A 60,948-nucleotide genomic window follows, 5' to 3' on the forward strand; every position below is an offset into this window, starting at 1 on the left:
AATTTTTGGCCCAGCCAGTTCTGCCTGAAAGCGAGACTGGACATTTGTGATAACTGAAAGCCTTCTCTACAAGTCGGAGTAGGAAGACGGAGGAGCTGGTTACCGGAGGGCGGAGGAATGACACATGGCCAACAGTGTGGTATTTGCCACAACAGATAACCCCCGGACAAGCACTTGACTCACAGCCTTGCCGTAAGTAGCCAGCTTGACCAAATAAGACATTACAATATGAATGAACTCTGACAACGGAGTAAAAACAGAAGCACTTTTCCAAGCCATAATGTGAGATCACCAGAAAGATACACACCAATGCATCAGCAATGACAACGTCTGGGAAATGAGCAGGGGAGGGGCCATGGAAAGACATTGACATTTTGTGCTTGTATAAGTGTTTAAAATTTTTACAAATATGTAGATATGTGCATTTGTAATATAGAGAAACAAGTAAACAGCAAGGTCCAAAATTCCTTAAACGTTTTGTAAGCAGTGGTGAAAGGGGAATATGGTGTACTGAGAACATAACAGATGTCATGGGTAACACAGAGAATGTAATGCCATGCATTCTGTGTCTTTGAAATGGGGGAGGGGTGTTCTACTCTTTAAAGAAAAGAATACACAAAGAAAATGCACCCAAGCGGATACCATAGGTAAGGTGGTTCCATGCAATCTGGACAGATAAGAGAAAATTACACAATAAGTGTAATAAACTTATCACAATAAATAAAATATATATTAAAAAATTTGACTGGAAAACAGTAAAAATCTTTCTGTGGTTCTTGATATAGACCTATAGCAAATAGTTTAACTCACCATCACGGAAATGTTGGAGGTAGAAATGTAGAGTTGATAGAACTACAGAACAACGCATGATGCGAAGAAGCATGAGCGCCGGGGAGCAATTAAGGAAAAGCGCTGCCTGGCTAGGAGGAAATAGACGTTTGGTTTACAAGCTTGCAGCCTGTCAGCTGCTACTCCAAACTGAGACAAAATTTCACTTGAGAGTGACGCCCTCCCTCCTTTTTCCTAAGACGCAGTAACGTGATTGCTTTTCATTAAGTAAGAGTAAGAACTCCAGAACCGCTCCTTCCTTTCCGTGCGTCTGGCAAAGTCTGCCCCTCCCGATATTTCCGGGCATGCAAATGTTCATAGAAAGCACCGAGACCCCTAAGTGAAAAGGAGCCAAGACCTTGACCTCTTCCTTTCTGGTAATTCCAGTTTATTAGATCTATCTGATTAGATGGACCTAAAGGGTGTCACGGGGCAGAAAAGAGCAGTAATTCACAGGAATTAATCATGAAGAAACATCTGGGGAGGAGTGGCGCGCCTAGGTGATTCGGCACACGGCGGACCAAAAGCTGTTCATCACTTCACATTCTACTCGCCTTGGGGGATTTGTTCTCCAATAAAAGTCATAACGCTACAGCTTTAGAGCCCCGTGTCCCTCGGGATGGCTTGACTGATCTAGCAATGGACTCCGAAGCTCGACTATCTGGCGTTCCCTGAATGGTTTTACTTCCCTGGGTCTCTCCGAGCAGCTAATATCCTGGGATTAAAGCAGCCTCGCCCCCACACTGGCAAGTTTTGTAGGCTTTTTAATAATTCAAGGGAAATTTCCCAAGTAAAGTTTTCTCCCTGATCATTAGAGATTGTCAAAATTAAATTAAAAATTAACACTTTTTGGTAGACTATTGGATTGTGATTTTTTTTTTCTCTTTTGACTCAGGGGTTTCTCTGTGTAGCCCTTTCGGTTCTGGAACTCCCTTTGTAGACCAAGCTGACTTCTAACCCGGAGATCCTCCTACCCCTGACTCCGGAGCGCTGGGACTAAAGCATGTGCCAACACACCCTGCCGTTTCCCTTATTTTTAAATTCTTGAAAGTTATAGTAAAATAATGCCCCCACAAAGCAACTACCCAGTGTAATCCCAGCCTTGGCCTCCATTTTTGGAGGCCCCTTCCCTGTGCCCCTCAAACCCTGACCCCTCCCCGGGGAAAGGTCAAGGCCACTCCCTTGGGCTACTTAAACTGCTCCCCTAGAAAATAAACACGTGGTTTCACCTCTTCCTCTGGGGTGGGCTTCCCATTTTCCCTCAGGACCACCCAGGAGCACAGGTGTCTAATTAAACCTGGATATCTTTTAATCTGGTCTCATTTGGCTTGGTTGGGATTATTTTGCATCAGCCTAACACCCAGTTTTCAAGCTTTCTGGTAAAACAGGTGCTCTAACTTATCATTTCATTCTTCTTACCAAAATGAATTCTTGTTAAGAGCCAATAAGCGTACGTGAAAGACACAGTCATCTCCAGAACTCTAAGTCAGAGGTACCACAGACTTTCACGAGAGGCCATTTCCTTCCACCAATTCTCAGAGTCCTTTTGTCTTGGGTTTTTATTGCTGTGAAGAGGCACCATGACCGTGGTCACTCTTATGAATGAAAACATTTAATTGAGGCACTTGCTTCCAGCTTCAGAGGTTCAGCCCATTATCACCATGGTGAGGAGCACGGCGTCATGCAAGTCCTACATCTTGACTCCGAGCAACAGGAAGTCAGCTAACCATCACACTGAGGGAAGTTTAAGAATAAAGAGACCTCAAAGCCTGCCCCCACAGTGACACACTTCCTCTGACAAGGTCACACCTCCTAACAGTGCCACTCCCTTTGGGGGCCATCTTCTTTCAAACCACCACTCCTTCAAAGCTACTCAGGGACCTGTTTTGCTCGCCTTCTCTTTACTTGAAGTAGGATTTATTGAGTATTTACCAACACTGCTTAAGGGAGCAGATTCTTCACCTATAAGGTGGAATAGCTTCACTAGGGGTTCTAAGGGTTTTTCTGGCTTTGAAATGAAATGATTATTTGGAGAAGATGCTACAGCAGTGTTGTGTGGGGAGAGAAGATGGGGGAAAAGATCATGCACCTCCTTTGTCATGAAAGAGTTTACAGCAACGGAGAAAAGTACTGAACAAGACTTCAGTGTTCATTTTAAACCCCCTGAGTTGATTTCTGTGGACTCACAGTGGAGGACCAACTGACCAACATAGTCAGAGAAGGCTTCACAGGAAAGATAGAAATTAAGCTGGCCTGGAAGCAGGGTCATGGATGGTAGGGGATTCAGAAAAACGGAGATTTAACCTAGGATTTAAGATCAAATGTCAGTGTGGCCCATTGACCCCCACTTCACCTCTGTCCACTCTGTTCCCTCCAGCTCTGGCCCCGGGAGGCTCTCTGCTCTGGTTGATGTCTATGCCTCTGACTTCCTGGTGGTTCCAGCTAAGCTGTAGGTAAAGCGAAAAATAGGAGTGCAAAGCAGGCCTTTGGATGGCTTGTTCCCTCCACTGAAGGTCTAGAGCGGTGGTTCTCAACCTTCTACTACTTCATAACTCTCTTTGCTAGTGTCGTGAATTGTAATGTGAATATCTTTTCTCTGGTGGTCTTAGATGACCCCTATGAAAGCGTCGTTCAGCCCCCACAGGGGTCTCAGCCCACTGGACCACGTGTCTGGAGCCTGTTCCATACACTTCCTTCTTTGGGTCCTGATGTTTCCTCCTTGGCATGCTTAATCTTCACCATCAACTGAACTGGATTTGGAATGACCTAGGTTACACTTCTCTGGATGTGTCCAAACTGGTTTAACTGAGGAGGGAAGGCCTAACCTCGTGTGCACGGCACCGTTCTATCAGCCAGGATCCTGGATTGAATAAAAGGGGAGAAAGAGGGCAGAAGAGATGGCCCGGGGCTTGCCAGCAAACTGGCAACCTGAACTCAGTCCCCAGGACCCAGGAGATAGAAGGAGAGAACTTACTTGCTCCAGTTGTCTTCTGGCATACACAAAAGTGTGCCTTGTATGCATGCATGTGACCATGCATGCACATGTGTGCACACTCGCAAACACACTCAAAATAAATAAATAAATGTAACTTTTAAAAGAAGAGAAAAAAAGAACAGAAAGAGGGCACTAAGCAGCATTCACCTGCCTCTGCACAAAGACTGGCGATTCTGTGACCAGCTGTGTTAGTATTCAGGCACACCCTGGCACGGTACCTGACGCCCTGCACCTGCCTGTATAGCAGGTAGTACCCTGTCCCTTTAAGAGACAAGCCACTCTCAGTCTCTCTGTCTCTCTGTGTCTCTCTGTGTCTCTGTCTCTCTCTCTCTCTCTCTCTCACACACACACACACCTCTCCCCCATCCCCAACATTTTTTTGAAGAGGCAGTTCTCTGTCTCTCTCTCTCCCCCTCCTCCCCTCCTCTCTTCTCTCTCTCTCTCCCTCCCTCTCTCTCTTTTTTCCCTCATTCTTCTGAAGATGCAGTTCTCTGTCCCTGTCTCCCCCTCCTCTCTCCTCTCCTGTATCTCTCTCCTCTCTCTCTCTCTCTCTCTCTCTCTCTCTCTCTCTCTCTGTCTCTTTCCCTTCCCTCTTCCCTATCCTTTCAGTACGTACAGTAGCCTCACCCTCAAGCTCTTTCTGCATGGTGTATTCTGTTACCCCCTGCAGTCTCCCACCCTTAGTGGGACCCACCAAGGTCTCTCCCAGTGAGAGAGACGTCTCATTATGTCGTACAAGCTGCCTCACGCTTTTGCCTCTAGGCAGAGCCACTCTCCCCACCAGGCCTTCCCTATAATGTTGGATGGACATGTAAACTAGTGGTTCTCAACTTTCCCAATGCTGTGGCCCTTTAACACAGTTCTTCATAGCATAGGGACCCCGATCATAAAATTATTTTGTAAATACTTCATAATTGAAACCTTGCTACTGTTATGAATCTTTATGTGAATATCCGATGCACAGGATATCTGATATGCAACTCCCAGAGGGGCTGTGACCCACAGGTTGAGAACCACTGGTGTAACTGGTAAGCCAAAATAAGCCTTTCCTACCTCTTAAGTGGTTTTGCTAGGTAGTTTGGTACAGCAATGAGAAAAGAGGTAGATGTACCTCCCTCCTCCCTCTCAGACACAGAGGCTGTAATGCCCCTCCCTTTTTCCAAAGTCAGCCTTGCCCACATCTGTAAGGAATTACCTTCTTACCATCTCCCCTAATTACTCAGGTTAACACGCCACCCATTTCTTGTTACGCCTATATTGTAGGGGTGACTGTAAGCAGTAGGTAACATAGCCTTTCATTTTAATAACTGGGAAATCACAATGCGTTTTATCCATATTTATAGGTTCCATCCTCTCTCTTGGTCTCTGACCCAAAAATTGCTTGTTAAAACAATGCTATTTTCACAATCGGCGGCATCTTGGCATTGAAAAACTAGCACGATACAGTAAAAGATACTCTAGTGAGCAAACTTACCTTGGATTCAGTAGAAAATAGGCAATTCAAATTTTATTCTATAGTCAACCGAGAGCAATTGTTGAGCCTCTGAGTGGAGTGTCATAATTAGGCGTGTGATCTAAGAACACACTTCCAGTGTGTGAAGGACGGCTGAATACAGGAAGGCCAATTAGGCTGCTGTTGCTATAATTTAGAGGAACGCAATGAAGGTCCAAAAGTGCAATTAGAGTCGAAATAAAGAGGACAGGATAGGCATCACAGACTGTTGCTGCTGTTGTAAAAACGAGCTGGGTCTGAACAGCCCAAGACCTGCCTAGGAGGTGCAGGGACTCCGGAATGAACTAGAGCCGACCCCAGACCCACTTCTCCTACTTTCCAGGGATCTCATCAACCTCCTTCAAAAACTGTGAAGGAGGGAGGGGCTGGAGAGGTGACTCTGCGGTTAAGACGATGTACTGCTCTTCCGGAGGACCAGAATTGAGTTCCCACTGCCTATAGCCGGGGGCTCATCGAGACCTGTAACTCCAGATACAGGGGCTCTGACGCCATCCTCTGGCGTCCACAGACACCCACACTCAAGAGCGCACACCCTCCTCTCCACACACAAGATACACATAAACACACCATTTTAAAATAATAGAAACAGGGACTGAAGAGAGGGCTCCTAAGTTAAGACTACTCGATGTTCTTACAGAGGACCTAGGTTTAGTTCCCAGCATCCGCATGGAGGCGCTAGTTCTCGGGTATCTGAGGTCCACTTCTGACCTCCTATGGCATCAGCCAAGTACACACATTGAACATGCATTCATGAAGATCAAATACTTATGCACATAGAACAAAAATAATTTTGTAAAAAAGTAATAATAAATCTTGAAAAAAATTGTGATGACCATAAGAATGTAATAGTTACAACTGGGATGTGGTAAAGATGATTTATTATTGTATTATAGAAGTTTTTAAATACTATTTAGAATTTTCCATGTTAAAAATAATATTTTTAATTTTTAAAATGTTTTCCAAATATAGATTCGTTTAGACTAAATTGGAGGAAGAGTAGACGAAAGCATTAGAGGTTATGAAAGCAATCTCTGAGCAAGACCGTCTGAGATGATTTCTAAATTACATGCCAAGGCCTACAGGATTTTCTTCTAACGGCCCAGATCTCATCCCTTCTCTCTCTTCCCTGCCTCACAGAGGCAATTACACTAACAGCCCAGGGTTGCAGAGCCTTGGCCATGTGCTAAGAGCTCCACTGTTTGCCCATGTCTCAGCCCTTCTCTCTCTTCCCAGGCTCACAGAGGCAATTATACTAACAGCCAAGGGGTGCAGAGTTCAGCCATGTGCTAAACCTAAACTCTGCTGTACGCCTGCTACAAGAATTAACTCATTCAGTTCTAACGGTCTCACTTTGCAGATAAGGAGGTTAAGCCCAAGGGCACACAACTAACAGGCAACAAGACAACCAGACATTCTGGTTTCAGAAGTCGGTTTTGTGCGCGCTCTATGTGGCAACATACTGCAGCGGCCATTATGAGAAATTAATGTAAGAATCTATCCTTGACATTAGGGGATGGTGAAGAGACTGTGGGTAGTTGAGAATTCACCAACAATATCTTTGGGGGAGAAACTCAGATTTGTATGTCATTGCTCGTAGATGGAACCAGGAAAATAAGAACTAAACATACCAAGTAGAAGTGAACGAGCATGCTACAGAGGCTGGAGAGATAGCTCAGTCATTAAAAGCACTGTCTACCCTTATAGAGGACCAACGTTTGGCTTCCAGCACCCATATGTTGACTCACAATCACCTGAACCCCAGTTCCAGGGGATCTGTCCCCTCTTTCTATCTCTAAGGGCAGCAGGTACGCATATAGTGCGTACACATGCAGGCAGGCAAAACACTTATACACATAAAATAAACTAAATCCTTTTTGAAATGTTAAAGCACATAATATAATGAGAGAATAGTTCCAAAATTGTGCTAAGATATTCTAAATAGGCCAATTGTTAAAACATGATAGTACATAAAAGAGAGGCTAATAAATACACTCAAATCAGCTCAAGTATAAAATAAATCATAAGCACTTTCATGAGGAATCTGTTAAACATTAAGAAAAAATTTAAAGGGGGAACCTGTGAGACAGCTCAGTGGATAAAGAACTTTGCTGCCAAGCACGACAGCCCATTGGATCCCAGAGCCCACAGGGTGAGAAAGAGAGAATTGGTTCTTTCGAATTGCCCTTTTATAGACACATAACACTGTAGCATGCTCCAACTCCTTACAAAATAAATAATCAAACGTTAAAAAAAGTTAGAGACAATACAATACAAAAAGTTTCTTTAACATATAACAAGTTTCTCAAGCCATATAAAGATGACCATTAGTCACAGAAACATGGGCAAAGAAATGAAATACCCAGAAGTAAATTGACCAAAACACTGGGCTGGCAAAATGGCTCGGTGGAAAAAGATGCTTGCTGCCAGGCCTGACAAACTGAGTTTGCTCCCCGAGGACCTACCTGGCAAAGAAAAGAACCAACTTCTGCAAATTGCTCAGCGACCTCCATTTGGACACTGTGGAACCACAATTCGCATATATGAAAAATAAATAAATAAATAAATAAATGTATTTTTCAAAATAGACCAAGACATGGAGAGAACAGGAAAACAAGGAGAGGGAAGGGGAGGAAATTACATATTCTTAAACGCTATGAAGGACGAAACCTCATTCATGAAAAAATACGAAAGCTAAAATGACATATTTCTCAAAATTCCTGGAGTACAAAGAAGTTGACCATCTACTTCCTCTGGTAGAGTGTGGAACCGTTGGGAGTGTGCCGATGAGTAAGATGTCTGCCCTGAGCTGGAGAGATGGCTTGGGAGTGAAGAGCACTGGCTGCTCTTCCGGAGGTCCCTATACCCTCTTCTGGAACAAAGGCATACACGTAGATAGAGCACTTATACTTAAATAAATAGTAAAAGATATGTCTGTCCTGGATGTTTTACAGTCTCTGTGAAAATCACATGCACACTGATGCTTTTACCTAAAACTTCTTATGGAGTCTATCCAACAGACTCATGTATATTGAGCCACTCTATCCACTAAAATCTCTTCTTTCCTTTTTTTTTGGGGGGGGGGGTGGTTTCAAGTGTAGCCCCGGCTGTCCTGAACTCACTCTATAAACCAGGCTGGTCTCAAACACAAGAGATCTGCCTGTCTCTGCCTCCAGAGTGCTGAGATTAAAGGCATGCACCACCATAGCCCGGCTTAAAATGGTTTTCTTAAGCACATAGAAGACTTCAAGGTACTGGTCATAAACTATTCTTCACCTACAAAACAGAATTATTTATAGTCGATACAAAAAGTGAGCTAGTTCTCAGCTGGTAGGATGATCCCATGTATGAAGACAATTGCTACCAAGCCTGACGAACTGACTTGGATCTTTGGGACCCCTAGGGTGGAAGGAGAGAACTGACTCCCACAAGTTGTAGTGTGACCTCCACATGCTAAATAAACACACACACACAAAATAAATAGATAAATAAAGTGAAGATGCAAAATAAATAAACAAAAATGTTAAATGAGACAGCTCTCCATATTTTGTGTTAGATATTATAAATATTATGCCAAAAGCAGTACAACTTATGTGTAGCATATGTACTGGGTGCCTACACTCACACACACAGCAGTCAATACAAATTGCTGTAGATGGGAGATCATCAGCTCAGTATGTAAAAAATGCAAATTCCTGCGTTTCCCACTTACAGCCTGCATTTCTCCCGTTTTCCCTCCACACCCTTCTTCCTGGAACTTGTTCCTTCATATGATGAAGTAACCAGTCCTTCTCTGTCCCAACTGGCGCTCCCAAATAACCACACGAGACTATTAATTATGAATTCTTGGTCTTAGCTTGGACTTGTTCCTAACTAGTTCTTATCACTTAAATTAACCCATATCTTTTAATCTTTGTTCTTTTCAGCCACTTGGTTACTTCACTCTGTACTGCGTAGCCTGCTTCCTGTGCCTGCCGGCTACTTCACCTTTGTTCCCTGAGCCTCTCTGTCCCCAGAAGTCCTGCTTAACCTCTTCTTAACTAGCTATTGGCCATTCAGCTCTTTCCTAAACCTCACAGTGACATAACTCCACACGGTGTAAAGGAATATTCCGAAACATGGTGGCCATAACAGTTAAGTAGATACATCCACAGACAACTGCTAGGAAGGAAAGGATGCTATTGCGCCAATTCCACTCTTGGAGTGAGGAGCTCTTGCCAGTGGCCCTCTAGTGGACATCCCCTTAAGGACCGTTGTGCCTGCTCAGTCTTAAATTCACCGCAAGCGTAGGCAGCTTACCAAATGCACCAGACCGGTAGGTTTCGACCTGGTGTAGGTTTTGTTTTTTATTTGTTTTGCTTGCTTTTGTCCTTTCTAGAGAATAGTCAGCAACAACTGGAGATTCCCTCAGTTGTCACATCTTAAGGAGTGTACTTGGCATCTGCTGAGCCGGCCCTACATCCAAAATCCCTCACTGCCATAGACTGGTGAGCAACTCCTGCTGGGACATCATCCACTGTGACCAGGAATACCTCGATTGGGATGAGGTCAGTTTTCTACTCGCATATTTTCATGTATGTTTCCCTCTCTAACTTCCAGACCTGTGTCCCCATCTGAGGCTGGGTTAAGGGTGCTGTGAGAGGACCACATGGGTTGTAGGGCCCTGTCTTCCCTGTTCCTCAAGGCCAAAACACAGGATGCAAGAAATGTTTACACTAACCAGCTTAGCTTCCCCTGCTCGATTCTGCCAGCCGGAGGGAATTAGTTCAGAGCCTTGTTTCTGTCATTGCTATGATAATTTCACCTGCTAAGGAAGGTCCTCACAGGCGCCCTAAATCTCCTCCCATCTGTCTGTCAGGGTTCCCAGCTCGATACCCCCTACATGGAAGCTCCGGCCACTGGCACCAGGCGGCCAACACTATGATCTCACTCCCAGGTGGGAGGGGGCTCTCGTCCTTTTGCCCCCAAGTATATAAACCCGGCATGTGCTGAATAAAGTTGACATTTACCCTTTGGGCAAATGATCCTGGTCTCTGTGTGTGTCTGTTTTCAACTCCTAAGATATTGATCCAGTCTCGCGGCTCGATATGGGAGGCACGCCCCATATCGGAGAGTAGTATTTCACAGATTTGAGCGGGACAATGGGTAGAATAAGAGGGGAGGAGACCCTCGAAAGATGAGAATTGCGGTTACTTGGGAAAAAACTGGGTTTATTGTTACAAATATGGAGACAAGAACCTAAAAAGAAATCCTGAAATCTACTGGATTTACTAGATGTGAAGGAGAGAGCCCGCACCTGGTAGGATTCCAAGAGAAAGCAGACTGTGTTTTTTTTTTTTTAAAAATGGGCTACTCAATGTTGGTTGGAGATGCTTCTTATTGCAATGGGTAACAGTTAACATTCAAAGTGCTGAGAATAGGGTTGTAAGCACTCAGCAGTAGAAGGGTCATCTTGTATTTCACCCCCACCTCACCATAGCTCGTGGGATATCAACAGAAGGGAGCCAGTAGATGTGGACAAGTGCTATGAAGAAGTGTTAGCCTCTGGACAGGGCATGGCTATCACATGCTTGGCCTCACATCAGCTATGGCTACCTGCCCAAGATTAAACCAGTTAAAAATTCCAGCATAGAGGATAGAGGGGCTCCCAAGGTCCCATCCCTAACCAAGGAGTTCTTGAGAGTTGGTGACTGTTGAGAGAGGGAGAATTACTTTTGTTTGGAGAGATTTCGAAGCCCTGTCCCCAGGTCATCTGGTCTACCTAGGAATTTCCAGCGAGATCTTGTTTCAACGACGACAACAACAAACCCAAACAATAGAAAAGATAGGTTGTTCTTCCTGTTTTGACTAGCTGTGGATTTCTGCCATAGGCTCCTCTGCTGTAATAGCAAGCTTCTGATGTGGGATGGCCTTCTGTATGTGTTGCTTTTATTGGTTGATGAATAAACGCTGTTTCAACCAATGGACAGGCAACAAATAGCTGGGTGGGAAGTCCAAACAAAAGTTCAGTGAGAGAGAAGAGGGAGTCAGGGAGACACCATGTAGACATCGGGGAAGCAAGATGTGAAGTAATAAGTCATGAGCCTCATGGTAAAATATAAACTAATAGAAACAGGTTGATTTATAGTAGAGCTAGCCAGTAAGATGCCTGAACCAGGCAGAACTGTAACTGGCATTACATCTCTGAGTGGTTACTTGGGAGCAGGTGGGCAGAGAGAAGCTGGTCCACTGGGGCCGGACGAGATGGAGAAAAGTCTCCTCTACAAGCTGCTTTGGTGAGGGAATATTGCATTTAAAATGTTATCGACATTTTTTTTTTAACATGAATTGTGGTATCACATAGATTTTCTATGGTTTCCATGGTTTCTTGTTCGTAATCCCCTCTTCAAGACAGGTTATAAAAATTAGAATTCTTGTTCTCCAAAGAGGTCATGGAAACTGTTACCTTGTGCCAAGTGTGATGGCACATGCCTTTAATCCTAGAACTTGGAAGGTGGAGCAGGCAGACATCTGTGAGTTCAAGGCCACCCTGGTCTAGGGACAGCAGGGCTGTGTAAAAAGATTCTGTCTCAACAACCCCCTGCTCTGAAGCGAGCAACAATAAAACTATAGCCTTCCCTCCTGCACTAAAATTGGCCAAGAAGAAATTCCATGCCATGTTTTCTAAAATTTCTTTCTAAGCTTATTTCCTTAAAATTATGTATATGAATGTTTTGCCTGCATTTTTATATGTGCACTACATACGTGCTGGTGCCCATGGAATTCAGAAGAGGGAGTGATAGATAGTTGTGAGATACCATGTGGATGCTGTGAACCAAACTGGGGTCCTCTATAAGAAGGACAAGTACTCTTAATTGCTGAGCTGTCTCCAGTTCTCAAATGACACATATATCTTTTGAGACAGACATAAATACAACACAAGTATAATAGGTGACAGTTAATAAGAATGTTCATGTGGGAATGTTCTCAAGACTGGGAGAGATGTGTTCGATGCAAAACACCTGCCTGCATTAAGAACAAGACACTGAGAGAAAGCCACGTGAGAGGTGAGTTGTAACTTGTGTATATTTGTGCATTGCCTTTATGATAACAAGCAAACCCAAAGGATGTGGCGTGGGGCATCTTCAGGGTGTGTTTTCAAAGTCCATGTAAGAAGTGGAATCAATAACTCAGTAATACTAATTATAATAATTATAGTGATGATGATAATGATCATGCTTGGTGGTGGTGGTAGTGAGAAGGAGGAGGAAGACCAGTGAGGTTGTGAGGTATTTGGTATTCTGGTTTTTTTTTTTTTTTTTGAGACAGTGCTTCACTGTGTAATCCCAGCTGTCTCAAAACTCACTCTGTAGACCAGGCTAGCTTTGAACTCAGAAATCTGCCTGCCTCTGCCTCCCAAGTGCTGGAATCGAAGGTGTGTACCACCACTGCCTGGCTCTTGTGTTCTTTTTTGGGGTGGGTGTGTGGAGGGCAGACATGGATGCCTGGGAAATGAGTGGGATTGAGGTACATGATGTGTAATTCCCAAAAATCAATGAAAAATTATGTTCTTTATTTCTTTATAGATAAATTAATAGTAAATATTCAGATTCTAGATTCTGGGCATAGAAATTGAATCTGATGTTGGGTGGTGGTGGTGCACACCTTTAATCCCAGCACTCAGGAGGCAGAAGCAGGCAAACCTCTGAGTTCAAGTCCAGCCTGGCCCACAGAGTGAGTTCCAATACAGCAAGTGCTATACAGTGTAACCCTGTCTCAAACAAACAAACAAAAACTAAAATAGAATCCGTTCTTAGGGAAGATGTCACATGTGCTTTGTAGCTTGGAGACCATTCTAGATCCTCCCCTGTACCCTTAAGCTATAGAACCCATTCTTATGGGAGAGGTCTCATATACTTTGCAAAAGATTTCGATGTAGTCATACCTTAAGCATTATTGTGATAATTGTCACCAGGAAAATTCCCAAAGTTGAACTGTACTTAAATATGTCAAAAATAAACTACCCAGTATCAGACTCTAGAAGTTTGAACCAGCACTGGCTACTGATTGATTCCTATTGGACCAGACTTCCTTCTTGCCTCATGTGGATCATTACTCTGCAGCCCAATTTTGCAGAGACCCCCACAGAAAATCTTCTGGCTCTTATTTCGAAGGGCAAACTTCAGCAAAGAAGAGAATAGTTATGTACAAAAAGTGACTCAGGAAAGCTGCAGCCAAAGAAATCAGTTCAATGAAAGAAAAACAAGATTCTACCAAATCAACGTGGGCCAAAGAGATTGAGTTTTGAGCTTTGAGACTCAAATGATGCTTTCAGGTAATGTTTCTAGTAAGTGTGAGTAAGACTAATTGCAAAGTCTGTGGTAGAACTCTTGCTTTACATGTATGAAGCTCTGGGCTTTTTCTGCAGCCCTAGGAGTGGGGGCACAGATTGAAACAAGGGATGGGTGAAGGGTGAATGAAATCCCAAGCATGGACTCCTCAACCACGACAAAAATAATCTGTGTAATGAACCTGGTACAGATATGTTAAGAGTCGCGGAAGGGACGACATAGACAGGGCGTGGCCAGGGTTGTGGAAAGTGGTCAGTGGGCTCTTTGTTACCCATCTCCTGGAGGTAATACATGAGTCCAGTGCAATGAGTGATCCTGGAGAGGTTTCAGTCAAACTCTAAGAATGACCAAAGTTAAATTCTCACATATCCGGTAGAATTAGAGAGTGGACAGGACTCAAAAGTACATTGAGATTCCGAACATCTTTTGTACATTTGTATCTGAGCCCTGAGGCTCAAATCCTCTGTGTTCACGTTATCAATAACAGAAAAAGAGCCAAGGTCACTTCTGAGTCTCAGATGCATCACGGGGGCTGTAATGGCAGGCTCTTTTAAATCACAAACCTTAGAGGCATGATGGGAGAATCTTATTCTTGCAGAACAAAGAAGACAAATATCTGTATTAGAGCCTCCCCCTTCCACAGCTGGGGCCAATCCGGATCACTTGAATGGTTGGGTACCAGTCTTTGCCACGTGTTTTCTTGCTGTTGTGAGTCCCTGATGCCATCCTATACCATTCTGGCAACTCAGCTACTTTCTATAGCTGCTGTTCCTGCTGCCGTGCAGGGAACTGGCTTCTGTCCATTGTCTTTCTTAGCTCTGGCCATTCAGAGTTTCTGACTACTCTCGACTTTCATTGTCCCGTAGCTTCTGATCGCTGCCTTTTCTCTGGCATCGCTTTCTGAACTCCACTCAGCAAACGGCTGGCTTTCTTTGTGTGTGACCTGCTCAGCTTTGTCAGAGAGAACACTGCTGTGTTTGCTTCACTTTGGCCACGTCTGGTAAGCAGAGTCATTACCCCAGATCATACACTTGTCCCCAAACTACACTGTGGCTAGGGTGGGGCTTTCAAGTTTTCTGAGACCATCTCATAAAGGGCTGTTTTTCTTGTAAACTCTATGGACGTGCCAGTGATAATTACAAAACCGACAGCTTCTACAGAGCGGTAGCCATGGGCCAGAACTGTTTCAAGTACTTTAGCATTAGTCTCTTCAAACTTCTAAATGACACTTCCATTTCAAAGACAAGAAGGGTAAACTGGCTAGCATGAAGCAGTGTTTCCAGGATTACGTACAACCCCCGTAGTTTTATTAATCTAGTTTTTAACCTCTGTATCTCTGATGCAAATGAACTTCTAGAAACTTCTGTTGGAGCTTTTGCTTGTGGCAGAGAATGGTAGTAGAAGAACACCAATGACTCTGATTCTTTGTTGACTGTGTCCACTTGTAACTGGGAAGTGTTTCTCCAGCTGGGTACCCTTGCAAGGAGAGTGGGGTAGATAGGCCTGTTGCTATTGTTACCCTTGACAGCATAGCTCAGAGGGTAAATGAGTATTAGTTGAATACTTACTGTAAGTCAGAGTAAGTGCTTGGTTCTTTTACTGAATTTTCTCCCTATAAGGTCAGCATTATTGTTTTCAGTTTTCCATTTTTTTTTTATTCTGATACTGAGAACAAAGTTCAGGTATGCTAGGCGAACAACTATTTTTTCGTTTTTATTTATTTTTTTCTTTTAAAGACAAAAGTTGAGAGCTGAGAGACTCATCATTGGTGTCTCTTAGGATCTAAGTAGGAGGAATATTGGTTCTAATCCGTGGGGACAAGGCTGGTATGCTTCACCTGCGAGCCAAAGGTGTGATTCACTTATGTTCTGTTCTCACACAGAAACCTTGGCGTCCATCAGATTTAAGATTGCAACCTCTAGCCAGGTCCCTGAACTCTAGAGGCAGAGGCAGGCAGAGCTTTGTGAATTTGAGGTCAGCCTGGTGTACAGAGTGAGTTTGAGGACAGCCAGGGCAACACGGAGAACCCCTGTCTTGGGGGGGATAAAAAAGATTGCAGCTGCATAAAATTCAAGAAGCATTCAGCCTGCTTCTCTGAATGGCTACTCTGAAGACCTGCCCAGGAGATTGCTCAAGCAGGAACATCTATCTGTGTTCAGGAAGGAAAAACATTAATTCTTAAAAATTTATCATTGTTTATTGAGATACAGTCTCTCCATTATGCAGCCCTGGAACTCACTGTAGACCAATCTGACCTTGAACTCACAGAGTCGTCCCCCCCCCCCAGTCCCCACCCCCTGTCTCTGCTTTCTAAGTGCTGGGCTTAAAAGTGAGCATCACCATGCCTGGCACAATATTTAAAGCACTGAGATTTAAAGATTGCTATAGCAGTTAGGATAAACCAATAAATGTAAGATGAAAACCCTTCCTTCTTGAATAACATAATAATTTGTTGACAAATAGAGTTGTTCTAATTATGTAAATGTTATAGGCACTGAAATGCCTTCAACAACTTTGACCAAAACGCTGGGAAAGAAATACTGCAAACGCGCACAGGTCTCCACTAAAGATGACTAGATTGCACCGGTAATGGGCTCTTCTGTTCCACGTGTGCAGGTGCATGAGTGTGTTGTATGCTGGAAAACATGTTAGAGAATCTTTCCTCAGATCTCCCAGTACCTTGTCTGAGCAGTAAGGATTCTCCCCTGGGAGGTGAGGACAACTTCCACATTTGCTGCGTCCAGACTCGGACAGATCTACATAGCGCATCTTCCAGGGCTGTAGACTGAATTGTGTTGCAGCCAAAATTCATGCGCTGAATTCTTCATCTCCAGCACCTCACAATATGGCTGCATTTAAATACGTGGCCGTCAAAGAAGTAAGGGAAGGTAAGACAAGGCCCTAGAAACAGGCCTTTGTCTCATATGCCAGGTGCCCTTATAAAGAGATTCAAATGTAGACAGGGCAGACTGAGGAATGATTACAGAAGGATCCAGTAGGAAGGTAGTTATCTACCAGCCGAAAAGGGAAGGCCTCAGGAGAAACCAAACCTGCCAACACCATAATTGTGGATTCCTAGCATCTAAGTCTATGAGAAATAAGCTTGTGTTGTTTAAGTACTTCAGTCGGTAGTGTTTTGTTAGCAAACTAATACACACTAAAACACACTCAGTCCTCCTGAGTCAACACAGCTGTAACTGGCGTAGCACAGACAGTAGGGTTTTGGTATCTTAACCACTCTCAAAACTGGAAACACAGACATTCTGTTGTGTTAATTCCACAGGCAAGTGGTCTCTGCTTGTCTCCCGGGAATCCATTTTCAGTGGACGCTGCTGCTTGATTTTCTGAGCTGAGACAGATATTGACCTCCTCAGTTAAGCCGGGAGTCTCCCCACTGAGTCCGTTGACTCTTTCAGTCCGTGCCTGCTGCTGACAGTGTTAACAGGAAGGTTCTGCTAATAAGCCATAGATTCATCAAACACCTCCTTCTTGAGAGAAATAGGAGACAGCGATTTGATTCTCAATATTTTCATTTCCTGTCATACCAGACTGTCAAGAGCATGTCACTATTCTGTTCAGGGACATCCCTCTTTATTTCCTTGCAAGTAGCGTGAAAGCCTTAGGAAGGCTGTTTCATTAATATTGGACCTTCCAGAGTGTTGCAAAAGCATTTTATCATTTTGTCCTATTTAGTTGATAGGAATAAAGGATCAAGTACTTATAAATAATGCCAATAGCTTAAATAAAAAATGATGCTAGGACTTAGAATCCAGTTCTGTTCGCCTTTATAAAAAAAATCAAAACATAGAATCGACAATAATGAATACAGAGTCACTTGGGAATTCCTGGAGATGCATTACTGATATTCTTGTTACAAAGACTATTATTGAAAAGGAACTTGGCTAAACGTAGCAAGTGTTTTAATGAGAAATACGATTTTACTGTAAGATGGAGAAGGAGCTGGAATTGAATTATTCATTGTGATGCTGATGAGGCTGCGTAAAACAAAGCCGAGTAGATGGCTTGTGCAGTCCAAGGCTGCACGTTGCTGGCTTTTGAATCACGGAGAGCATCTGATTAGATGGCAGAGCAGAGCCACCAAGGCCGTTCTCACAAGAGCAGCTGAACCCACAGCTGGCCCAAGTCCTGTCGCCACAAAGCCGTCCTGACCTTGGTAGCACGCTTGACCTCTCCTTCCAGCTCTCTTTGCCAGCCCCCCATGGGTTTCAACTCTTGCACTGTTTTGAGACATGCCCAGAATAAAGCTGAAATAGAATCCTGTCATAAATCAAGGCCTATGAATGCCTACTCTAAAACTCCTAATTTACATGCTACGAGGTGTGTGTTCTTTGGAAAGATGTAAAGCTATGCAAATACTTCCCAGAAAGTGACGGTAAAGAGGACCACTTGGCTAAGAAAAGAAGCCACAGAACTCAGCAAGCACCGCACTGCCACAGTGTCGGGCTGTGACTGCGGAGTCTGCGGGGAGCTGATGAATGTCTATGCCAATAGATGCTTGTCTTTTATTCTAAATGGACACAATATTGTGTAGTTATCTATTCTGTATACCTGGAAGACATAACAAACCCTTGATGCAGTTTGTAGCCCTGTTGGAAGTATGAAAGGGCATAGTGTTTCCTCTCTCCTTTTTCCTGGGCCTCTCTTTGCTAAAAGACTGCTGTGAATATACATAATTGTAAAAGGCCATTTCCTCACGTGTAAATGCTTTCATTCTGGGTAATGAGGTCCACCTCCTAACAGTACCTCCTCCTCTACCTTGTAGTTGTCTTTCAGATTTAAAATGAGAAAGTTTGAATTTTGCAATGTGTGTGACAAATAGTCTACAATTTCTGCATACTTGCCTAACTTCAGTGACTCAGACTGTCTCATCTTTATCACAGGTTCTCAAGACAGAAAACCGGAGCAGGGCTGAGTTCATGCCTCTGCTACAGATGCACTTGAAAGATTACTTTTAGTTCAACTTGTCTGCAATCAATCTTAGAATCGTGTTGTAATACATTGTAGACTGTGTCAGTGGAGAGGAAGCAAACCCTTGGGGCCTCTTGCTAACCTCACAGGGGGCCAGATGATGCTACTTGTCATTTTAATTTGCTTAATGGTATTGAGGGAAACCAGATGCGAACACATATTTCCAATTAAACTTTGAAGTGCTTGGCTGATATCTTCAGCATTGCATTTCGGATAACAGAGTTGCATAGAACACAAAATTTGAGCCAGTTAATTTTAAGGCTGAATTGTAGAACAAAACCTATTTTTTTTTTTTGAGAAAAGTACAGGCAAATGTTTATTGTGCTTATTTGACTTGTGAGTTCAGGATTCTGTTTTAGACATTTATATATATATATATATATATATATATATATATATATATATATATATATATATTTAAGACAGGGTTTCTCTTTATAACAGCTCTGGCTGTCCTGAACCTAGCTCCTGTAGACCAGACTGACCTCGAACTCACAGAAATCCACCCACCTCTGCCTCCCAAGTGCTGGATTAGAGGTGTGCACCCCCACTGTCCTGCTTGGGTTATATCGTCATGAGTTGATGACCAAAGGTATCCCATAGGCCCCTGAAATATTACAGGCTAATGCCAATGCTATCCTCTAAACCTGACAGTAAGACCCTATTACTGAAGACACCTTTGTACAGATGGCAATAGAGCAACAGGCTTGTGACGTGATGGGAGCAGGTGCTGTCATAGTATCCAGGTAACCAAAGGCCCCTTTAAAATGCCAAATTGAGATAAAAATCAAGAGTACAAGTCGGTTACAGCAAACTGTACCCACATCACTCAGTTATGGAGACATTAAGACATGATTCACATCCCTTTAACTCAATCTGCATAGCCCCGTGGTCTTCCTGCAAAATACGTATCAAAAAATATGACCTCTTCTGAAAAAAATGGTTGGCCGAGTTTGTTATATTTTTGTTCTACTTTTAGAGTTTCCTCTCTGACTTATTCATTAAGTCTGTCCACTTCATTTTGTTCTTTGTCAATGTGTTCAATTGCTTCTTGCTGTTTATTTTTCTTTTTTTGGCATTCCAGTAGAGGCTGACATGTCCTCTAAATTTTGGGAAGGGAGCCAATTGGGGTTTTTTGGGCTGAGGCAGGAGTGCACACTGCTGTTTTGGGGCCATGGCATGAGGAAAGTGACTAGAAGCCAGAGGCCAGATGCACACAGCAGGAAGAAATTTGCAGAAACACATCACTTTTTAATTCTTAAGATTTTTAATTTTTGTTCATCCCCAAGATCTCAGTATTAATAGCAATATCAATATTAATGTCAAGGGGCTAGAGAGGTGGCTCAGGAGTTAAAAGCACTTGCTACTCTTGCAGAGGACCAGGATTCAATTCTCAGCACCCACATGGTAGTTGTGATGATTTGAAAGAAAATGGTCCCCCCCTCCCCAAGTGAATGACACTATCTGGAGGTGTGATCTTGTTGGAAGTGTGTCTTGGTGGGGGGTGGGCTTTGAGGGCTCCTATGCTCAAGGTATGCCTAGCTCAGTTCACTTCCTGTTGCCTATAGATCAACATGTAGGACTCTCAGCTCCTTCTCCAGCACCATGTCTGCCTGCATGCCACCATGTCATGAAAACAGTGGACTAAACCATTAAAATTGCAAGCCCCCCACCCCCAATTAAATGTTTTCTTTTATAAAAGTTGCTGTGGTCAGGTCCTGAAGAGATGGCTCAGAGGTTAAGAGCACTGGCTGCTCTTCTAGAGGAGGTCCTGAGTTCAATTCTCAGCAACTACATGGTGGCTCACAACTGTCTATAATGGAATCTGATCCTCTCTTCTGGCATGCAAGTGTACATACAGATAGAGCACCATATACATTGAAGAACCAAAAGTTCCTCCATTTTGTCCTTGCCTCCATCTTGTGTCTTGTGTAAGCTATTTCCCATAAAACATTCCAGTCCCCAGAAATGGCTAGGGGCAAAAGTAACAGGGTAGACCTCTGAAAAGTACAGGTAATTGCAATTGCAGAATGTCCCTACCCCAAGGTCAGCTGATAAGAAAACTTGACAAGCAACAGGTGAGGTTCAAAAATAAAATTTCTGAAAAGTCCCTAGACATAAGCCAATCAGGATTGAATCCGTTACCCAACATCCTGTTGATAAGTAAAAATTAGTAAAAAAAGGGCAGTTTCGCCGGCGCAAGAAATCCAATTAGGTCGAATCAAACCAAATCAAAATGCCCATCATTTTATTAAGAATGACTCTCTCAGGTGGCTAAGGGCATGGCAGGGAGACAGGACAGCAGGGAGCCCATGCAGACCCCTAAATCACCCGTTTTTCCTCTGGGAGCCCACTTAAATACCCTGTGGGAGTGGTCCTGACCCCTCCCTGGGGGGTCAGGACCTGGCACGCTGGGATTTGGAGTCCAGAGCAAAGCAACTCCCAGGCCAGGGGCTGGGGCTACGCTCCCAACTTAACACCTGCTAATGTAATTTTTCTGTTTTTTTCCTTTAAATAATAACCTCTAGAAAGGCAGGGTACCTCTTCTTGCCAGTTGCTTTGACGAGGTCCCTGCTGGCTTGTATTGTGCACACAATAAACCTTGCTTTTTGCATTTCTGTGAATTGATCTCCCTGGTGGTCTTTTGGTATCCCATGGACTGGGTATAACATACATAAAATAAATAAATCTCATTAAAAAAAAGTTGCTATGGTCATTGTAGTAGAAACTCTAAGTCGGTTGTTCACAACTACCTGTAAGTCCAGTTCCATGGTCATTATAGTAGAAACTCTAAGTCGGGTAACTCCAGTTCCATGGGATCTGATGCCCTCTTCTGACCTCTGTGGGCACAAAACGCCCACACATAAAATAAATTTTAAAAACTAATCTCACGATATAAACCATGAATTACTTTAAAAGTCCCAAAGTCTTTAAAAGTTCAGTCTAAGGTTGTTGCCTGTTCCCTTCTTGTACCATCTTTCTTGGGGTTCAGGGAGCCTCACCAACAGTGTCAGAGGAGGTGAAGTGTCACCAGGCTAAGCCAGTGGGTGAAGAGAGTCGCTACTCTACAGATACTTCAAACCACCATGGAAGATGTAAATACGGTGTAGGATCTCAACACAAGGCCACGTGGGGTGGGTGGAATCAGGTGAAAGGAACTTCGAGGCAAAGTGCCTGGATAGCGTATTTGAACAGAGTAGAAGAGTTCAAAGAGGAAATCAGGGATGGAAAGATCGGATTTGCTACTTTTCTTTCCTAGCTTGCAGGGTACAGCTAATAGCTTCATGACTCTGTCCCCTTTTTGAAAAAGAATTTTCCAGCAAAGTGTAACTTCTCCTTTTCTCCTATCTCTTTTGGAAACATACTTTCCCTAAGACTTTGGGTTTCCCAACACGTTGGGCTTCCTTACTCTTTCTCTAAAGTCCCCCCCCCCCCCCCCACCATGTATCTGCTTGCTGGTCATGTGTCTGACTTGCCAGCTTAAATGGCAGGGCCTTTTCCCTTCTCTCCTCCTCTCTCTTATGGGCAGCTGTGTCACCTATGGGACACAGCACTGAAGTTTGTCTCTTGATTGCCTCGGGACTTTCTCTTTTAAACTCTAACATAATCGCCCTTGAGCTTCCATTTGAGTTCACTGTCCAGTTCCCTTTTTTATGAATGAGACTGAGAACCCCCAGGGGACCCTGATTTCTCCTGTATCAGGACCTCCTAGAGGTTACAGGCAATTGTAAGTCACCTCATATGGGTGTTGGGACAGGAACTTGGTTTTCCGCAAGAGTTTTAAGTGTTCTTAGCTGTACAGTCATCTCCCTGGCCCCATCACCTTTTAATAAATGTTATCTAAAAATAGTTGTTAATTGTGACAATAGTACTTTATATTAGGCTTGGAAGCAGCACTATCGGATATTAACTAGAACCTAGGAGGTCAGCAAAATTTTAATGAGTTAACTGGTGTTTGGGGCTGGATCTTAGAATCAGAAATAGAATCAGGTGTGGTGGCTCATGTCCGAATACTACCATTTGAGAGGCCGAGGTAGGACTGCCACAATTCAAGGGCAGATTGGGCTGGAGTGAATAAAAAACCTATCTAAACAAACAAACAAATAAACAACTATTCATCAATTATTTCATAAAATGATCAAATAGGGCAGCTATTTGCAGATGTCAGTATGGTGCAGCTTTTCTGAGTCCTAATTCAGAAGAATGTAACTTTTTCTGTTACATTTCTTTAGCCCTCATCGTGAAGCTCAGGACTGATCAAATATCCTCAGTTGAAAATGGTGTGATTGTCTGTCTTCCCCTTCTGGAAGCATTTACAGCTTTCCTGTCTGGTTCCCTCTAGACTCTAATAAAGTCGTTCTCGTTTCCTTTGAGCCTGTTTTAAAGTCTTTTATTAATGAGACTAAGATCCCACTGAGGGCAGCGGAAGTAATCTAAATATTTTCTATCAAAAGAAGTATGATGGCACGAACTTAACCTTTGGAAGACTGTTTTGTAACCTTCACCACCTTGAAAAATGGTGTTTCCACAAAGGCCTTGCTGCTACTCCATTCCTGAAACTCGGTGGCCTGGAGTGACTGACCTGGTTCCTGCTTTCTTCATTTCCTTCCCCCTGAAAACTAGGCCACCCCCTAAGCATGTGTGATGGGATTCCACTCAGTGGGGAAAAGACACAGTGCTCAGAGTAAGAATAAAAATCTATCACGTTGCCTGCTATGTGCTTGCTGCTTGAATGAAACACACACTCTTTACAAAAGTAAACACTGATTTGCCATTTAAAATAATAATAAGGTAGTGGGGGAAAGGCACTTCAGGTTGGGGGGACATGGCATGGTAAGAAACTGCATGATGGAAAAGTGGTGTGTTTGTTCAGCAGACAATTAGGCATTCACTATTGCAAGAGGGCAAAGTCCCAACATAAAGAATTGTGATATAAGAGGCTCATAAACTGAGCCAGAGCTCAAAGCATAAACATGTTTTGAACTTCATATTGCAGGTGACTCTTCAATAGCTTTCTGTCTTTTGAAATATGAGAATTTTGAAGAGTACAGGTCTGTTATACCATATAGACTCTCCAGTTTGGATTTGTTTGATATTTCCTTCTGATTAAGACTAGATATGCACTTTTGGGTAGGATACCCAGAAAAGATACCCCAACTTCTTCATAGTTTAAGAAAATGTACAAAATTGATTTGCTCTTTACTGGTGATTTTCACCTTGACAACGTGTTTCTCCACTGTAAATTAATGCCTTCCCTCGATAATGTTATGTAGGGAGTTATATAATGAGCTGTGTAGAGATATGGTGAACTATAGAAAGCCCTTTGATCTAGCAAGTGAAAGAGGAGACACACAAAGTTCTAGCTAAAAGGATGCTTATTGATCCTTTTACAGTAAATAGCAAATAGAAATAGTCCGTATTTCTATTATTAGTGGATTTGGTTTAGCAATTATTCATACAATAGAATATACGTAGTCACTAAAGTATGAGACAAGTATATTAGTAGCAATAAATAAGTTTGCAATATATTAAAGAAAGCAAGTAGCTATATTGCATTATATATTGTATATATTAAAAGCATATTTTAAAGCTTTTTTATTATTATTCTGCGTGTCCATTTGTGCCATGGGACGCCTGTTGGGGATTAGAGGACAACTTTGTGTGCCGTGGAATAATCTTTCTGTACACTGTGAAAATGTATTGTTCTCACTTTTAATAAAAAGCAAATTGGCTGAGATCTAGGCAGGATTATAGGGGCAGAGAGAATGCTGGGATGAAGAGGACCGGAGTCAGAAGAGTCAAGTGAGACATGGAGAGGAAACAGGAGGAGCAAGATGAAAGAGTGGTAATGCTATACAGCAGGATGTAGATTAATATAAATGTGTTAAATTCTAAGAGCTAGTTATTAATAAGTCTGAGCTATAGACCAAGCGTTTATAATTAGTATTGAGTCTCCATGTTGGTTATTTGGGAGCTGCTTGGCGGGAAAGAAAATTCTGCCTGCATTTGGACAGTTATTTCTTTTCTCCACCCTTACTTGTGTTCTGGGAATTAAACTCAAGTTGTTATGTTTGAGGGGCAAGCACTTTATACATACCAGGACATTCTAAATCTTTCCCAGTTGTGAACGTTTCTGCCTGAGAAATATTGACACAACCCTAAGTCCAGAGGTACATACAGTGGAATATAAATCAGACATCCACTGATAACACATCACATGGGAATTTATTTTAATTCTTTGAGATCAGTGAGTTGGCTCAGCTGGTAAAGGCACTTGATGCCAAGTCAAGTGTGTGTTCTATCCCTGGGACTCACAGGGTGGAAAGAGAGAACTCTGCAACTTGTCCTCTGACCTCCAAATGCCTACTACAGTATGCATGGGCCAACACACACACACACACACACACACACACACACACACACACACAGTAACTGTAATAAAGAAAACAATTCTTTGATATAAATTTTATTTTTATTTATGTGTATGTGTCTGTGTGAGTTTCTGCCATATGTACAGATGACCATGGCAGTGTAGAATATTATTTTAAGATGTATTACATTTGTTTATGATGTGGAATATTTGCTTAATGATGAAAAATGTGTTGCATCCCTTTATGTTGCATTTGTTTAACTCTGTGAAGCTGTGTTTCTTTGCCTGTCTAAATCCTCTGCTTGGTTTAATAAAGAGCTGAACAGCCAATAGCAAGACTGGAGAAAGGAAAGGTGGGGCTGGCAGGCAGAGAGAATAAAAGAAGAGAAGAAATCTGGGAAGACAGATGAAGGAACAAGAAAAGAAGGAGAAGAGGACTCGAGGGGACAGTCACCCAGCTACACAGCAGGATACAGAGTAAGAAGTAAAAGTATACAGAAATAGAGAAAGGTAAAAGCCCAAAGGCAAAAGGTAGACAGGATGATTTAAGAAAAGCTGGCTAGAAATAAGCCAAGCCACGGGCCAGGCATTTATAAAAAATAATAAGCCCCCATGTATGATTTACTTGGGAACTAGGTAGTATGCTTCCCAAAAGAGCAAAGAGCCAAAAAAGTAAAGAAAAACCAACGACTCTATGGAGGGCAGAAGAGGAAGTGAGATTTCCAGGGTTATAGGTGATTGTGAGCTACTTGACCTGGGTCCTAAGAACTGCATTCAGGTCCTCTGCAAGATCAGTACGCTCTCCTAACTACACAGCTGTCTCTCTAGAATAATTTTAACATAATACTTTTTATTGACAACAAAAGTAAATTTGCATTACTAATGAGACCTATGGGCTTGTTCCTCTAGCACTAGGGAGGCAGAGGCAGGTGGATCTCTGAGTTCAAGGCCAGCATGGTCTACAGAGTGAGCAGGCTGTTGTGGTGTGTGCCTTTAATCCCAGAACTAGGAAGGCTGAGCTTGAGGCCAGCCTGGCCTACAGAACAAGTCCAGCCGGGATGAGGAAGACACAGAGAAACCCAGTCTAGAAAAACTAAAAAAAAAGAAAAGCAAAGAAAATTTTGGTTTAATATTTGACACTATTGGTCATAGAGTATATTTAATGTTTTTCATAATTGATTTATAATTGTCAAGGCTGAGAACTCTGCTTTGTATAAAAACATAGTACAAAACGGCAGAGGTATGTTTTCTTTCATTTTAGAAATTATTGGAAATTCTGTCTAATCCAAAGCCAAAATCTACTGAATAATTTTTAAAAATGAAATTCAAGTCAACATCTCCAACAGCAATCTATAGAAACAAACACTCAATTCACTATGCAGAGTTCTAGCCACTACAGTCACAGCTTCTTTTTTATTTATTTATTGTGTTCTGCCTACATGTACACCTGCAGGCCAGAAATTGAACTCAGGACCTTTAGACGAGCAGGCGGTGCTCTTAATTGCTGAGCCGTCTCTCCAGTCCCAGTCACGGCTTCTTAAAGTTAATCCAAAGATAGACTGATTTGATACATGATGAATGATGGAAGGAAAATACTAGAAGTCATTGTTTTCTGTAATGAAACCATTATGCTTAAGAGCAAAACACCAAGTATGGTAAACCAAAACAAACAAAACACTGCAATTCACAACATTCCAGAAGTCTGCAGCAGCGGGGTTCAGGCAGCATTTTGCTGGCAGCATGTTTCGGTACCCACAGGCAATGCAGAGCGGGCATGCAGTGGGCTCAGAATCAGCTCGGCAGAGAAGTCTTGATGCACACGTTAAGTGCTGCTGGAAAAACTTGCGATGCACTTCGTGTTTAATTTTGAATGACTTTTGGTTGTTAGGCTTTCAAAAACCTTTCACAATTGCCACATACTTCGCGACCCCCACATTAGAAGTCGTGAGCCATAGTTTTAGAAGCTGGGGTTTGTAGTCATATGTCATATACAAACATACACATATGCAGTTGCTGATATTTTCTGGTTAAATGTATACATTTTTATTAGAAGCTATAGAGTATAACTATATATACATATACAGCAAAAGTTATTAAAGAAAATATGAGCTTTTCTGCTCTGTTAAGGTGGAAAAGATGAAAAATAACAAAACTCACAGCATTTAGTTGATGATCAAATAAATACCAGGTTTTTGCTTTTTGTTCTAGTGGCAAAAACAAGTTAGCAAAGAGTAGCTCTGGGACGTACTGATTATGTGTATTTGAATGATGTAGGCGACAGGTTTGTAACTGATAAACTCTAAAAGTTTTTTAGCTTCCACGTTGCTTGATTAGCAGAATTATTTTAAACTATAAAATCAGATTCATATAAAAATTATTGGTATTGAACAATCTGACAGTTACTAGCACTATTTATTTCAGTGGCAGGGTGGGAAGGAGAAATGTTCGAGGATTTCAGTCCTATCTCTGTTCCATTGATTTTTTTTTTGAGAATGAGCATTATCTATCTATCTATCTAATCTATCTATCTATCAATCATCCATCTATCTATCTATCTATCTATCTATCTATCTATCTATCTATCTATCTATCTATCTATCTATCTATCTATCTATCTATCTATCTATCATCTATTTGAGGATCAGTCTTGGTCAAGCACTGCCAGAGAGAAGCGCAACTCAGAAAAGGGAATTAAATTCCCAGGAAGCGCCAGGTGAACCAAGCAGAGGGATCCACGCCCTTTCCAACCACCTGTGAGAATTGGGAACACCGAGGGCTCAGGAATTTCGCGGTCCGCGTACCGACGTCACGCCCGCCGCAAGAAGGCGTCCAGACAACTGAAGTAGGCTGCAGGGTCTCCTCGGACCGCACGTGGTGCCGCCGGCGAAGCTAGGTTAGGCGAGCATGGAGAGGCAGGGCGAGCCGCTGGGCGAGCTGCTGGGCGGGGCGCCACTACGCGTGCGCGGCGAGGGGCGGGGCAACAGTGGAGCGCGCTCCTGGGGAGGGCGGGGCGCTGGCTGCGCGTGCGCGGCGGGGGCGGAGCGCGCAGCGTAGGGGCGGGCCCGACTCCTCCCCGTCCGGCGCCTGGGTTTACGGGCCGAGCTCCTCCTGGGCTGGTTCTGTCCCCTCCCTCGGCCTTTCCTCCCTCCTCCTCCTCCTCCTCCTCCTCCTCCTCCTCCTCCTCCTCCTCCGGCAGGCAGGCAGCATGGCGGCGGTGGAGACGCGGGTTTGCGAGACGGACGGCTGCAGCAGCGAGGCCAAGCTCCAGTGTCCCACCTGCATCAAGCTGGGCATCCAGGGCTCGTACTTCTGCTCGCAGGTAGCCGCCCACCCCGCGCCCCACCGCCTCCGGGCCCTGCCTCCTCCCCCACGGGCCTCGGAGCGGCCCGGGCCTCGGGAGCCGGCCGCCGGCTCTCGCGGGAGCGGAAGCTGACCCGCGGCGGGTTCGGGCCGCGCATCGGAGCTGGGGAGGGCGGCCAGGTTGTGGGAAGGTGGGGACGCGCGGGAAGCGATGGCCCGCGACCTCCGCTGGAGCCGGGGTCGGGTCTGGACGCCGCGGGCCGCGCTTCGGGGGCTTCTCTTCGGTGCCTGTGCCATCCCGGACGGAGACGGAAACGAGCCGCCGGGGCCTCGGGGTGGCCGCAGGCTCCTCAAGAGGGGAGCTAGTTCCAGCCTCATGCCTCTCCTGTTTTACTACCGTGCTTTGACATTTCAGCAACTTTGGATGTGGGAGTAGTAGAGAGGGGTCTGTGTTAATTCATTCTTTTCCGTTGGCGTCTCAGATTATTAATGGAGAGAACCGGTGAGTTAAAGAGATGAGTCACTTGTGTTACTGAAGTTCCCATGGAGTGAAAGGACAGTTCCCTCAAGGGTTATGCCTTAAGGCTCTGATGTATTCGAAGTTTTGTGCAGCTGAGCAAACCCAGAACTGAATGGACTCTGACAGAAGTGTGTGTTTACTGAACAGTGTTTGTGTTCCGTTGTGTTTCGAGACTCAGAAGGATGACAAGGCAGCAAGAAGTAGTTATTATTAGGCTCCTAGTTACAGTTTGCTGATGAGGGGCATATCAATATTTTGATGATAAACTGACGGGGTCCTGGGAGAGGTGAATTAATCAATAGTCCAGAGGTTTTAGTATGCTAATTCCTATGAGATTTTGAGTAAGTGAAATTACTTAACTTCCCGAGTTCCAGTGTGAGCCTGCATAGAGAGAATGTGTATTTCACAAGGTTGCACTGAAATTAAGGTAAGGCCGTGTAGCCCTACAATGTAAGGCGTTTTAAAGGATTCCAGTTCAATTTAATACTGATATCTAAATACAGTTGAATAAGAATAGTTATGTGGCCAGGTGGTGGTGGCGCACCTCTAATCCCAGCACTCTGGGAGGCAGAGGCAGTTGGATCTCTTGACTTCCAGAAACCCTGTCTGGGGGAAGATAGTTATGTGAAAAGAGCAAGACCAACTATTTGCGAATATAAAGTACTTGCAAAGATAAATGTAAAATTAAAACTTATGTTTAAAAGCCTTCACAATTATAGATAAGCCATTGCAAGAGATCGTCACTGTTGTATGGGTCTTGTTTTTATAAAGTGTATGATCCTTGACCTTGCTGCTGTTGTCATTTTGCAAAACGATGCTGTGGAGAAGTGGTTCTATATCTAAAAATAGCATTAGGGCTATCAACCCGGTACAGGGCCTCTCGTGACTTTAATATTTTACAATTCTAACTTTCTGAGTTCTGTGTGGAGCCTGGATTTAACAAAAACTTGCTGTGAAAATTGTGACCCATCTGAGAAGATTAATGTAGTCTACACAGTGTTTACAGTTGGGAGGTGTAGTAGCACACCCCTTTAATTCCAGCACTCGGGAGGCAGAGGTTGGTAGATCTCTATTAGGCCAACCTGGTTTATATAGTGAGTTCAGGGCCATCATATGGCCTGGGAATTGAGCCAGGGTCCTCTGGAAGAGCAGCCAGTGCTCTTAACCACTGAGGCATCTCTCCAGCTCGACTACTATTTTCGTTCTTTCTTTCTTTCTCTCTCTCTCTCTTGCTCTCTTTTTCTTTTCTTTTTTTTCTTTCTCCCTCCCTCTCTTTTTTGAGATAAGAATCTTACACACATGTAATAGAGAAATAGAGGCCATGAATTTAAAAAAGAACAAGAGGATTTATGGGAAGGTTTGGAGAGAGGAAAAAGAAAGGGGAAATGATGTAATTATATATTAATTAAAAAATATATATAAATGCTTAGAAGATTTTTGAAAACTTTTTATCATCAAGCGTAGGTGGCATTTGTCGGAACATCTAAACTTGCTTATGGTAGGAAGAGTGTACCCATGCTGGAGTCTGGAGGTGTATTACTAGTATTGCTGCTCTGTCATCAGACACTCAGTGGCTTATGCTGTCTCTTCATTCCTGTTATTAACTGCCTTGGCCATTTTGTAAAATTTGTCACCAGTTGGTTGTAGTGGTTCATTCATTTCTCCACTGTAATTCTTCACTTTGTAAGACACCACTCAAACCAAACCAGACCAGATCTTATGTATAAAAGTCGTTTTTCCCACAGTTGGATCATGCTTATTTCAGTGAGGAGATTGTCACTACTTTTGGTGTTCTGACTCCACAGTTAGGGTAGCTTTTCTCAGGCTGAGCAGATTGTCTTGCTGTAGTCATGGCTGTGTTTATACTCTTTACTGACCCTGAATGTCACTTGTCCTGCGGAATCGCAGCTGTTCTTTCAACCCTAGTAAAGCCCTTGATCAAGTCATTGTAACTTTTCCTAAACACAGTGTTTCACATAAGTTTTGAGACTAAGACATTTCCTTCCTATTGGGCATGTTCTTTTCACAGTGGTTTGTTTCCCTCTGCCTCTCATGCTTCCTTTTCCTAATACCAGCCTCCTTGTCTTTGGAACCAAACCAAACCAAACCAAACCAAACTACAGAGACTACTATGATAACACCATAACTCTTAAAACATTTTAATGACCTGCAGTTACCTTATTTTTAGAAAACAGTGTCTTTGATCAGAAGGTGAGCTATCATTTTCATGGTTGAATGCTAATTTCCTTGAACTATGCAGCAAGTGGTCAGTACGTTTGGATGGATGAGTAACTGTCTGAAAAGGCAGAGGTTCCTCTGCTGTTATTTCTGGCTTCCTTGTCTTTTGGAAATGGGGGCACTAATAGTTCCTACCAAATAGTTTTGGTAGATGAAATGAGTAGATAAGGCACTGATCAGAAAAGTAAACTATATAAATAATAGCTCATTTTATTGTTAAAAATGCTGTATTTTATGTTTAAACATAAAAATATTTTTATCTGAGTTTTATTTTAAGGGAATTTCTTCCTTTAATGGAATAAGACTTATTATCTTTAAAATTGATCTTTCTAAAGATCGTAATATTTTGAGTGTCTTGATGGGTTTCCTTTCTTACTAAATTAATAATTGTATGTACTGTTGTAGGGAAAGGCTGCTTGTTTGGCTGGCTGCCTGCCTGGGTAGCTTAGCCCCAAAATAACCACACAGAAAACTGTATAATTAAATTGCTGCTTGGCCCATTTGCTCTAGCCTCTTATGGCTAACTTTCACATCTTGATTTAACCCATTTCTATTAATCTGTATATTGCCACGTGGCAGTGGCTTACTGGGAAAGATTTAGCATGTCTGACTCTGGCGGCTCTCTCTGACTCCGGCTCCTTTCTCCCAGCATTCAGTCCAGTTTTTCCCGCCTACCTAGGTTCTGCCCTATCAACTAGGCCAAGGAAGTTTCTTTATTCATTAACCAATGAAAACAACATATAGACAGAAGGACCTCCCACACCATTTCCCCTTTTCTGTCTAAACAAAAAGGAAGGCTTTAACATAGTAAAATTACATGTAACAAAACAGTTATCAAGCAAGAATTACAGTTACAATATTTATATCTATTTTATCTTTTATCATAACAAAGGAAAACTATAACTATCTCTTCTTAAACTCCATCAAAGACTCCAGAAGGATATAATATAACCTAAGTAAACAGAAAGTGCATTGTAAGCAACTTCCAAAACTCTAGAATTGACAGAGACATCTTGCTGCCTGGATAGTCACCCAAAGTTTTTCTGTACTGTTGGGGGATCTACTTCGGCCTACAGGCCCATAGTATCCAGCAGACTTTTTCACAAAGCAGGAGATAAAGTCTCACAGACTCTTTCATGAAGCAGGAACCCCCAAAGGATCATCTCACCTTTAAGCAAGTTCAGCAGTCATTTTTCTTCGGTTACTGCATGTCCAGTTCAGAAGTTCAGGCAAGAGCAATTTCTTGCCCAAATGGCTAAGGAGCCTCTTCGCTGCCCATCTTTTCTTGAAGTAGCTTCATGAAAGTGCTGCCAGGAGCAGATGTGTCTGTCATGAAAAGTCTTAAGTTCTTAAAGATTTTAAATGCCATATTCTGAAGGTCTCTGAAAGATTGGAAGAATATATAACTGAAATATATCTTTATACATCTAGAAAATCTAACATGACTACAAGCTTGACTATTATAGATGATTATCCATTAATAACCTATATTTCTTAATTACATTTTTTAAATGAATTACACAATCACAGCACTTCAATCAAGAGCAGAAATATATATACAACAAGATTGACCATAAATTTGTATCAATAAACCAAGATTCATACCAATGCCAATTATTCATATCTATATTAATGTACCCTACTTTCTTTGCTTGTAAGAGTTTTGTTTTTTTGAGATGGGGCTGAGGATTACTCATTTTTGTGTTCTCTGAAGTTCCTTGTGGTGCCAGTGTGCTCTCAGTGCATTGACTGAAAGTTGAAGGAATGGGCCTGCTGTGGAAAGTGAATTCTACTCTTATATTATTTTTTTATATTAATAGATACAAAGGTGTATATTAATTACTGTCATTTATTATGGCTGAACTTAAAATTTCAGTTTCTTAACTGCTGTTATTTAACAAGGTTCTGTGCTGTTCATTGTCTTGCCCTGAGCCAGGTGATTGCCTGAGAAGGAACTAAATGATGCGTTGTTGTTTGTGGATTTCAGAGCTAAAATGTCAGTGACTGTGGCTAGGTGGAAGGAGACTGCTTTTGCTATCAGACCTGGGTGTCGGTCTTTGCTCCAATAGCCTTGGATAACTCGTCTTCTAACTTGTAATAGAGAAAGGACTGATGGATGGTACCGCTCTTAGAGTTAGGAAGAAGGTGAATAGGATCGTGTACAATGCCTAGCCTAGGGCTTGGTAAATGTTTTCAAGACGGTTATTACCTTATTTATCATTTAGATTTATTTAATCATGTGTGAGAATGTTGTCTGCATGTATATTTGTGTACCATATGGGTAGGCATGGTGTTCTTGAGGTCAGAAGCAGTCATCATATCTCCTGGAATTGTGAGCCACCGTATGGGTGCTGGGAACTGAACTAGGGTCCTTTGCAAGAGCAGCCAGTGCTCTTCATTGCTAAAGAATTGCTCGGGCCCAAACCTCATATATTGAAAGAAGGTTTAAAAATATTTGAAAGTAAATGTTTAAGAACATTTGGATATGTGAGTTCGAGGCCAGCCTGTTCTACAAGAATTAGTTCCAGGACAGGCTCCAAAGCTACAGAGAAACCCTGTCTCAGAAAACAAAACAAAACAAAACAAAAAGCATTTGAGTAAATTATTATTATTATTTTTGAAACAAATTCTCATTCTACAGTCCACAATGGGTTTTCCCTAAGGATTTGTGGCAATCCAAGCCTAGCTTCTTTATGCTGGGATTACAGGTATATACACCACTATGCCCAAGTTATGTCTTGGGCAAGTTCTTGCAACCAGTTCTTTCAAAACAGCAATGACAGACTACTAACTCTTTATTCAGTCCATAAGTTACTAGTTCATACTAGATGTGCATTCCCATCAGCCATCAGTCTCTTCTGTCCTTGTTCATCTGTGATGCTGTCATTTGACACTTGGCTCACAGGTAGGCAGCAGTAGGTGTTTCTCATCCAAAATGTCTTGTGACATTTTGTAAAAATAGATAATCAGAAGGAATTGACCAACCAAAGTGAAAATATGACAGACAATGATAAATGATAATGTTGGACATAAAATTTAAACCAAATACAGAACTGTAAAAGGCACATTTCGGGGGCAGTTAGGTAGATGGGACAGTATGAGGAGCATTTGCTGCTCCCACAGAGGACTAGAGTTTGGTTTTCAGAGCTCATATGAGGTGGCTTACAGCTGCCTTAAAATCTCAGCTCCTGAGGGTCTCATGGCCTCTCCTGGCCTTTGTGTACGGAACTTCATATGAATGCAACGTACACACAGGGCGTATACACAGACACATACACGCATAAATAAATCTTTAAAATAATACATGCTGGTGATGTGGGATTGTTGGCATTGCAGGCTTTCTAAAGACAGCTAGATATGTAGCCAGAATGGGCGTGGTGTGTGTCTGCCTTTTGGCGGAAGTGTTGGAAGTATATCATCTCAGGGGGCATCGGTCATGCTGTAAGTGAAGTGCCTGACTGGATGTTAGGCATTCAAGTAAATATAAAATGGTTCCTTACCGTTTGAGACAAATATTACGTAACCAGCTGCATAATTTAAGTCGTAAAGACTATTAAAAAGACAGTGCTATGCAAAGGGGTAGATAAGGGGGGGTCAGATTATTATGTTAAGGATGACCATATAGCAATAGTAGATATCAAAGACAAGAGGGGGTCAGATTATGTTAAGGATGACCATATAGCAATAGTAGATATCAAAGACAAGGGGGGTCAGATTATGTTAAGGATGACCATATAGCAATACTAGATATCAAAGATAAGGGGGTCAGATTATGTTAAGGATGACCATATAGCAATACTAGATAACAAAGATAAGGGGGTCAGATTATGTTAAGGATGACCATATAGCAATAGTAGATATCAAAAAGACTTTCCGCCTAGGGAACAGCCAATACCGAGGTGAGCATGTGACTGTCGCCAGATATGTACCCAGAGTAAAGGCTTTTTTTTTTTTAAAGATTTAAAAAAAATTGTGTGTATGTGGGTTTGTGGATGTGTGTGTAGTGTCTCCAGAGTACAGAGAGGGCATTGGATCCCCTGGAGCTAGAGTTACAGGCAGTTGTAAGCTTCCTTATGAGGGTGCTAGGAACAGAACTTGTGTCCCTTGAAGCTTGTGACTGTTAAGCCATCTCTGTCCACATTTGTAATGATCCACGAGGTTCTGAAGAACTGCATAGTACTGGCTTTTAATACAGACAGTTCTTGCTTTGCTGTGAATGATAGGGTAGAACTATAATGGGAGCTGATTCTATATAAAATAATCTTTTCAGCCAATAGGAAAACCTAAGTTTTTTATACCCACTACTTTTTTTGGGTGGGGGGGGGCGAGTTAAAACATTGAGAACTCTCTAACTCTTGGTTACTATTTTCATTGCTCTGGCCAACTTCCTGAGGAGAAAAAACTCAGGAGGAATGACTCTTTTGACTTACAGTTTAAGGAGGGATTTATAGCTCATTGTAGTGAGGAAAGCTGGTGGGCCAGGCCTGAGGCAGCTGGTCACATTGTATCTGTAGTCAGGAAGTAGGACCAGACATTAGATCTCAAGGCTGGCTCCAAAAAATCACTTCTTCTAGCGGGGTTCCTTCCTTAAGGCTTTACAACCTTTCCAAATAATACTGCCATCTAGGGAGTAACGTTCAAACACAATACAGGGGTGGACTGGGACAGGGCTACCCTAGTACTATTGAAGGCACTACACAGTCAGGCTGAACTATAACTCTAACCCTAGCTTAGATTTCTTGAGTTGATGGCCTACCTGCCCGCCCACCCTCCCCTCCCCTCCCCTCCCCTCCCCTCCCCTCCCCTCCCCTCCCTCCCTTCTTCCCTCCCCCCCTTCTTTTCTTTCCCCTCCCTCCCCCTCTTTTTGGGATTTTGAGACAGGCTTTCTCTCTAACAGCCTTGGCTGTCCTAGAACTTGCTCTGTAGACCAGGCTGCCCTCGAACTCAGAGAGATCTGCCTGCCTCTACCTCCTGAGTGCTGGGATTAAATTAAAGGTGTGTATTGCCACTGCTGCCTGCTGATGTCATTTCTTAAGCTTTTTATAAATATATATTTTTCAAACGTTTGTGTTTCAGTCTATTTATTTATTTATTTATTTATTTATTTTTGTTACGTTTTGAGGTACTGTTTCAATGTGTAGTCCTGACTGGCCTGGATCCCACCTGCATGCCGCTGCCTCCAGATGGGTGGGATTAATGGCATGTACCATCATACCCGGCCATTAACTGTTTCTTCTGTGGAACAGTCCTTAAAAATGTTTCTGATTAAGGAAGGCCTGAAACAGGTTTCCTTGTTTTTTCTTTTAGGAATGCTTTAAAGGAAGTTGGGCTACTCACAAGTTACTACATAAGAAAGCAAGTAAGTAACACTGTTTATCCTTACACCCTTGGCCTTGGATGCAGCTGGTGAGCGAGCATTAGAACTTCTCTTAGTTCTGAAAGTAGAATTCTGACTTCTAGAATTATTATTCTTTGGTAATATATAATAAAATATATCTAATCACATGTTGTTTCATTTGTTTAATATGAAAACATGAGGTCTTTGCGAGGGTAGATGGCTCTAACTTGACTAGTACCTGATAGTGCCCTAATCTCTTGGCACCCTCTTGTCTTTGCTAAAAGTGTCTGCATATTGTAGGCAGAGGATACAGGGGCTGTTTGATTTTATTTGGCCAGATCTCTGTTGCTCTGTAGCTGATGATGATTTTAAATCCTGACCTCCCTATTTCTACCGCCCAAGTGCTGGATTATAGGCATGTGTTACCAAACCCTGTTGATTTTTGGGGGTGTCTTGTATTACCCCACAGACTATTAACTGTTTCTCAGCCATTGTCAGCCACACTGGTGTGGCTGTTATTCAGATAGCCTTTCTGTATCAGCTCCTCATCCTGTGAACATAGTTATTAGTGTGGCTGTTATTCAGATAGCCTTTCTGTATCAGCTCCTCATCCTGTAACATAGTTATTAGTGTGGCTGTGATTCAGATAGCCTTTCTGTATCAGCTCATCCTGTAAACATAGTTATTAGTGTGGCTGACCTGCCGTGGTTTCCTGGCAATCGACAAGGCCTTGCTGTGCATAGAGCGCTGCCCTCTGATGCTACTGTTTTAGCAGGTAGTGTGCTAGTTGCTGTAAACTTTCTGTCTTGGTGATTTTGGGACCTTGTACTCATCTGCCTCTGTTTTCTAGGAGGTCGTTGGTCTAATGAAGTTTGTTAGATTGCTCTACCAAAGCATCTGAGGTTAATCAAACCTTCTTTGAAGGAAAAGGGAACACAATTGTTAAAAGATATCTTTTTTGTGGTGGTATAAAGTGATATCTCTGCTTAATGGGAGTGTTGGGTTATCCATGAGAGGAAATGTAGTCTGCCAGTGGGAAATACTGTAAGTGAAAGTTTACCAAAGCATAAAGGAAGAGATTTGCTGCGTTGGGTTTCATCCTTGAATGAAAGTGTATAGCTTGGAGGTCATATATTTTGGGCCTTATAGTGCCTGAAGTCTGATGTTCCTGTCACTGTGCCTGTGTCTTATCTGAACCTATTGCATTGTGGTTTTTGAAAAATAGCATCCAGCGTCCTTTGCTTTTGCAGCTGTTTAACAGGTTTTGCTACCAGCCTCAGCTCATTTCAGGATTATTAGGAATCTAGTACTTGTCTAGGATTAAACGGATCTTGAAATGTAAGCTTACTTAAATTTTCAGGTGTAAGTGAGTTCTGTATAAAGATTAGAAAAGAACTTGTGTTTCAGCCTTGTTTTTCTTAATAGCTTTTGTGTTGTTTGTTTGAGGTCTGCTTTCAATTCTTCTTTGAAAATACTGTTTGTAAAAGGGCAGGAATGTAGATCAGCAGGGAGATTTGAAAGGCCTCCTTTCCTTTCCTTTTTCCTTGTTTCCTTCCTAGGAGGATGGTAAAGCACAGCCTTTTTGAACTTGTTTTGAGACAGAATCTAGATTTTTTTAAAATTTCATTTACCATTTTATTTGTATTTATGCTTGCATGTATAGGAATACATGCTACACGGTTGGAAGTCAGGACTTTTGGAGGATATAGTTTTCTCCTTTTGCCCTGTGGGGTGTTGGTGCCTCCTTTATTTACTGAGCCAGCCATCTTGGATAGCCCTGAGCCTAGTGATGGAGTATTCTGTGTGACCTGAACTTAATGGTCCTCCTACTTTAGTCTTCCAACTGCTGGAATGACAGATGTGGGCCACTGTGCTCAGCAAAAGCCTGGATCTTGTTTGTCCTGTCCTAGACTTAAGGAGACGTTCTAGAGGGTCCTGTTTCAGACAGACCACTTAATGCTAGCTTTACCTGAAGAATTTTCAATAATACTTGAATCTAGTGTCAGTGAATGGAGCCCATTTTTGTTTGGGGTTCAGAAATAGTTTTGTCTTGATAAAAACCTTCACTTAAAAACAGTGCTTGGAAGACCTGTATGGATGGGGGAAGACTTTGGACTTCCCACAGGGCAGGGAACCCTGACTGCTCTTAAGACTGGGGGGGGGGGGGGAAGGGCATGGTGGGGAGGGGAAGGGAAAAGGAAGGCAGGGAAGAGTTGGAAATTTTTAATAAATAAATAAAAAAAATAAGAACAGTGCTTGGGGGACTTGGGAGATGGTTCAGTGGTTAAGAGCACTGGTTGCCCTTCTAGAGGACATGGGTTTAATTCCCAGCACCCACATGGCAGCTCACAACTGCCTGTAACTCCATTTCCAGGAAATATGGTGCCCTCACACAGACATACACACAGGCAAAACACCAATGCATGTAAAAATAAATCTTGGGGAAAAAAATAAAAGAGAAATAAAACGTTAAAAAAAGCCATTGATTGTTTAAATTGCATTTCTTTTAAATGTAAGTTTGCTGTGGGGCGATTTAGGATCATTAAATCATTAAATAAGAGCATAAAATTCAGCTGTTATGTCTGAATTCAGATGGGAAGGTTTAACTCATATGTGTTATTTTAAAGTTAAGTTTGTATGAACTGACATTGTAGAGAACATGCGTTTACCATTGGTTGCTGTTCTGTTTGAGACTGTACAGCAGTGTCTAGCTGCTTCTTCCCTGGGATCTGAGAGGTCAGAACTGTGAGCAGAGCACCACAGCAGCCGTGTCGTCAGGTTAGGTTGGGTGCTTGCTAGAGCTCTGTGCCTGTGCGCTCTGGTCTGTATTCAGCTAAGTGAAAAGTAAAGTGCACTGCTGCTCAGTAGCCTGAAGACCGAAGCATCTTTCTCTCCTCTCACCTTCATATCTGTTTCTCTCTCTCTCTCCCAGAAGATGAAAAGGCGAAACGGGAAGTGTGTTCCTGGACCGTAGAAGGAGATGTTAACACTGATCCATGGGCAGGCTACCGGTACACTGGTAAACTCAGACCACATTATCCACTGGTGAGTATGTCAGGTAACTGGGATGTATCATTGTCTTTAACTAGTTTTCAGTTTCCTGAAACTAATGCTTGTAATTTGTATGCCAGTAGTGAGTAACGAACAGGATTGCCTTCAGGAAGGAACACCGTCCATTCTAGAGCTCGGGGTATATTGTTTGGGAGCTAGTAGGACAGTAGGCAGTTGTGGAAGAAGTGGAGATTTTAGATATAAAGACTAAAACGTTATAAATTTTAAATAAGAATGGGATAAATGTTCTCTCTCTCTCTGGCTTTGGTTTTTCAAGATAGGCTTTCCATTTGTAGCTCTGGCTGTACTGGAACTCACTCTATAAATCAGGCTGGCCTCAAATTTACAGAGATCTACCTGCCAATGCTGCCCAAATTCTGAGATTAAAGGCATGTGCAGCTATGCCTTCTGGATTCAAGAGTTTTAACATGAGAATTCACTTAAGTTGAAATTTGCTGCCCTTGAATATTTAAATTGACTTGTACTTTTTTTCCTTTTTTTTTTTGGTTTTTTGAGACAGGGTTTCACTGTAGTTTTAGAGCCTGTTCTGGAACTAGCTCTTATAGACCAGGTTGGCCTGGAACTCACAGAGATCCGCCTGCCTCTGCCTCCCGAGTGCTGGGATTAAAGGCATGTGCCACCACCACCTGGCTATGTCTTGTACTTTTAATAAAATGAATATGTACTTAATATAAAATTTGGAAAGCTACCAGACACATACGGATGTTTCTGTATCCCCTTCCAGTGATTGTGTCTAGGAATATGTACTTTTTCCTTTTTGCTCTGAGATGCAACTTTGTTCCAGTTTGGAGCAAGAGCCTGGTGATTTTAATTTTTTTTTTTTAAGATTACTCCTCTTATTGTTTAAATTCTGCATTTCTATCTCTGTGTGGGTATTTGCACATGAGTTCATGTGCCAGCAGATATCAGAGGAGTTGGGTCTCCCTGGAGCCACCTGATGAACGTGGTGGGAAATGGGTTACGTGTTAAACACTGGCCGTTTCTCCGGCCTCATATCTATGAGCTCTCCTTTCTCAGACGTATGTGTGCACTGGCACAGAAAGTAAGCTTAGCGTCAGTGAACGGACTAGGCTCTTACAACATTAGCATGCCAACTAGAATTCTTTCATTTCATTCATTCATTCATTCATTCATTCATTCACTTATTTGGGTTTTTGAGATAAGAGTTTCTCTCTGTAGCTTTGGAACCTGTCCCAGAACTCACTCTGTAGATCAAACTGGCCTCGAACACACGCAGATCCTGCTTCTGCCTCCCTACTGATGGGATTAAAGGCGTACACTCCCCCCCCCCCCCCCTGGCCTGGTTTAAAATTGACTTATTAAAAACTTCTGCCTGAGCTCCACTCTTCAGCCTTCTTCCCAGGTTTATTTTACTAGTTAATAGATGCTGAACTCATCTTGTTAATGTTTTTAGATGCCAACAAGGCCAGTGCCCAGTTACATTCAGAGGCCAGACTACGCTGACCATCCCTTAGGTAAGTCCTGCTTGCCTGTGTTTTCACTTTTCCGTGTGTGGGCTTGATTATCACTGCAAAGGAAGGAGTGCTCTTCTGTAGAGCGTTTTCAGTGCTGGACATGTAAATGTAAACTTTTTTTTTTTTTTAAAGCCACATTAGAATATTTAAGATAAAGATTTTCCCCCCTCTAGGAATCTGTCCAGTTCTGAAAACAGGGTTTATGTGGCTATTAAAGACAACATTGAGAAAAATACTGTATTTTGTATTAAATGAACTGCCAGATGGGAGGGAAAGGCTTTGATTTTCTTTTTGCTCTTAACCTAAATTAAGGCAAAAGTAGATTCTGAAGGCCCGAGTGAATGCCTCACTCCAGACTGGGCTGTAGCAGCGTAGAGGATGGCGGTGGTGCTGGAGGTGGTGCTTTGAGCGTGGCGGGGATGGCTGTGACAGTAACTGATATTTATTTCTACTTAGCTGTGTGTCAGGCACTGTGCTAAGTTCTTTGCACGTGTTACTCCATTTAATACTTTCAACATTTCTGAGGTAGGTTCTGTTGTCTTCTCTATTTTATAGATAATAATAGTGAGATATGCAGAGAAGATGAGTAATTTGCCACACAGGTCAGTGGACTTAGTCTCTGACCTTTGAACTTGTACAGTATTTAGGTTAGTCTAGGTGTTGACAGGTTTTGCATGTCAGAAATGAGTAATGGTTGAATACCAGTGGTTTTTACATTTGTTTATTTTTAAATTAAAATATTTAACATTTTTTATTCTTGACATGATCTAACTACCTAGCCCAAGCTGACCTCCTGGACAGTCCTCCCGGCTCAGCCTTCTGAGCGTGGAATTCCATGTCTGCTGCCTCTGTGGACATCTTGTAGCACTGAATGGGAGCTTAGATAGCCGCTTTGCTTTTAAGATGTGCGGAGCCATGGCATTACTTTTCTATATGTAATTTTAAAATTTAGTTAAATTCATTGTGAATAAATATAAGGAAAAGACAGTATAGTGATACCTTGGCCACATGTAGTTTTATTATTCTCCTTTGAATGTAGTATTAACTTAATATTTTAAGAAATAAATATAACTTTTAACAGAATATAATGAAAAGAAGTCCTACACTGTAGAAGTTTAAGAACATTCCCAAGATATTCTGTGAGTTTATATACAAATACACACACCAATACATCTTTTCACCTTTTTGTCCTCTCTTAATATGTTAATATATTGTGATGTGCTCTATATGAGTTCATATAAGTTCTTTAGTTCTAATTTTAATTTCATTGTGTAGGTGTATCATAATTATCAACCAGGCCTCTACTAATGAATGGTTAGATTAGATTATTTGCAGGGTTTTGCTTCTGTGAATTTGATTGTAGTTTCTATTCTTGTAGTTTCGTCTTTGTTCATAATTAAGAATATCTTTTTAGGTTAATTGTCTAATGGTTTGACTCAAAGGATATATTCATTTTTATTTTGAGATATTAGAAATATCAGAGTGTTTGCCAATCATTACTCTTAAAAAACATGAGCATGAGCCTCGGTGGAGGCTCACACCTTTAATTCCAGCACTGGGGAGGCAGAGGCATGGGATCTCTGTGAGTTCGAGACCAGCCTGGTCTGCAGAGCTAGTACCAGGACAGGCTCCAAAGCTACACAGAGAAACCCTGTCTTGAAAAACCAAATAAAAACAAAACAAAAACCCTCCAAAAAACCAACAAACAAAAAACGGGCATGCTTGCTCTGACAGAACCTACACCAAATTTGAACGGTACAGTGAAGACTAGCATCCTCTTTGAGGATGACACACAACTTCATGGAATGGTCCACATTTTCAAAGAAAAACACTTTGCTTCTCTTCCATTGTCACCAGCATTACCAGTATTATTTGTTATCAAGTTTTTATGGTATTTATAAATCTGAAAGGTTGAGAAATTATATATTTTATTTTAGCTTACATTTTTAAGTTATAAGGTTTAACAAGTTTTCATGTGTTAAAAATTGTATTTTCTTTCCTTTTGAATGTCTGTTCATATTCTTAACCAGATTAGATTAATAGTTTTTTTCAAAGTTGATTTTTAAAATGTTCTTTGTATATTAACAGTCTGAATTATATGATAAAAATGTTTTTTCTTCAACTGAATACTAATGTTTTGTCATTATATTATTCAAACTTTCAGCATTTGTATATAGTAAGATAAATGTGTCTTGTATTATTATATTTGATTCTCATGTCTTTGATCTGGTGTTTGATTGTCCCGTTTGTGTAATCATATGCCATTGCCAAATTGACTACTGGAAATGTTTTCATATTTGCAGGCCTTGCAGCTGTCGCCGTTGTTTTTTGTTTGTTTGTTGTTTTTTTTTCCCAGAAATTTGCTGAATATTCTTGCATCTTTCTTTTTCTGTATTAAGTTTATAATAAGTTTGTCTTGATTCCCAAAATATCTTGTTGGCATTGTTTATTTATTGTTTATTTATTATTATTATTGGCATAATCTCCTTTTATATCTTTTATATCTTTAAAGTGTTGTATTAATCTCCTTTTATATCTTTTATATCTTTAAAGTGAAGTTTTCAGAGTTCCTTTTTGAAGCTCTTTTTTTGTTACATTTGTTCTGGGCACCTTATTGTTTAGTAGCTTGTTTGTATTATGATAGGCAGAGTTTTTGATTTTTGACATCTTGACTGCTAACTTGCTAAATTCTTCTTTTTATCCATTTATCAGATGGTTCTTTTTTGTTCAGTGACTATGTAAAATCTGAAGTTGATAAAGCCTTTGTCCTTCCTTTTATGTTTTATGTTTTCTTTCTTTCACTTATGTCTGCTAGTGTAGCATTGTCCCAGATGCTCTTTTTTTTTGATTTGAGATTTATATTTTGAGATTTATATTTTAAGGTAATAGCAACCCAAGTTATGAGGATTATCTTTCTGGATAGTCATTTACTTTCTAATATTGAATTGATAATCCTGTTTTTTGATGTGAATCTTTTCTTAATTTATAGTAATGAAAAGTTATTTAGGAGGCTTCAGAGAGAGCTCAGTGGTTAACAGTGCTTTCTGCCTTCAAGAGTACCCAGCTGCCTCTAACTCCTGCCCTAGGGTGTCCAATACTCTGACTGACCTCCACAGACCAGCACACATGTAAAGAAATGGCAAAAAATTTTGTTTGGGCATTTTCCATTTTAGAGAATGAAAACAGGATTCATTTTCTTCCCAAGATTTTGAAATTGCTATATTGACTGTTTCTTTTAAGTATGTATAAAACTTGAATTAAACTAATTTCATTGATGAAGATTATTTGGGTAGGATTTCCCAAACTTTTAATTATGACCCTGAGTGAAAAATTGGTTTTATGATATGATCTGTGTGCATAAAAATAATAATCAGGTATTTCACAGCCATATTTACCTGGGGCTTTATAATACACAATGTGGTCCTTTCTACTCCTTTTTCACTTTTCAGATGTTAGTTAGAGCCTACTGAAAGTCATAAACCAGTCTGGAGAGATGACCCAGTGTTTAAGAGCATTGGCTGCTCTTTAAGAGGACCCAGGTTCAATTCCCAGCACCTTCCTGATGGCTCACATCCTACTGTAATGTCAGTTCCAGGGAACCAGATGCCCTTTCTGGCCTCTAAGACCACAGAGCATGCAGACAGAATACCAATACACATGAAACTTAAACAAAACAAAACAACCCCCCCCCCCAACAAAAAAACCCAACAAAACAAACAAAATCCCCTAGGCAAGGTCCTAACTGTATTTTGAGGACAATGACTTAGGTTTGCTTTTAGAGCAATAAGGCAGTTGATGATTAGTTGCTGGTGTGTAGATGATTCATTCATGGCATGAAAGCTGTTTGTAAGTTGTGCTGTACATCATTAGTAAATCTGAGTATACTTCCCGGCATATAGTCAGTACTCTGTGAACATTGACTGGTTCTTAGTAGAGTTTTTAGATATTTTTATTCAGTGTCTTTATTTCCTTCTTGTGTTGTATAGTACAAATAATAAAAGTCCAATTGGGGTTCAACCTGAAGATCAGAAAAGCAAAGCAGCCAGCCACTGGCTCTTACCTCTACCTCAGTCTGAAAATGGGCGAGATCCTATCTCCACCAATCCTGAAGCCTCCACACCCCACACTCTACACTCCACTGAGTTCCCGTTGTTTCCCCTTGTAGTCTTCTCTCCACCTAGCCATATCATTCTTATCTCCACCTCCCTAATGTTGGGATTAAGGCCTGTGATCCCAAGTGCTGGGATCACCTCTGTGTGAGTTCTGTTTCTCTTTTAAATTCAATTTTGTGTAGCCTTGAACTCACAGAGATCCACCTGCCTCTGTCTCCTGAGTCCTGGGATTAAAGGTGTGTGCCACCACTCCCTGGCTTGTATGGCTGACTAGTATGGCTGCTTTGCCCTCTTAATCTACAGGCGAACTTTATTTATTAAAACACAAATAATATCCCACTGTAGTGTTGAAAATACTAAAAAAAAAAAAAGCTTACTTGGATCCTTTTAAATTGAGATAGTATTGTATGGTCCATACGGAGAATCAGCGGTTACCGGGCCGTCAGGGTATAGTGTACTGAGTTCTGCCTTTCCGTTGGTTGTGGTTTTACTCACTCATTTTCCATTCCAGGAATGTCTGAATCTGAACAGGCTCTCAAAGGTACTTCTCAAATCAAATTACTCTCAGCTGAAGATATAGAAGGGATGCGACTTGTGTGTAGGGTAAGTTGTTTTTCTTCACGGGTAGGACAGGGTTAAGAGGAATCACAGGAAGTCTGTGATTTACGGTTTATGAAGCTGTAAATTGTAAACTCCCATTAACCATCCCTTTATTTTTAAAACATTTTTAAATTTAAATAATCTATTTTAGAATGAAACTAAGCGACTCATCTGTAATTGCCATTTTCTCTGATCAGTTTTGTATTGTTTGTTTATTTGGATAAACATATTTACTTAATTGCAAAGACAGGAAGATGAGCATGGTTTTGCTCAAGAGCTTTTGAAGCATTGTTCTTATTTTATTCGTTTTGTTTTTCTGAGAGAGTCTCTGTGTATCCCTGGCTATTCTGCAGTTCACTCTGTAGACCAGGCTGGCCTTAAACTCAGAGATCCACCTACCTCTGCCTGGGATTAAAGGCATGTGCCACCACCACCTGGCTACCAGCATTATTTTTAAGAGTGAAGTTTTTATGATAATTCTATGTTTACAAATGTTATAGCACAGGACAAAGTCCAAGGCTCATACAGAGTTAGACTAAAGCCTTGTGAGACACTTGTGTTTGGAGTATGGGTGGGATTAGAAACATAACTGATTGTGTTCATTTAGATGCTCACTTAAGGCCTTTGTGGAACATTTTAAAGTGATTTGATGTTATTTATTTACTGGAGAATTTTATATTTCTTTTGCTTACTATGAAATTTTTTGAGGAAATTCATTAGGTTTTTTTTATATTTCCCTTCATGCTCCCCCATTTTAGAAATGTAAGACTGTCAGTTGATAGTTTACCTAATTTAGGATATAAATCTTCATTAAGCTTACTTATTAGTGCCAGATGGTGGTAGTGCACGCCTCTAATCCCAGCACTTTGAGGCAACAGCAGGTGGATCTCTGCGAGTTCAAGGCCAGCCTGGTTTACAAATCAAGTTTCAGGATAGCCATGGCTGTTACACAGAGAAAGCCTGTCTCAAAAACAAAAAGTTATTAGTAAACTTATTTATCCCAATTTTATATACATTTATTCTTACATACTTTTATATTATGTTTCTGACTTTTAAATATTATATTCAAAATTACATCAAATGATTTTATTTTACTGATTTTTCATAAAGTCAAAGCTAGTGTAGAGTATAGATTGTTTTATTTCTTCTTGAATGTACTTATTTTTCAGCTTGCTAGAGAAGTCTTGGATATTGCTGCTGGGATGATTAAAGCAGGTGTAACTACTGAAGAAATCGATCACGCTGTACACTTAGTAAGAACTTTACTTTTTTATAGCAAAAGTTTCAAAAATTGATTTTATAATGTCCAAAGTAACTTTATTAAGCGAATTTGAAAGCTTATTTTTGTGTTGTTTTGAATATGGGAAGATTCTGTAGCTATTAATTGGTAAGTATATCCTACCTACAGTTCTTGGGCATCTAGGCATTCGGCCCTGAGCAATTGAAAATGTTTGGGAAAAAGATATCTTAGGTTTGTATAGACATGTTTGTGTTCTTTTATTCCTTGTTACTGTTCTCTGAATAGGAGTATTTGCAGTGTAATAGTAAATAATAGACTGATGGTTTAAAGTGTGGGGAGGATGTGGATAGTGTCTATGCAGACACTACACTGTACTGAAGACTGGAGTGTCTGCAGATTTTTGTAGCCAGCGGGTATTGAGGAACCCGTCCTCCACAGGTACTGAGGCATGAATGACTATGTATGTGATGCTGAAATCCAGGGATGCTTGGGAAATGTTATTCTGAAACCTCAGTCTTTTAGCGGGTTTTACAGAATTGATTAACCAGTGCTTCCAATAAATCATACCACTACACATGCCAGGTATTCTGAAATACAGAATAAACTTCAGAAACTAGACTAGAAATTAGTTTCCCTTTCATACACACAGGAAAAAGGCAATAAACAGATGAGATGGGAGAATCCTGTCTTAGAGATGCTATGGCCACAGTTGCTCTTACAAAGAAAGCATTTAATCTGTCCTCACTTATAGTTGCAGAGAGTTAGTCCTTTACTCTCTTGGCAGAGGCTTGGCAGCATGCAGGCTGGTGGTGGAAGGGTGGTAGACAGTGAGTAGACAGAGGAGAGGGGAGAGAGCCAATCCCCCGGGACATGCTTTCTCTAACAAGGTCACACCTCCTAACCTTGTAAGCCAAAGGTTTGTCCTACCAGGATTCTACTCCCTGGTGACTAAGCATTCAAATAAATGAGCTTGTGGGTCTTATTGAAACTACCACATAACTTCAAAATCCTCATTAACAAGACAATAAACAGATCAGATAAAATTTGTAGTATATATTACATGACAGTATCTTTTGTTTTAAAATAAAGATTGCTTGTTAGAGTCTATTAGTTGTAGACTAGTAATACATCGTGTGCCTACATTGTGCACAAAAAAGTGCTAAGTAGTTCAGACATGTAGACAGTGGTTTCTAAAGATCTCTCTATTCATCCTTTGCTTGCAAGGTGGGGATGAAACTGACCCCCATGCCATACAGTGATGGTGGTTTGTAGATGGTGACAGCCTCCCTGACGGAACTGGACTGTGTCCTGAGTTTATAAAAATGTTTTAAAAATTAAAAAAGAAAACATCGTTGGAGGCTTTTTTTTAACAGTCTAGAATTTATTGCTTGGTTTATGTGGGGTGGGGTGTGTGTGTGTGTGTGTGTGTGTGTGTGTGTGTATGTGTGTGTGTGTGTGTGTCAGAAAAACTTGTGAAAGTCACTTCTTTCCTATCATGTGGGTCACGAGGATGGAACTCGGGTTGCAGGCTGGTGGCAAGTGACTCTGCCCTCTGAACCATTATGCTGGCCTTGTAAATTTTTTATTTAGCCTTATATGAATTCTGAGTTGGGGTATTGAATATATATTGGTATATCATTGTTAGGAATTTTGAGCACTTTCTTGGGCTGGGTGCCCTTTAATGTGCCTTTATATTTACTCATTTGATATCACCAGCATCCTCTGGAAGTAGGTGCTCCTTTTGCTTCCATTTTGTAGGCCTGAGGAGAAAGAGATGTTAGGTTACCCAGGGTCACAGAACTTATAAGGGGTGAGGCTGACGGTCTACTCCAGGACGGAGGTTGTGATAGCTGCAGAAGCACAAAGCACCAGGAGGATAGCATTATTTCCTGTGAAGTTACCTACAGGGTTCTAGAAGTAGTGGAATCTCTAGTAAATTATGGACTATTTATTCCACAGATGGTATTTCCTGCAGTCTTAGAGACTCACTAGACTGAAATCCACTCGGCAGTAGAGCCTATGGCACTCTGGGAGTACCGCTGTAGGATTCACACAGCTGCTCTCTAACGCCACAGAATGTCAAAAGGGATTATCATATGTTGCAGAAAGTACTTTACTATTTCTTAATTATACATGTATTTTCTTGTTATAGGGATGGAGTCGACCTTAACATAACAGGGTACTATTAAAGGTGCTTATTAATATGGGCTATTTTTACTGAAAATCTGTTTCACAAGTAGTAAAGTCAGTAAACTCTTCATATGATGACAGTTATTTGTATTTTGTGAATTTGATTCTCCTTTACATGAAGAGTAATAAACTGGTTTGCAAACAGTATATTTAATTGGCATGTAGCATACTAGACTGGACCAGGTAACATCTACTGGCCTGGCATGGTGCCATCATATGTCTATAGTACTGTTTCTTGGTCTGTTAGTTCAGAGAAAACATGGTGTGTGTGTGTGTGTGTGTGAGAGAGAGAGAGAGAGAGAGAGAGAGAGAGAGAGAGAATGGGTGTGTGTGTGTCTGTGTTTGCCAGTACACATTTATGCATATATACATGCACATATATCTATACACCCATCACTATTTTCAAGTAAAATATAATAACAGTTCTTTATAATAGCATCTGTCTTAAAATTCTTCAGATTTTACGATCTGATTAGTTGTGTATAGATTTTTTTTCCTTTTGTCCATTCCAAATGATTTTCTTTGTATTTTAATTTACCATAGGCATGCATTGCAAGAAATTGCTATCCTTCTCCCCTGAATTACTATAATTTCCCAAAGTCTTGTTGTACCTCAGTAAATGAAGTCATCTGCCATGGGATTCCAGACAGACGGCCTTTGCAAGAAGGTGATATTGTTAATGGTAAGAGAATATGTGTGACATTCCTTATTGTGAGTAAAGAAACAAGTTTTGGGAGTCTGTTAGGTGGTTTCTATTTTCTTGACTTGATTTTTTTCCTATTTAAAACTCTGTCACTCAAAATCAAAGGAATCCCACTTTGTTTATTTTTAGACAGGGTCTCTTTACAGAACCCTGTCTGTTCTGGAATTCACTATGTAAACCAGGCTGAACTCAGAAAATTCTGCCTCCCGGTGCTCGTGGATTTTCTGCACCATACCTGGCAGGAAACCTATGTTTAGCAATTGCATGTGTGTTGTCTTCAGCATACATTTAGTATGATGTGTTCTATATAGCCTGTTTTTTCTTCATAGCCTATTTCTCATGTGATTGGTAAGTAGGCAAAAATTGTCAATGCAAAATTAATATTGGACTTTTTATATCATTTTCTTTTACCAACATTTACTAATGGTTATGAAGAGAGTTTTTAGGAGAGATTTCAGGGAAATACTCTTGCAGAAGTGCTTCTTAAAATGGAGTGGCTTTGAGCTCCTGCACTCTGCTGTCTTGCAAACACTGCATGTGTTGAGCTAGCTCCCCTAGAGAAAAGCAGACAACAGTCTTACCCAGCTGTGAACACTGTGAGCTACAGTAGTAACTGGCTTGGCAAGAGATGACCCTGGTGCATGGATGTTATGGGGATCATCAACCACTTTCTGATTTGATTTAAGAAACTCAAGCCTGATACTGTTACCTGGGCCAAAAGTCTAAGTTGTAGGCTAAGTCATAGACTTCAGGGGAGAACGTGATACAACTATTCTGCTAAATGGACCCAGTATTAAATGGTACCCTAGGTTCTTATCTGTAGTGAGGGACTGCGGGCAGACCTGCTTTTCGTCCTGCCCGGCTCCCGCACGGCTAGCTTAGCCCCAGAAATAATAACACGTAAGTTGTATTCGTTTAAATACTGCCTGGCCCATTATCTCTAGAGAGTTAGTTACTGACTAACTCTCACATCTTGATTAACCCATTTCTAATAATCTGTATAGCACCACGAGGTGTGGCTTACCAGGAAAGATTCACCATGTCTGACCTGGTGGCTGGCTCCATGGCGTCTGCCTCATAGCCCTCTTCCCAGCATTCTGTTTTGTTTACTCCGCCTACTTAATTTTCTGTCCTATCAAGGGGCCAAGGCAGTCTCTTTATTGACCAATGAAAATAACACAATAGACAGATAACCCTCCTCCATCACTTATCTTTGCACCACAGAGGAGTACCGCTCTTAACTCTGATCAGAGAACCATCTCTTTGTAGTAGCTGGCAGTTAACCCAGAGACTCACAAAGTAGCCAACATGCAGAGAAATAGATGAGTCTGGAGTGTTAGCTCTAAGTGGAGCATCTGTATCACACTCATCCTCTCACCCTACCCCTGCCAAGGCTCGGGGGCCATTTTAGAAGAGGGCTGGAAAGATCCTTAGAGTCAGAGGCTGTGGACGTCTGCAGAGAAGCAGCGTGTGCTGGACATGATGGCTCTGGACATTCACAGCACCTGTGACTGAACACACATGACCTTTACATGATCACGCCAGCCAAGATTCTAGCAGTGGGTGGAGCCGAGCGGCTCAACAATGGCTTCTGAGGGAGGGAGAGTCAGGGACGCCACATGCTCCAGGAGGTGGCCTACACCATGTATATAGAGGACTGAGAGGACTTGGTGTTTTTAAAACCAACACATAAAGTTGGGAATGGAAAAGTGGAAGGAATGCAGTGAATTTGATTGCAACACATTATATTCATGCATTAAGTTCTCAAACAATAAAAATTAAAAACTGATAGGCCTCCCTAGATGTAGTCTTGTATGTGTGTGTATTATATATGTATATATTTCAATTCATACATTAAAACGTGTATAATGTAAAGCTTGCACTTGACTGAGTGTGTTCTTGTATGTGTGTGTGCTTACCTGTGCGTAGCTAGAGGCTGACTTCGGTGTTTTCCTCTGTCGCACTCTCACTTAACCTGTCCTGTCACCATTGTAACTACACCAGCTGGCTCCTTAGTCTTCAGGGCTGGGGTCACAGGCATGTGTTCCACACTTGACTGTATTTATGTGGATGCTGGGGATAGGAACTCAGGTCCTCATTACTGTTCAGATATCACTTTATCCATTGAGGCATCTCTTCAGGCCCCCTACATGGCATTTTTATTACCCATGAAATTAGTCTTTGTAGTATCCAAAGAGACTACAACTAGAAGAAAATAACTATAATACAGTATTGTACTTGTTACTGACTTCTTAAGGTTGTTTATGAAGATTTCATAAATTCTGAGTTCAGCCCTGATTTTCATAATATTTAATTATTGTTAATATTTAAAACCTGGTCTCACTCCGTAGCAATCGCTGGCCTTGAACTCAAAGAGCTCCACCTGACTGCCCCCTCCCCAGGTTGAAGCCGTCACCACCACACCTGATTGACCTTATCTTTCTGTTGTGACAGCATAAGGCACTTCCAGGGATGAGCCGTCCGCTCTGCCATGTAAAGATACTCACTTGGTGTGTTCTCTAGATAATTTATTGTAGTGACACAGTAGTAATCTTTATTTTAAGCCTGGAATGAAGACAATTGAATACTTACAGAAGGATGAAAGACCAGTGGGATTTAAAAAAACCCTAGAACTAGATAAGATAAGCTTTGCTCTTGTGTCCGAGGAAGAACGAGTTAAAGACAGTGGAAATGTTTGCTGTTTAATTTCAGAACTTAGTGAAGTCGTCAGTTCAGTGTTGCTGACCTGGTTCTTTACCTTACACAGCTGTCTTCCGTGTAGTATTTCTCCTGTCACAAAGGATCTCATTATTGACATAAAAGCCTGCATCTGTCTTGTGCTGCACAGCCATATTCTTGTTCTCTACAGTGAGTTGAGTGAATTTCTCCCAGGGTTTTCCTTAGGCAGCACCACACTCACTGGGGAGTTAGTGCACACAGGATTGTTTTCATTTGGTTACATTTGCCTTTTTCCCCCTCCCAGTGGACATCACTCTTTATCGAAATGGTTATCACGGGGATCTAAATGAGACCTTTTTTGTTGGAGATGTGGATGAAGGAGCACGGAAACTTGTCCAGACTACATATGAATGCCTGATGCAAGCCATTGATGCAGGTCAGTCTCAGCCATGACACCCTCTTGCACCACATACCACCAGTGTTCAATGCACGTTTATTTTACTTATTTATTTCTTGGTTTTTTGAGACCGAGTTTCACTGTTTAACAGCCTTGGCTGTCCTGGAACTAGTTCTATAGACCAGGCTGGCTTTGAACTCACAGAGTTCTACCTCCGGAGTACTGGGATTAAAGGCGTGTACCACCAAGGTCCAGCACCCTGCATTTTTCTCTTTATTTGTCTTTTTGTTTTCACTTGCCTTGTGTTCTCATAGGAAATTAAAATAAGGATAGGGATTTGGGGGGGATGAGGATGGAGCTTCTGTGGTTTGCCTCCCTTTTTGCTTTTCATAGTGTCCTTGGTACTTGTAGGGTCTTTTTCTCTCTGCTGTGTGTTAAGCCATATACAGTGTATGTACTTAATTAGGTAAGAATCATAGAATGTTCAATATTGCTAATTTACTGTTTTTTCTACTGATATCTTAAAGATTCTTTCAAATTAGTTTTTTTTAACCTGTATATTTAGATGTACCTCCTTTAAAGCAATTTAAAAATTACATATATGTATGTGTGCACATAGGCACACAAGCTACTGTGCTTTTAGGGGTAAGAGGACAACTTTATATATTATTTGAATATAACTTTTTATTGTATTTCAAAAAATGCATTTTTTTTCTCTATAAGTTCTGTTTCTTTAGAGAACCCTGATTGATACCCTTAGGGAAAGAACATAAGATTGTATTTTCCATTTTTTTGTTTTTAGAGAAAACAGAAGGTGCTTTTTTTGACCCCCCCTTGGTTTTCTGCATGGCATTTCCCCTGTTTTACATTAGTGGCCCTCCTGTGTTTGAATAAGCTTTGTCATTACTGACTGTCTGGATTTTCTTGCCCCTGAATTTCCTCATCTCCTTATTCAGGCACGAAGGCATCGTGTATATATACAAAGGTCCTTGCTACATGGAAACCAACTGCTTAGTTAAGGGCTGCTCTTCTTTATGGTTATTTTTTCTCTTTCAGTGAAGCCTGGTGTTCGATACAGAGAGCTGGGAAATATCATTCAGAAACATGCCCAAGCAAATGGATTTTCAGTTGTTCGAAGCTATTGTGGGCATGGAATCCACAAACTTTTCCATACAGCCCCAAATGTGCCACACTATGCCAGTGAGTACTGTTCAAATACTTTAGGGCTTTCTATTTTGTATTCACTGAAGGAATATATTTGCTGTGAGTACATCCTTTCCCTCCCAGTGTTACCTGTTCAAACACAAGGCAAGTTGAAATCTTTCTTACATGATAGTCTATAGGAGGTGTTTGGTCATGAAGGGGTGATCCAGGCTCTCTTTCTTTCAACCCTTCTTTTCCGGTCACCAGTCACCATGACCTCCTCTCCTAGTCAACAGATAATGTGTCAGGAGGGGAGGGAGATGTGTGGAAGGATGTGCTTGGGAGTTGTAGTCTACCAGCTGGGGATGCGCACAAACGTGTATTTGTTCCAGTTTGTAGGAATTGAGTGACTTAATTATATCTAACTGCAAGGGAAGTAGGAAGTGTAACCTGACTGCGCACTCTAGGAGAGACCTAAATAGATGTGGTGGTCCGTACATAGTCTTGCTGTCACCCTTCTGGTTCCTTAGGTGAAATCAGTTCATCCGAACTTGGTTTGCTGGTAATTTTTTGTGTATTATTTATTGGTTTAATAAAGGAGAATATGTACTTATTTTAAGTCGAGAGTAGTATGGAAGAAAAGCAAAGGAAGTCTAAGACATTGTGTTCCAGAGATCCTTTCTCTGGAAGATTCCCCATTAACGGGCACATCTGTTATTTGGTGTTAGAAGTAAAAGCTGTCCACGACAGTGAGCAGCAGGAATTTGATGCATGTGACTGTATGCACTTGCACACGTTTCTTCCTCTCTTTCTGAACTTTTATGTAAACACTCGTTAATGTCTTTGTGTCAGTTTTTCTCATCCTACAATAATAGGGAATGATAATATCCAGGAATTGTTAGGATTGAGTTGATACCTGGGAAGCACTTAGAGTTTGCCTGACATTCCTATCAAAAAATGACCTGATGTTTTAGAATGATGGTGATATGATATGTGTTATCTCATGTGATGGTCACATCTCTGTATCATCCCTCAGCTTTGTTTGTTGTTTACTGTGCCTGCTAGGCAAGCGCTACCACCTAGCCACATCTTCAGTGTCTATGAGCCCGGCTTTCCGCAGACTGTGTACTCACACGGGCAGTTCCTTTGCTCAGGATTGAGTCTAGTGAGCAAATGCTTTTGGGGCCTGTCTGCCTGGATTCAGTCTTTCTCCTGGGTCTAGTGCTTCTTACAGTAAGGACTGAAGCACTCGGTCACTGGGTCCTGGACATTAACTAAAGCATGCCTGAGATTACTTTGCAGGTGGAGGGAGTCCTGAATAGATGTTTTGAAGTGAGACCCACGCTGAGTTTGCCTGCAGGTTTCTTTTGAGGGCAAGGAACAGATAGTATGAGGAAGAAAAGATGGGGGATTCTGACTGCACATTAGCATCTTTAGAAGTATTTCTGGGGGAGCACTGCTAACCTAGATAGGACATAGCAGTTGAAATTCTGAACACACAGCGACCATGACTGCTCACATGGGAGCTGAGGCAGAAACTATTGTTTTAGTTTTTAATTTTGTAGTTTGTTTGTTTGTTTATTTATTTATTTACAAACATTAAAATCCATCTCTGTTGCTGTGGAAGCAACCGACAACACAGCTTTAGATCCCTTCCTGCCTCTGTCCTCTGCGGCACCACACAAGAGGTCCTAGCATTTTCTCTTTGGTAGACCGAGGGGAATGACTCCCTGTGAATCAGAAGTTGCCATTTTGAGAACAAGTTCATGATATTAGAAATGAAAAACCTAATTCTTAGAGTTCTTAGTTGGTTTCTGCTTCCAAGGCTTCACATGACTTTAACAAGCAGATCTGCAGTGAGTGTATGTTGGGGAGCCTAAGGTAGTGGGGGCAGTAAGGCTGGCTGTTCACCAGGAGGGGCGGGATGGAAGTGTGGGTCGCTTGCCTGCCCAGCTGGAGTAGATAGTGAGTGTTTGTACAGTAGCAGCCCAGTTGGGAAGGGTGCCTTTGACTGCAAAAGAACCCTGGAGCAACTGACATGTTTGCCCTCTGGTGGCCAGCCTGAGTAAACGCCATGTTTATTTAGCTGATAAATTATCACTTTTTATGCTTTCATTTTTTAAATTTAAGCTTGTGCTCCATATTTGTGAGGTCTTTCTGAAAAGACTGCTCCTAGTTTTAGATTCTGGCTTTGGAGACGAAGCAGGACCAGGCAGCCTTGCTCATGTCTCACAGTGGTCCTAAAAATATTAGTTGTGAAGTTGACAAAAGGGAAAGTAAATATTTAGAATGTAAAGTACAATTTGCTTTCATATAGAAAGAGTTGTCTCCTTATCATTTAAACAAGTTGCCTATTCTGCAGTTTTAATTCCCTTTGAGAATGAGATAAAAGACTACTTACAGACCTTTCTCTAGGTTGTGTATTTGTTTCCTAGTGTGTATTCCATTATGTAACCATCCTCCCCTTCCTTAGAAAATTGAGAGGCTTCTGGCATATGACACATACCACTCACACTTCCCTAAGTGGATGGGTGATGGGCAGTGGTATTCTGTTTGACCCCCCCCCCCCTCCACACACACTTGCAGAGTTCTGGGAATTACAGTGAGCTCCTCCACGCCCAGCAGTGATTGCCTTTTCTAATCTCTGGAACATAAAGACTGCTTTTCCACAGTGGTGACTGTATCTGAAGCCTTGCCTGTGGACATCCCTGTATTTTATCGCAGAAAGCCAAGCTGGAATACAATCTGCCTGCAGACAGGTGTTACTGGTGATGGCCTCTTTGCTGAATGACAGACTAGGAGAGAATTTAATGAAGGGGAGCTGCTGGACATGTCAGTCCCCTGTTCTGCAAGCTGTAAAGTTCAGTGCTGTTGGGTTTTGGTGTCTTTTGAGACTTTCTTTTAATTTCAGAAAATAAGGCAGTTGGTGTGATGAAGTCGGGCCACGTGTTTACAATTGAGCCAATGATTTGTGAAGGTGAGTGTGTGTTTCTATACTTTATTTGTAACATTTCTTTTAAATTTTTATGTCTTTATTTATTTATTTATTTTTAGTTTTTTATTTTTTTGGTTTTTCGAGACACAGTTTCTCTGTATAACAGTTCTAACTGTCCTGGAACTTGTGTTGTAGATTAGGCTAGCCTCGAACTCACTGAGATCCACCTGTCTGTGCCTCCCCAAGTGCTGATATTAAAGGCATGTGCCACTGCTGCCTGGCATGTCTTTAAGTTTTGCAGGTACACATAGTATGTAGAGCAGACAACGAGTAGAGATTTGTTCTCTACCATGCCTTATCAGGCTGTTGACAAACACCCTTATCTGCTGATATTCAAGACCTTGGAACATTTGCTGAATTTTTGTTTTTGTTACCCATCAAATCAGTATCTGCTTCTGCCTACCTCCTTTTGCTTCATTCTCCCCTTTGCATCTTGATGGGCAGTATGTAGAGACTTGAACATCCAAGGGTTTCTAAGAAGACTTTGAATGTGATAATTCTGCTGTCAGTAAGTATAAAGTAGTTGGCTGTGGTCCCTGTTCATAGAGATTTTTATCAAAGGATGAGTTCTCATAATGCGATTCTACATCTTCTCTGTAGAAGTTCTTGCCTGCTATAGGAGGGGAAGAGGAGACAGACACAGTTACACGAGTGAATTCCAGCTAATGGAGAAGGCAGTAGAATAGTAAACAGACCCTTGAAGAATCTGACTTGCCCAGGACACATAGCTGCTTATGTTGCAAAATTTGCCAGACTGATGAGCCATCCAGCCCTCCACAGTCAACATTCACAGCTCTGGTTTCCTGCAGCATCACAAGGAAGCACATTGCAGACACTGGTCTCTTGTGGCCATTCTCTCTGTTCCCCTGGGAGTACGGGCTGTCATGTGGGATCTTTGTTGTCAGCATTTAGCAGATTGTAACTGGGACGTACTTCTCCGAGTTCTTCATTGGGTTTAGGCAGTGCAGCATGTCAGTGCTGTTGACTGGTTTCTCTGAGCCCTCTGTTGAAGCACACCTTCCCAGACGAATACCCACGTGTGCTTCAGTGCCCAGAGGTCAGACTCATGCTCTATTTCTCTGGAGCCATCCACTTTGTTTTCGAAATAAGTCTCTCATTGGGACATGGGGCTTGCCAATTAGTCTAAGCTGGCTGCCAGCGAGTCCCAGGAGAGCTGTCTGTGTCTAAGTCTTCCAGAACCTAACATTTTATATGGGTGCTGGGTATCAAACTCAGGACCTCAGTGCTTTTAAAAGTGCTTTGCCAACGGGGCCATCGCTTCAGCCCTCTGATTTTTCTTAGCCCTCAAAAAACCTATTTCTCAGGCTAGATAGTGGTGGTGCATGCTTTTAATCTCAGCACTCAGGAGGCAGAGGCGGGCAGATCTCTGAGTTCGAGGTCAGCCTGGTCTACAGAACTAGTTCCAGGACAACAGGGTTACACAGAGAAACCCTGTCTCAAAAAAACAAGCGAACAAATAAAAACCCTATTTCTCTTTGCCCCTTTCTTTGTAAGGACTTTATACTATGATCTGTCCCCAGCCATTTGCAGTTAGGTTGGAGTGACATGCTCTGACAGTGCAGGATTGGGAACTTGTGCTCACTGTGTACACTGAGGTATTGACTCCGTTAGTCTGGAGAGTTGCCAGTCCAAGTTTCTGCTCAGTTCTCTGGGGAGGAGTTTCCATGTATTTGCTGAAAGGAAGTCTGATGTCTTTATTTTGGAAATGTCCTGATTTGAGAAATAGAAAAATGGCCAGTTTGCTAATTACTCTGAGGAAAACTGGACATGGTCATTTCCTTAGAGTGCTGCACACGGGGATGAAATGGAAATGCTCTACCTGAGACAGCGTTGAGGTGGATCTCGATGGGGGATTCAACTGCCTGTTTCTTCTCTTTGCTTTTTGAGACAGTTTCTCTGTGTAGCTTTGACAGTCTTGGAACTCAAACTCTGTAGATCAGGCTGGCCTCTTTCAGAGATCTGTCTGCCCCTGCTTCCCAAGTGCTGGGATTAAAGGTGTGCACCACCGTAGGCTATTTCCTTTCTTGATGCATACTAACCTAGAGACTGTGAGCGATGTGAATGACAAAACTAAGCAACTGTTTTTGCTTGTTTAAGGTGGATGGCAGGATGAAACCTGGCCAGACGGCTGGACTGCAGTGACGAGGGACGGAAAGCGATCCGCCCAGTTCGAGCACACCCTGCTGGTCACGGACACTGGCTGTGAAATTCTTACCCGGAGACTTGATAGCTCTCGGCCTCATTTCATGTCCCAGTTTTAATTCTCCCAAGATGCCTAATGTCTGAACACCATCTTGTACTGTGCGTTTTTATTGAAAGTACAGAAATGAACAGCCTTTTAGAAATCACTCAGTTTGTTTTGACTGTGGCTAAGAAGGGACTACAGCATTTGGTGTGTGTCCTCAGAGCTTTTTTGGGGGTCTGAAAAAGCTGAGAAGAATAAAGGAAACATTGCTTACTTCCTTCAGTCCCTAGCCTCACCCCCTCAGTTCTCTGTACTCTGTTTTCTTCTTTGTTCCTTGAGCATTTTGACCCTGAATCTGCTTCTCACTGCTTTGTCACTGCCACAGACGAGCTGCCAAGGGCCAGCTGCTTTCCAGGAGAGTGTTGAAGATGAGAAATCTTGAAACTTTAGCAACACATTGCTCCAGATTTTTAATTATATATTGGTATATATGGAAATATATATATGCATACATTTTAAATTCCATGTACAAAATTATTGAACACTGTATGACCTTTGGTCTGGGTTGATTCTGCTTTGACAGGATATCTGCTATCATAAGTGGATCCATAATTTGCTAGTGGTTAATTCCTGGTTGGGAATTGGACTCCACTCACCCTCATGCTAATTATTTACCGTTGTATGTATGTAGAAAAGTCTCCTGCAGTGTGGACTCAGTGAGTGAATGGGAAGGCTCTCTTGGGAGGTGGTGAGATAGTTGTGCTGCAGGCGGGGGCTGGCACTGCAGCATCAGTTCACAGTACACTGCTGTCTCAGACCTTTTCTTCACAACCCTTCTTTTCTGAGGTTTCCCTCCCAAGTACTCAGAGAAGAGTGACAGTTGTCCTGTGGCAGGCAGGTGACGGGGGAAGAATTCCAGTGTCTCCAGTCGTGGTGACTGAGGGTTAGCATTTAGTCACTGGCGGCAGTGAGAAAGGACTCCAAGTGCCCGCGGGCATGCTGCTGCCCTGTGTCGCCATGTACCTCACCTCTGTAGACGAGAGTCATCCAAACTGACCCTGGGGCCAGCGTCTGTGCTCTGTGTGCAGTGGAGACACACTAGAGCATAAAGCTGTCACGAGAGCATCCTTGATTCCTAGCTATCTCATGACTTTATTGTAATATAATTTGATACCAGTGACACATACTTTAAGACATCATCTTTTCCAGAGTGCCTCAGACCTTATTGCTTTAAGAGAATGATAATGTTTTCATGACTTTAATGATTTAGTAAAGTGATTGAATCTGGTGTAAACTTTTGGGTGTGTGTGTGTTTAAAGTTTTTAATCAAACTGTAATATTTGTGAATGGAATGCTTTGTAATATGAATGTTAATATAATATGTAAAGGGAGATTAAAAGTTTGAATGATTATCCCACTTACTGTAGTTGCTTTTGTTGGAATTTCAGAGGGAATTGATGGGATGAGACTAATTTCATCCAAACTAAACTCATGTCCATTGGAGCATACACACCTTTTCAGGTATAGTATTGTACCATAATTGCATGTTGTTTAATCCAGGAGCGTGGCAGCATCATTTGAGATGTAGCTGTATTATGAGAGCTTTTAGGTCAAGAATATGGTATATTTAGGGGAGCAGTTTGTATTCAGACAGTAGGATTAGTGAGTGGGGTGGTGTTAAGTTTATATCATTAGAAAATAAAGCTTCAGGAATGAAA

The 60,948-nt window shown here is 41.7% G+C and overlaps 1 protein-coding gene and 1 pseudogene across 1 annotated transcript; both read left to right on the forward strand.

Annotated features, from left to right (window-relative positions):
• Nucleotides 1-28,184: 28,184 nt before the first annotated feature.
• Nucleotides 28,185-60,647, forward strand: Metap1 (methionyl aminopeptidase 1). The gene is made up of 11 exons (XM_085677641.2): nucleotides 28,185-28,341; nucleotides 36,388-36,439; nucleotides 39,351-39,463; nucleotides 40,905-40,965; nucleotides 45,589-45,680; nucleotides 46,847-46,930; nucleotides 49,651-49,789; nucleotides 52,794-52,925; nucleotides 53,943-54,086; nucleotides 56,941-57,006; nucleotides 59,143-60,647. The coding sequence occupies exons 1-11, from the start codon at nucleotides 28,228-28,230 to the stop codon at nucleotides 59,304-59,306; spliced, it is 1,161 nt and encodes a 386-aa protein (XP_085533767.1). The 5' UTR covers nucleotides 28,185-28,227; the 3' UTR covers nucleotides 59,307-60,647.
• On the forward strand, nucleotides 42,690-42,785 carry LOC125414870 (U6 spliceosomal RNA; annotated as a pseudogene).
• Nucleotides 60,648-60,948: the final 301 nt, after the last annotated feature.

This window comes from Myodes glareolus, chromosome 17, assembly GCF_982192425.1.
Source record: "Myodes glareolus chromosome 17, mMyoGla1.1, whole genome shotgun sequence".
Classification (NCBI taxonomy): domain Eukaryota; kingdom Metazoa; phylum Chordata; class Mammalia; order Rodentia; family Cricetidae; genus Myodes; species Myodes glareolus.

What these genes read in the sequence shown, in the direction of transcription:
- Metap1 (XM_085677641.2), top strand. Translation starts at nt 28,228, where the DNA reads ATGGCGGCGGTGGAGACGCGGGTTTGCGAGACGGACGGCTGCAGCAGC. An exon ending in CTACGCTGACCATCCCTTAG is followed by an intron (nt 40,966 to 45,588) that starts GTAAGTCCTGCT and finishes TTTCCATTCCAG; the next exon opens with GAATGTCTGAATCTGAACAG. An exon ending in TCGATCACGCTGTACACTTA is followed by an intron (nt 46,931 to 49,650) that starts GTAAGAACTTTA and finishes AATTTACCATAG; the next exon opens with GCATGCATTGCAAGAAATTG.